General features: G+C 42.4%; 1 protein-coding gene across 1 annotated transcript; it reads left to right on the top strand.

Annotated features, from left to right (window-relative positions):
• The first annotated feature begins 32,807 nt into the window (after positions 1-32,807).
• On the top strand, positions 32,808-70,685 carry Srd5a2 (steroid 5 alpha-reductase 2). Its single transcript, XM_075955615.1, has 5 exons — positions 32,808-33,088; positions 59,336-59,499; positions 62,455-62,556; positions 64,857-65,007; positions 70,619-70,685. Exons 1-5 carry the CDS (start codon positions 32,808-32,810, stop codon positions 70,683-70,685), a joined length of 765 nt encoding a protein of 254 aa, XP_075811730.1.
• The last annotated feature ends 1,404 nt before the right edge of the window (positions 70,686-72,089 follow it).

Below are 72,089 nucleotides of genomic sequence, written 5' to 3'. Positions count from 1 at the left end.
CTAGGTTATTAAAACATCTAAATGTCATATTCTGTAGATCTCTGAAGTGTTTGAAGATGACCTATCTATCTAAAATATATCTTTATTTGACTTTGAAAACATACCTAATGTGACTACAAGTTCAACTATACTAGGTAATTAACTACTAACCTATATTTCCTTATTATCCTAAACAGTTGTTAATAATAATTTTCAAGGACTAGAAATTTGCGTTACATTGCTAAATTAGCTGTATAGGTACAATACTTTGAGCAAGACTAGAAATGTTCGTACAGTATGTTTTGACAAAATTAATCTCAAATTTGTATCAATATACACAATTTGTATACAACATACAAAAGTCCAATCAAATGTAAAACATTTAAAACTGGTAAGTACTTTTTAAAAGTAGATTCAACAAATAGAAAACACTATTCTGAGTGAGGTAAGCCAGACCCAAAAAGAGGAACATGGGATGTACTCACTCATATTTGGTTTCTAGCCATAAACAAAGGACATTGAGCCTATAATTTGTGATCCTAGAGAAGCTAAATAAGAAGGTGAACCCAAAGAAAAACATATAGGCATCCTCCCGAATATTAATCTTCATCAGGTGATGAAAGGAGACAGAGACAGAGACCCACATTGGAGCACTGAACTGAAATCTCAAGGTCCAAATCAGGAGCAGAAGAAGAGAGAGCACGAGCAAGGAACACAGGACCGCGAGGGGTGCACCCACACACCGAGACAATGGGGATGTTCTATTGGGAACTCACCAAGGCCAGCTGGCCTGGGTCTGAAAAAGCCTGGGATAAAACCGGACTTGCTGAACATAGTGGACAATGAGGACTGCTGAGAACTCAAGAACAATGGCACTGGGTTTTGATCCTACTGCACATACTGGCTTTGTGGGAGCCTAGGCAGTTTGGATGCTCACCTTACTAGACCTGGATGGAGGTGGGTGGTCCTTGGACTTCCCACAGGGCAGGGAACCCTGATTGCTCTTTGGGCTGACGAGGGAGGGGGACTTTATTGGGGGAGGGGGAGGGAAATGGGGGGCGGTGGCGGGGAGGAGGCAGAAATCTTTAATAAATAAATAAATAAAATAAAATAAAAGTAGATTCAATAATCTGTCATCTTTTTATCTTATCATATTTATATCCCTTTTTATCTTTTCAAACTAAGAACCTTAAATCTAATTTTATTTGTTTAGTTTTTTTTTCTTTACCACTGTCCATAACAATTTATACCCAACACACTAAACAAAGACAAACATCCATAATCCATTTTTTTGGGAACATGGCATAGTTTTCTAGGCTAATTCTTGATAATTGGGATGCTGGTAATCTTATGGGACCCAAAGAAAATTTAGGATGATGGTCCAGTCCTGACTGGAGTATTCTGTGAGGTTTCATCATCTTAGTCAGTAGCATTGAAGCTCTTCTGGATGCAGAACTCAAAAGAAACTGCAACAGAGGTGTTCTGAAACATTTGATCATCCAGGCCACTCATTCCCATTGGAGTTTTTCAGCGGGCTCTTCCTTGATCAAACCTTATTTTCTTAACCAAGGAAGAATCCACAGCCTCTACTTTCCTGTAGTAACAAAAGCAAAACATCTTCTCCAAAGTAACATTTCTTTTAACTTAAATTTTAAAGTCAAAGCATTTTCAAAATATATAGGTTGCTTTAATCCAGCAGCATGTATAATCAAATATCTTTTAGCAGCTGTTGCTCCTTCCTCAGCAGTCAAACAATTCAAAGACAACACAATAACATACAGTATCCAGATTCTTTGTGTATTTTCCATCTTTACATGAAAGCTAAGATGGGGCGGATGGGAGCTTGGAGTGCTAGTTTTTCTTCTGATCCTGGGTGGATAGGCTTGGGTTTCAGTTCCTAGAGCTGGAATTACATTCACAGTTCTGGCCTGGGCTGGTGGCTAAAAAGCCTCAGGCAAATGCCTTTTTCATAAATTTGTGTCCCAAAAGCTGGGAGTCAAATGAAACACAATTAATAAAAACTCAGAGAGAGAGAGAGAGAGAGAGAGAGAGAGAGAGAGAGAGAGAGAGAGAGAGAGAGAGAGAAGAGAGAGAGAGAAATTGGGGCTCAACCTGAAGGTTAGAAAACCAAAACAGTCAGCCACGGGCTTTTACCACTACCTCAGTCTGAAATTGCAATCAAGTCTCGAGGAATCTCAGAATGAGACTGGACCTGAGAGTTGTCTACTTCCATTTTATAATCCTCTCTAGTTCTGGGATTAAGGGTGTGCACTACTACTGCCTGGTTTCTATGGCAAACTAGTGTGGCTACTGTGATTAAAGGCATGTGTTATATCATTGCTGCCTGGTATATAAGACTGGCCAGTGTGGTTGTTTTATTTTTCTGATCCTCAGGAAAACTTTATTTATTAAAATATAAATGAAGTGCTGATATATTTTTAGGGTCTTGTTTTGAAAAGATAAAAAAGGGAACTTCTGTGGAATAATGCTTTTGTACACTCTAAAAATTTGTCACTTGTATTAGTTTAATAAAATGCTGATTGGTCAGTAGCCAGGCAAGAAATATAGGTATGGCAGCCAGACTAGGAGAATTCTGGGAAGAGGAAAGACCCAGTCTGCCATTGTTACTCAGACTCAAAGGAAGCAAGATAAAAATGCTGTCCTAAAGAATAGGTACTAAGTCACATGGCTAAGCATAAATAAAACTTATGGGTTAATTTAAATTGTAAGAGCTAGTTAATAATAAGCCTGAGTTAATAGGCCAAGCAGTTTATAATTAATATAAGCCTCTGTGTGCATCTTTGGGATTGAATGGCTATGGGACTAGGTAGGACAGAAACTCCCATTTACAGTGATGTTTCTTTGATTTCTTTCTTAACCCATTTATCTTCTATATAAAGGAGGGCTACTGATTTTTTTCAGATAATCTTGTATCCTCCTACCTTATTGAAGGTGTTTATGAGTTGTGTGAGTTCCCATAAGTATACACTTATGTATATTATCATATCATCAGCAAATAGTGAAAATTTGAGTTCTTTTCTGATTTGTGTTCCCGTGATCTCCTTTGTTGTCTTATTACTCTATCTAGAGCCTCAAGTACTATATTGAATAGATATGGAGAGAGTGAACAGCTTGTCTTGTTCTTGATTTTAGTGGAATCGCTTTGAGTTTCTTTCTATATGGTTTGATGTTGGTTGTTGGCTTGCTGTATATAGCCTCTATTATATTTAGGTATGTTCCTTGCATCCCTGCTCTCTCCAAGACTTCTATCATGAAAGGGTGTTGAATTTTGTTGAAGGTTTTTTCAGCATCTAATGAGATAATCATGTGTTTTTTTTTCTTTCGGTTTATTTATATAGGGGATTACATTGTCATCTTTTTGTATGTTGAACCATCCCTGGGTCTCTGGGATGAAGTTTACTTGGTCATGGTGGATTATTTTTCTGATATGTTCTCAGATTCAGTTTACCAATATTTTATTGAGTATTTTTGTATCAATCTTCACGAGTGATATTGTTCTGTAATTCTCTTTTCTAATCTCAAGGTCCAAATCAGGAGCAGAAGGAGAGAGAGCACGAGCAAGGAACTCAGGACCGTGAGGGGTGCACCCACCCATTGAGACAATGGGGATGTTCTATCGGGAACCCACTAAGGCCAGCTGGCCTGGGTCTGAAAAAGCATGGGACAAAACCGGACTCGCTGAACATAGCGGACAATGAGGACTACTGAGAACTCAAGAACAATGGCAATGGGTTTTTGATCCTACTGCACATACTGGCTTTGTGGGAGCCTAGGCAGTTTGGATGCTCACCTTACTAGACCTGGATGGAGGTGGGTGGTCCTTGGACTTCCCACAGGTCAGGGAACCCTAATTGCTCTTTGAGCTGATGAGGGAGGGGGACTTGATCGGGGGGGGGAGGGAAATGGGAGGCGGTGGTGGGGAGGAGGCAGTGGCGGGGAGGAGGCAGAAATCTTTAATAAATAAATAAATTTTAAAAATTCTCTTTTCTAGTAGTGTCTTTGTGTGGCTTGGGCATCAGTGTGACTATAACCTCATAAAAAGAGTTTGGCAATGTTCCTTCTGATTCTATTGTGTGGGACAATTTGAGTAGTATTTGTTGACAGAGGTTTCTGTCCTGACTGGTCCTGCAGCCATTCAGTCCCAAACACACACACAGAGGCTTACATTAGTTATAAACTGGTTGGCCTATTAGCTCAGGCTTCTTATTTACTCTTATATCTTATATTAACCCATAATTCTTGTCTGTGTTATCCACATGGCTTGGTACCTTTTATCAGCGAGGCATTCTTATCTTGCTTCCTCTGTGTCTTAATGATTACTGCAGACTGAGCCTTTCCTCTTTCCAGAATTCTCCTGTTCTGGTTTTCTCACCTATACTTGCTGCCTCCCTACTGGCCAATCAGTGTTTTATTAAACCAATACAACTGACAAATTTTATAGGGTACAAGACCATTGTTCCACAGTAAATATTGGTATTAGTTCGTTGAAAATCTTGTAGAATTCTGTGCTGTAACCCTCTGGTTCTTGTTTTTTCTCTTTCTTTTTTTGATTGAGAGACTTTTGATGACTCTATTTCTTTACTGGTTATAGGTCTATTTAATTTGCTTGTCTGGTCTTGATTTAGTTTTGATAAGTGATATTTATCCAGAAAAATTTCCATTTCCTTTAAGTTTTCCAATCTGGTGGAGAACAGGTTTTTGAAGTATGACTTTTAGATTCTCTGGATTTCCTCTATGTTGCTATGTTTCCTTTTCATTTCTGATTTTATTAATTTGGATGTTCTATCTCCACCTTTTGGTTAGTTTAGATAAAGGTTTATCTATTTTATTGATTTTCCTCGAAGAACCAACTCTTTGTTTCATTGATTCTTTGAATCACTTAGTTTCTATTTTCTTGATTTCTGCTCTCAATTTGTTTATTTCCTGTGATCTAGACCTCCTGGGTGATTTTTTTTGTTGTTGCTCTAGAGCTTTCAGGTGTGCTGTTAACTCACTAGTGTGGGATTTTCACAGCTTCTTTATGTAGGCATTTAGTTCCATAAACTTTCTTCTTAACACTGCTTTCATTGTGTCCCATATGTTTGGGTGTTGTGCAGTCATTTTTGTTGAATTTTTAGAAAGTCTTTATTTTTTTCTTTATTTCTTCCTTGACCCATTGATGCTTCAAGTGAGCACTGTTCAATTTCCATGTGTTTGTGGACTTTCTGATATTAATGTTGATGTTGAATTCTAACTTTAAGCCATGGTGATCTGATAAGATACATGGGGTTATCCTAATTTTTTTGTATCTGTTGAGGTTTACTTTGTTTACTGAGTATGTGGTCAATTTTTGAAAAGATTATATTAGCTACTAAGAAGAAGGTATATTCTTTTTTAAAATGTTTTTTATTTTATTGATTTTTATTGAGCTCTATATTTTCCCCTGCTTTCCTCCCTGCCTTTCCCCTTCCCTTCAACCCTCCCCCAAGGTCCCCATGCTCCCAATTTACTCAAGAGATTTTATTTTTTTCTACTTTCAATGTAAATTAGTTCTATGTATATCTTTCTTAGTGTGCTTATTGTTGTCTAAGTTCTCTGGGATTGTGGTTTGTAGGCTGGCTTTCTTTGCTTTATGATTAAAAACACCTTATGAGTGAGTACATGTGATAATTGTCTTTCTGGGTCTGGATTACCTCACTCAAAATGATGTTTTCTAGCTCCATGAATTTTCTTGCAAAATTCAAGATGTCGTTAATTTTTTCTGCTGTGTGGTACTCCATTGCGTAAATGTACCACATTTTCCTTATTCATTCTTTGGTTGAGGGGCATTTAGGTTGTTTCCAGGTTCTGGCTATGACAAACAATCCTGCTATGAACATATATGTTGAGCACATATCCTTGTGGCACGATTGAACATCCTTTGGATATATACCCCAAAGTCTTATTACTGGGTCTTGAGGAAGGTTGTTTCTTAATTTTCTGAGAAATTGCCGCACTGACATCCAAAGGGGTTGTATCAGCTTGCATTCCCACCAGCAATGCAGAAGTGTTCCTTTTACTACACAACCTCTCCAGCATAAGTTGTCATCAGTGTTTTTGATCTTGACCATTCTTTCAGGTGTAAGATGGAATCTCAGAGTTGTTTGGATGGAACATACTATAGATATCTGTTAAGTCCATTTGAGTTATAGCATCTGTTAGTTCCCTTCTCTGTTAAGTTTCTGTCTGAAAGCCCTGTCCAGTGGTTAGAGATTAGTGTGTGTGGTTTAATGTGTGATTAAAGCTTTACTAAGGTTTCTTTTACACATAAAGGTGCTCTTGTATTTGGGGCATAGATTTTCTGAACTGAGATTTCCTCTTGATGGATTTTTCCTATGACAAATATAAAATGTCCTTCTTTTCTCTTTTGATTGACTTTAGTTTGATCTATTTTGTTGCATAGTAGGATAACTATATCAGCTTGTTTCTTAGGTCTATTGGATTGGAATTTTTTTCCCAATCCTTTACTATGAGATGATGTCTGTCTTTGAGGTTGAGGTGTGCGTCTTGTTTGCAGCAGAAGGATGGATTCTGTTTTCTTATCCAATCTGTTAGCCTGTGTCTTTTAATAGGTGAGTTGGAGTCACTAATATTAAGGGATATTAATGACCAGTGATTGCTAGTTCCTGTCATTTTAGTTTTTGTTGTTGGTGATGTTATTGTGTGTGCTTTTCCTGTTTTGGGGATTTGCTGATGTGAGGTCATCTATTGTCTGTGTTTTTGTGGGTGTAGCTGACTTCCTTGGGTTAGAGTTTTCCTTTTAGTACTTTGTATAGGGCTGGATTTGTGACTAGGTATTGTTTAAATCTGGTTTTCTCATGAAATATCTTCCTTTCTCCATCTACTGTGATTGAATATTTTGCTGGGTATTTTAGTCTGGTCTGACATCTGGGGTTTCCTAATGTCTGCATAATGCTTCTGGTTTTCATTTTTCCACTGAGAAGTCAGGTGTAATTCTGATAGGTCTGTCTTTATATGTTACTTGGCCTTTTTCCTTTGCAGCTCTTAATATTCTTTCTTTATTCTGTGTGTTTAGTGTTTTGTTTATTATGTGGTGAGGAAACTTTTTCTTTTGGTCTGTTTATTTGGTGTTCTGGCAGTTTCTTGTGTTTTCATAGGCATGCCCTTTATTAGGTTGGGAAAGTTTTCTTCTATGATTGTGTTGAATATATTTTCTGTGTTTTTGAGTTGAACTTCTTCTCTTTCTTCTATCCCTATTATTCTTATGTTTCATCTTTTCATTGTGTCCCAGATTTCCTGGATGTTTTGTGTTAAGAATTTGTTGGATTTAACATTTTCTTTGATTGATAAATCTATTTCTGTTGGCGGAAGGCCACTAGCTTGTTCCCAGAAGCTCAGCCCTGAGATAATTAGACAGAAACCATATTATTTGCAATACTATTTGGCTAATTGCTTAAGCATATTTCTAGCTAATTCTCATATCTTCTATTAATCTGTGTATTGCCACATGGCTGTGGCTTACTGGGTAAAGTTCTGTCTGATGTCTGTCTCTTGTGGGACTACATGGCTTTTTCTTGACTCTGCCCTCTTCCTCTATAGATCTTTTCCAGCCTGGCTATATTCTGTTAAGCCATTGGCCAAAAGCAGCTTCTTTATTCATTAACCAATAAAAGCAACACATATATAGAAGGACTTCCCACAGCATTTCCCACTTTTCTGTTTAAATAAAAAGGAAGGTTTTAACTTTAACATAGTAAAATTACATATAACAAAGCAGGTATCAAGAAAGAATTAAAGTTATAATATTTATATCTACTTTATCTTATATCATAATTAAGGAAAACTATAGTTAAACCTATCTATTCTTCAATTTCATCAAAGACTCCAGAAGGATATATTACCTAAGTAAACAGGAAGTGAATTGTAAGCAACTTCCAAAACTCTAGAATTGATGAAACTACCTGGACAGTCACCCAAAACTCTTCTGTAATATTGTGGGCACCCATCTTCAGCCTACTGGTCAATAGTATCTGGATGACTTTTCCACAAAGTAGGAAATTTGAAGATCTGTTCTGCCTTGTAATGGCAAAGTCCATCAGTTGCTTTCTTCTGTGTCCTGCAGAAAGTCTGGCAGACTCTTTCATGAAGCAGGAATCCTGAAGGACTGTCTTACTTTCTTTAGGCAACTTCAGCAGTCATTTTTCTGTGGATCCTGCATGTCCAGTTTATACAGGATAACATAAAGTAGTCCAGGCAAGAGCAGTTTCTTGCCCAAATGGCTAACCAATGCCAGAAGGAGCCTCTTCAGTGCTCATCATCCTCTTGATGTAGATTGGTGCTGCCAGGAGCAGATGTGTCTCATTGTTATAAGAAGTCTTAAGCTCTTAAAAATATTTAAATGTCATATTTTGTTACTCTTTAAAAAATTTGAAGAATACCCCACTGAAATATATCTCAATATATCTAGGAAACCTAAATAACATGACTACAAACTTGACTATTATAGATGATTGTCTATTAACCTTTATTTCTCAAATTATACATTACATTTTTAAATGAGCTGCACAAATACAATACCATAATCAAGAGCAGAAATATATACATATATATAAAACACAAAATTAATCTTAAATTTGTATCAATAAACCAAGATCCATACCAATGCAAATTTCTATAGCATATCCCCCTTTAAATGTAAACAACTTTTGCAAACAATATTTGGGGAATTTTGGTGTAGTTCTTTCTAAACTTTTTCCTGCTCTTTGTTGGGTGAAGTATTTTTTGGGGGTGTTCACAGTGACCTTTTGTGGGGTCTTGGTCTATCAAACCACATTAGTCTGTGAGGAATCTATAGGTTCTCAGTCTTTGTTGAAACAAAATAAGAACCTCTTTTCAAAGCAACATATTCTTAGACCCAAATTTTGAAGTCAAGATATCTTTAAAAAATATATGTTGGTTTAGCTTAGCAGCCCATACAATAAAATGTCTTCTTGTTCTTAGCTCATCCACAGTCAAAAAACGTAAAGAGAACACAATAATATGCATAAATAATACATACTTTCTGTATATATTCCATCTTTATATGGCTTAGATTTTTACTCTTAATTTCTCTACCCATTTAATATTTATTTTACTATCTTTACTCCTTTAATACATGAGTGTCTATACTATTTTATATTACTTTTACTGTCTCTTTATTGTTTTCTTCTCTCTCCCAAGCCTATGTACATTTGTTCAACATTGTGACCCATTCAGAGATTTTTTTTTATTGAGAAAAAGGAATAAAAAAGTTTCCCCCTCCTTCCAGCTTCCCATTTCCCTCCCCCTCCTCCCACGCTTCTCCCCATCCCCCACTCCTCTCCCCCTCCCTCTCCAGTCCAAAAGCAGTCAGGGTTTCCTGCCCTGTGGAAAGTCCAAGGTCCTCCCCCCTCCGTCCATGTCTAGGGAGGTGAACATCCAAACTGGCTGGCTCCCACACAGCCAGAACATGAAGTAGGATCAAAACCCTGTGCCATTGTCCTTGGCTTCTCATCAGCCCTCATTGATCGCCATGTTCAGAGAGTCCAGTTTTATCCCATGCTTTTTCAGTCCCAGTCCAGCTGGCCTTGGTGAGCTCCCAATAGATCAGCCCCACTGTCTCAGTGGGTGGGTGCAGCCCTTGTGGTCCTGACTTCCTTGCTTATCTTCTCCCTCCTTCCCCTCCTCATTGGGACCTTGGGAGCTCAGTCCAGTGCTCCAGTGTGGGTCTCTGTCTGTATCTCCATCCATCACCAGATGAAGGTTCTATGGTGATATGCAAGATAATCTTCAGTATTGCTATAGTATAGGGTCGTTTCAGGTTCCCTATTCTCAGCTGCCCAAGGAACTAACTGGGGACATCACCTTGGGCTCCTGGGAGCCACTCTAGGTTCAAGTCTCTTGCCAGCCCTAAGGTGGCTCCCTTAACTAAGAATTGTGCTTCCGTGCTCCCATATCCAGCCTTCCTTTATCCCAATCATCCTGTTTCCCCAAGTTCCCCCCATCCTCCCCTTCTCACTTTTCTCTCCCCATCTCCCCTTACCCCCAGCCCACCCCACTCCCAAGATCCCACTTTTTCCCCCGGCAATTTTGTCTACTTCCCATAGGCAAGAGGATAACTATATGTTTTTCCTTGGGTTCACCTTCTTATTTAGCTTCTTTAGGTTCACCAATTGTAGCTTCCGTGACCCTTATTTATGGCTAGAAACCAATTATGAGTGAATACATCCCATGTTCATCTTTTTGGGTCTGGGTTACCTCACTCAGGATAGTGTTTTCTATTTCCATCCATTTGCATGCAAAATTCGAGAAGTCATTGTTTCTTACCGCAGCGTAGTACTCTACTGTGTATATATTCCACACTTTCTTCATCCATTCTTCCATTGAAGGACATCTAGGTTGTTTCCAGGATCTGGCTATTACAAATAATACTGCTATGAACATAGTTGAACAAATGCTTTTGTCATATGATCGGGCATCTATTGGGTATATTGCCAAGAGTGGTATTGCTGGGTCCAGGGGTAGGTTGATCCCGAATTTCCTGAGAAACTGAAACACTGATTTCCAAAGTGGTTGCACAAGATTGCATTCCCACCATCAATGGATGAGTGTACCCCTTCCTCCACAGCCTCTCCAGCAAAGGCTATCATTGGTGTTTTTGATTTTAGCAATTCTGACAGGTGTAAGATGATATCTCAAAGTTGTTTTGATTTGCATTTCCCTGATTGCTAAGGAGGTTGAGCATGACCTTAAATGTCTTTTGGCCATTTGAACTTCTCCTGTTGAGAATTCTCTGTTCAGTTCAGTGCCCCATTTTTTAATTGGGTTAATTAGCATTTTAAAGTCTAGTTTCTTGAGTTCTCTATATATTTTGGAGATCAGACCTTTGTCTGTTGCGGGGTTGGTGAAGATCTTCTCCCAGTCAATAGGTTGCCTTTTTGTCTTAGTGACAGTGTCCTTTGCTTTACAGAAGCTTCTCAGTTTTAGTAGGTCCCATTTATTCAATGTTGCCCTTAATGTCTGTGCTGCTGGGGTTATACCTAGGAAGAGTTCTCCTGTGCCCATCTGTTGTAGGGTACTTCCCACTATCTCTTCTATCAGGCTCAGTGTGTTCAGCCTGATATTGAGGTCTTTAATCCATTTGGACTTGCGTTTTGTGCATGGTGATAGATATGGGTCTATTTTCATTCTTCTAGAGGTTGACATCCAGTTGTGCCAGCACCATTTGTTAAAGATGTTTTTTTTCTTCCATTGTATACTTTTAGCTCCTTTATCGAAAATGAGGTGTTCATAGGTTTGTGGGTTAAAATCCGGGTCTTCTATACGATTCCATTGGTCGACTTCTCTGTTTTTATGCCAATACCAACCAAGCTGTTTTCAATACTGTAGCTCTGTAATAGAGTTTGAAGTCAGGGATGGTAATGCCTCCAGACAATCCTTTATTGTATAAGATTGTTTTGGCTATGCTGGGTTTTTTGTTTTTCCATATAAAGTTGATTATTGTCCTCTCAAGATCTGTGAAGAATTTTTATGGGACCTTGATGGGGATTGCATTGAATCTATAAATTGCCTTTGGTAGAATTGCCATTTTTACTATGTTGATCCTCCCAATCCAAGAGCAGGGGAGGTCCTTTCATTTTCTGGTATCCTCTTCAATTTCTTTCTTCAATGCCTTAAAGTTCTTGTCAAATAGATCTTTTACTTCCTTGGTTAGAGTTACCCCAAGATATTTTATGCTGTTTGTGGCTATGATGAAAGGTGAAGCTTCTCTGATTTCCCTCTCTGCTTCCATATCCTTTGTGTATAAGAGGGCGACTGATTTTTTGGAGTTGATCTTGTATCCTGCCACATTACTAAAGCTGTTTGTCAGCTGTAAAAGTTCTTTGGTGGAGTTTTGGGTGTCGCTTATGTAGACTATCATATCATCTTCAAATAACGAAAGTTTAACTTCTTCCTTTCCATTTCGAATCCTCTTGATCCCATTATGTTGTCTTATTGCTATTGCTAGAACTTCAAGCACTATATTGAAGAGGTATGGCGAGAGTGGACAGCCTTGTCGTGTTCCTGCGTTAAGCGGGATGGCTTTGAGTTTCTCTCCATTTAATTTGATGTTAGCTGTCGGCTTGCTGTATATAGCTTTTATTATATTTAGGTATGACCCTTGTATCCCTAATCTCTCCAATACTTTTATCATAAAGGGATGTTGGATTTTGTCAAATGCTTTTTCAGCATCTAATGAAATGGTCATATGGTTTTTTTTCTTTCAGTTTATTTATATGCTGGATTACATTGATAGATTTTCGTATGTTGAACCAGCCCTGCATCTCTGGGATGAAGCCTACTTGATCATAATGGATAATTTTCCTAACGTGTTCTTGGATACGGTTTGCCAGTATTTTGTTGAGGATTTTTGCATCGATATTCATGAGTGAGATTGGCCTGTAATTCTCTTTCTTGGTTGGGCCTTTGTGCGGTTTTGGTATCAGAGTGACTGTTGCTTCATAAAAGGAATTTGGCAATGACTCTTCTGTTTCTATATTGTGAAATACATTAAGGAGTATAGGTATTAGGTCTTCTTGGAAGTTCTGGTAGAATTCCGCATTGAAACCATCTGGTCCTGGGATTTTTTTGGTAGGGAGGTTTTTGATAACAGCTTCTAATTCTTCGCAACTAACAGGTCTATTTAGGTCATTCACCTGGTCCTGGTTTAACTTTGGTATATGGTATTTATCTAAAAAAGTGTCCATTTCTTTTACATTTTCCAGTTTTGTGGCATACAGGCTTTTGTAGTAAGATCTAACGATTCTCTGAATTTCCTGTGTGTCTGTGGTTATGTCCCCCTTTTCATTTCTTATCCTATTAATTTGCATATTCTCTCTCTGTCGTTTGATTAGTTTGGATAGGGGTTTATCAATCTTGTTGATTTTCTCCAGGAACCAGCTTTTTGTTTCATTGATTCTTTGGACTGTTTTCTGTGTTTCTATTTTGTTGATGTCAGCCCTCAGTTTGATTATTTCCAGTCTTCTACTCCTCCTAGGTGAGTCTGCTTCTTTTTTTTCTATAGCTTTCAGGTGGGCTGTTAAGTCTCCAATGTGTGCTTTTTCTGTTTTCTTTAACTGGGCACTTAGTGCTATGAACTTTCCTCTCAGGACTGCTTTCATAGTGTCCCATAAGTTTGAGTATGTTGTTTCTTTATTTTCATTGAATTCGAGGAAGACTTTAATTTCTTTCTTTATTTCTTCCTTGATCCAGGTGTGGTTCAGTAGTTGACTGTTCAGTTTCCATGAATTTGTAGGCTTTCTGGGGGTAGCATTGTTGTTGAATTCTAACTTTAATCCATGGTGATCTGATAAGACACAGGAGGTTACGAATATTTTTTTGTAACTGTGGAAATTTGCTTTGTTACCAAGTATCTGGTCAATTTTCGAGAAGGTTCCATGAGCTGCAGAGAAGAAGGTATATTCTTTCCTATTTGGGTGGAATGTTCTATAGATGTCTGTTAAGTCCATTTGATTCATTACCTCCATTAATTCTCTTATTTCTCTGTTAAGGTTTCTGTCTGATTGACCTGTTCATTGGTGAGAGAGGAGTGTTGAAGTCTCCTACTATTAGTGTGTGCGGTTTAATGGCAGCCTTGAATTTTAGTAATGTTTCTTTTATGTACGTGGGTGCTTTTATATTAGGGGCATAGATATTCAGGATTGAGACTTCATCCTGATGAATTGTTCCTGTTATGAGTATAAAATGTCCCTCTCCATCTCTTCTGATTGATTTAAATTTGAAGTCAACTTTGTTAGAAATTAGTATGGCCACACCTGCTTGTTTCTTAGGTCCATTTGCTTGATAAACCTTTTCCCATCCCTTTACTCTGAGTAGGTGCCTGTCTTTGTGGTTAAGGTGTGTTTCTTGTAAACAGCAGAATGTTGGATCCTGTTTTCGTATCCAATCTCTTAGCCTGTGCCTTTTTATAGGTGAGCTGAGCCCACTGACATTAAGTGATATTAATGACCAGTGGTTGTTAATTCTGGTCACTTTTTTAGTAGTAGAGTTTGTGTGTTTCCTTTCTTTGAGTTTCGCTGGTGAAGGGTCTCTATATGTTTGAGTTATTGTGGTTATTGTTGGACTCCTTGGTTTGTGATTTTCCTTCTATTACTTTCTGTAAGGCTGGATTTGTGGCTACGTATTGTTTAAATTTGTTTTTATCCTGGAAAATTTTGTTTTCTCCATTTATAGTGAACGAAAGCTTGGCTGGGTATAGTAGTCTGGGCTTGCATCCATGGTCTCTTAGTTTCTGTAGTACATCTATCCAGGACCTTCTGGCTTTCATTGTTTCCATAGAGAAATCAGGTGTAAGTCTGATAGGTTTACCTTTATAAGTTACTTGGCCTTTTTCCTTTGCAGCTCTTAGTATTCTTTCTTTATTCTGTATGTTTTGATTATTATATGGCGAGGAGATTTTTTTTTGGTCCAGTCTATTCGGTGTTCTGTATGCTTCTTGAACCTTCAAAGGAATATCCATTTCTTTAGGTTGGGAAACTTTTCTTCTATAATTTTATTAAATATATTTTCTGGACCGTTGAGCTGTACTTCTTCTCCTTCTTCTATCCCAATTATTCTTAGGTTTGGTCTTTTTATTGTGTCCCAGATTTCCTGAATGTTTTGTGATGAGAATTTGTTGGTTTTGCTGTTTTCTTTGATCAGTGTGTTTATTTTCTCTATGGTATCTTCAGTGTCTGAAATTCTTTCTTCTATCTCTTGTAATCTGTTGGTAGTACTTGTCTCTGTATTTCCTGTTTGTTTACCCAGATTTTCCATCTCCATCCTTCCCTCGGTTTGTGTTTTCTTCATTACTTCCATTTCATTCTTTATGTCTTGAACTGCTTCCCTTACCTGTTTGATTGCTTTTTCTTGTTTCTCTTGGTTTTCTTGGATATCTTTGAGCGCTTTATTCATTTCCTCTACCTTTTTGTTTGTGATCTCTAATTGTTTATGGCAGTTTTTCACCTCCTGTTTAAGGTCTTCTATTATTTTCATATAATTCACTTTTGAGTCGATTTCTTCTAATTCTTCTAGAGTAGGGTGTACAATTCTTCTTATTTCGGGATCCCTGGATTCTGGTGATGTCATGTTGCCTTTCAGGTTGTTGAAGGAATTCTTGCATTGGCGCCTTCCCATCTCTTTTTTCAAATGGAGCCAGGAGAGGCCTGGTGTCTTGGTCCAGTCTTTGCTGTGACTGACTCTCTGGTTGTAACTCTTCAGTGTAGAAGCAGGAACCGTCCAGTCCAGATGGAACTCCTCAGCACCGAAACAGACGCCTGGTAGTCCAGTGACCCCCGGACAAAAGGGAGAACTTGGGGGGCAGGGCGGGGATGAGTAGAACACAGGACACCCTGCCGCAAAAGCTGAAGGTAGGAGTGCTCCCTTGGGGGGGGGGTCCTTGAGGCCTGCCCGGTAGGCAGGCATTCACCTCTCTGGGTGGGTAGACTTAGTGTAGGAGCAGAAAACTGTTCCTGAGCAAAGGACCTAGCAGATAATGCAGGCTTGTGGGGGCGGGGGGGGGGGTCGGGTGTAAGAAAGACAGCCCTGCAGAAGGAGCTGGGGGAGGGGGGTTTGTGGTCTCTTCCGGGACAATCCACCCCTCGATTGCACACACTCACCCGTCCAGATGGAACTCCTCAGTACCTAAACAGGGCCGCCTGGTAGCCCGATCCAGAGATCTTTTCCAACTGAATTTGTCTTTATTGCATGCATATCTTTATTGCATGCTCTTCTTCTTCTTCTTCTTCTTCTTCTTCTTCTTCTTCTTCTTCTTCTTCTTCTTCTTCTTCTTCTTCTTCTTCTTCTTCTTCTTCTTCTTCTTCTTCTTCTTCTTCTTTTAATGCTAAGCAGGCATGGCTAAAACCAATTTCACGGTCTTGCCTGCTTGCTCTGCCCAGTCCAACATGGTGGAGGCAAGTTTGTTGCCTCTGAGACTCATGTGCATTGCCCCGTTTTCAGGCACACAGCATGTCTTTGTTGCCATTAAGTAAGTTGTAGCACTCGGCTCACAAACCCAATTTAAATCCTCCATAGCCAGACCTCCTAGAAGAGTCAGAGCCATTTGTGCCGGCAAATCAGGAAGCTGCCATTTTAAATGAAGCCATGCAGTTTTCCTGCACCTCTCTTGAAGCAGCTGCAGCACCCCTGCTTGCCATGAGCCCATCTAGAAAAAAAAATGTGGCTACCAAGAAACTGTGCTGAACTCTGTTGTTTTTTGCTTAGAATTCCTTTTCAAGCTCTCTCAGGTTTTAAGTGGACTTAGTTGGCCATGTTGTCACGCTAATCTAGTGGCAGAAGGGCACTAGCTCATTCACGGCTGCTCAGCTCTGAAATCATCACACAGCAACCATATTATTTGCAATACTGTTTGACCAATAGCTTAAGCCTATTTCTGGCTGATTCTTATATCTTAAATTATCCATTTCTATTAATCTGTGTATCACCATTTGACTGTGGCTTACCTGGTATAGTTCTGTCCAGCGTCTGACTCTGGTGGGGCTACATGGCTTCTTCTTGACTTCGCCTCCTTTCTCTAAATATATTTTCCAGCCTGGCTATATTCTGTTAAGCCACTGGCCGAAAACAGCTTCTTTATTCATTAACTAATAAAAGCAACACATATATAGAAGGACTTCCCACACCATATTTCCTGTCTCTTATCTTCAACACCTGAGATTCTCTCTCCCATCTCCTGTATTCTGCTGTTTATGCTTGCATTTATGATTCCTGATTATTTACCCATATGTTCCATTTCAAGAGGTTTTTTTGTGTGTGTGTTTGTGTTCATTCATCTCTATGTGTGTTTGTATTTGTGGGTACACCTGTGAGCATGGAGGCCAGAGAACAACTTTGGTGTTGTTCCTGAAGTGCTTTTCTTCTCTTTCTTTTTCTCTCCTTTGGGACAGGGTCTTTCATGGGGCTGGAACTTTCTGAGTAAGCTAAGCTAGCTGGCTAGAGAGTCCCAGGCACCTGCCTATTTCTGCCTTCCCAGAGCCACTATGCTTTGCTTTTATTTTTTTTAAAATGCCTTCCGAGAATTGAACTCAGACCCCCATGTTTGCAAAGCAAACCTTTTACCAATGGAGCTATTTCTCTAAGCCCACCATGCAGCTTTAAAAAAAACTATTTTATTTATTATTTTTGTGTGGGCGGAGAGAGAATGCAAGTGTGGAATCAGTTATCTCTTTTTGTCTTTATGTGGGACTTAAGGAATGGAACTTAGGTTGCCCGACTCTTTTCAACGAACCACCTTGCCAGCCTCACAGTATCTCTTTAGTTTTAGATACTATCTATTTTATCAAACTTTGTCAGTCCAATGCTTGGTAATTTATTTCAAAGCTGTCACATATAACTCCTAACTAGGCACCAAGCAAATGAGGAAGGCTGTATGTTACACAGACAGGCATGCCAGGACTAGCATTGCAAGAATGCTCTACTTGGTCAGTAGTTGTTTAGGAAGCTCTGCTTGAAGACAAAATGGCTCTGTCAACCATTCCCCCATAGCTTTCTGTTGGGGGATATTCTATTACACTGTGAACCCAGAGTGTGCAGTTGCATTAATTAAATAAAATTAACCTTGGGTCAGGAGGCTGCATTAGCAACTAGCTGACAGAAAATATTCACAGAGCTTAAGAGGGCATCTGGGAGAGATAGAGAGACACAGGAAGTAGTAGGGTGGGGTTTAGAATGTCACATATTTTTCTAGTTTGGCAAAGCAGAAGTTTGAGTCTTCCATGGATGCCAGCAAGGGGAGAGAGTTAACTAGTTGTTCTGAAGGCTCTCTGAGCTACCAGGTTTTCACCCCAGCCTTTGAATCTTAGGTCTTATTCATATTTAGAATGCTAGAGATTTCTTTAAAGCTACCTGTAGCATTAGTGATAGAACTAGTGCCTGTGGGAGCAGAATTCTTGCCACACTGCAGCCTAAAGGGCCAGGCTTCTTCTATAGAACCAGACTAGTAACTGTGGAGTCACAATTGCTGGCTGAGATAGTAGTAGTTAAAACAATCACTTTCCCTAGCCCTCCATCTCTAAACGGCCATTCTGAGTAAGACTCACTTCCCACTTGGCCTTGGCAGAGTTGTCTTTGTTTCATATGAGTAAAACTGTCCATAAAAGGTTCATTGAATGGCATATGTATCAGGAGCCGTGTCTCTAATACAGCAGGCTTCTAGTACTGATCATCCCACCTCCAGAGCAAGCTGGGGGCAGGGGGGCAAGAATGTACAGATGTGGCACATAATATTCTCAATATCACTTCACCAGTTGGTGACACAAGATCTCAGAGGTACATGCTGATGTGTGTTTAGTTTCAAACACATTCCCAGAGGCTGTACACAAGTTAGGATTTCTCATGGTTCATTCGTCATTAGGAAAACAATGATAGGATGTCAAAGCTAACCAAAGTGACAGCAAGTAAACAAAGCTCCAGCAGAAGAGACATATTCCAAGGTAGCTCCACAGAACCTGCCTGTCTGCCCCACCCAGTGCCTGTGTCAAACATGGCCTTTGGACTTTCCAGAGTTATTTTGAAAGCTTCTTGGCTTGGCTGTTCTTCTAGATGGGACATGGAAATGTCACTAGCTAGGAAGTCACCTCACCTGTGGCTCTCTAAGCATCCTCCAACGTATCTCCACTACCAATGTATTAGAGAGTTTGAGAAATCCTGAGACCACGACCCACTAAGAGACAAATGCTTTGTGTTTGGAATGCTCTTCTCTGCCACCGCTGGCCTCTGGGAAGGGAGGAACAGTGTGAACTGCTTTCCAGAGAAAAACCACTTGACTTTCTCCCTTGTTGGGTTGCTTCTCAGGGTCATGCTCATTTTGGACCTGTATGGTCACATTAACATTGCTGGTTCTTTTCTCTGAAACCATGGAGACCCCCTCCTGATGATTAAGCCAGTTCAAGTTCCTGGGTGATGCTGTGTCCCTGGTTACTGAGCCCAGCACTGAAACTTGGTTATGGAGCAGAGGTTCCAGATGTCTAATCCTGAGGTCATGTCCATCTTCGTGGTATTTTCACTGTGGGCTACTAGCTGTTGGTACCAGGCCACCAACTGTTATTTTTAGAATGGGAAAGACTCTTTCTTATTCTCTGTCTTAAAAAAAAATGTCAAAATAGCATTTATTCCATGAAGACAATACAATGGCAAACAATTTTTTTTATTTGTATCCAAGTAACAAAGCAAAAATTGGTAGCATTTAGGTCCTCATTTTTTTAAAAAATTAAATTTAGTTGTGAAATTAAAAAAATCTGTAACCACTGTTTTTGGTGTTCTAGGGAAAATTAATCCCTGAGGCCCTCAATTAGGTGTTTTTTTTTTATGTTAGAAGAGAGGAGGGTGCCAGGTGATGGTGGTGCATGCCTTTAATTCCAGCACTCAGAGGCAGAGACAAACAAATCTCTGTGAGTTTGAGGCCAGCCTGGTCTACAAAGTGAGATTCAGGACAGGCTCCAAAGCTACAGAGAAACTCTGCCTTGAAAAACCAGATCTCATTGCCTCTGAACACTATGCTCCTCCTCTCTACATAGCTTGTTCTTTCTTGGACCCTCTTCTGGCCCTAGCATTAACCTAGTTTCCTTATTGTGCTTCCTGCTTTCTTGAAGAACACAGTGAACTTGACCCAGGAGAACCAGGGTCTATGTCCACCCCCGTGGCTCACATACTTTGATGTTTTCCGCCTGACTAAATGGCCTGCTCACTCTTCAGGACACAGGAGGGGGTTGTCTCTGGTTTTTCCTACTGATATTTTTGGCTATGTAGTTAGGAGAAAGATTGCATTTTAAACATGAATATCTAAGGAGTAGATTCTAGTTTGGTAACATGTTTTGAAAGGTCTGCATAACTTTCAAAAAATCTTGCAGAAATATCTTAAGAAATACCATATCTTAAGTCCACAGTGATTTTCTAATGCTCCTCCAGAAAAAAACCAAACCAAACAAAACACTTAACTGGTGTCACTTGAAAATGGTAGAAAACTGGTATAGGTTAATAGAATGGTGTAGCCCATGGTCTTGAAAGAATTTATTTGACCATCTTTATTTCATATAACATATCCTAGGGCCCTGAAGGAATGGGACTGAGCAGGTAGGTTTTGAAGCAAGCATGATACAGTGTCAATATTCATTAGGGCTGTGTCTATTTTAAACTACTTAGGTTTCCATTCTTAGTGGAGTAGGCTGCTGGTGAGGTTTAATATGTATGTGAGTTTAATATGTTGTCTATCAAGGACAGGAGGGCAATGGAGCATAAATGAGACAATAGGGGCTAAAGGAAGATATTGCACACAAGGCATAAAGCTTCCCTGCCTCAACATCCTGTCCAAGGATGACTGTGAGGGTAGGCAGTAAGTCTGCCCCTAACATTTGTGGAACTGAGTAAGAATCAGGTTGAAGTCCTGATTTCATATGTCTAGATATTAAAAAGTTATAAGTCAAGCCAATGACATATTATATAAAATGTGTCCTATGCTCTTAACTTGATAAATATTTACCAGTCTACATCACTTGTGGGTTTTATGCTGTTACATCTGCCTACTTGTTTAACTTTACTCATAGCTTTGAAACAAGTATGTACAGCACATAAGCCCATGGTCGCTCATAACCACAGAGTGATGAACAGTTGAATCGCCTAAGTGCACACTTCTATCCTAGGGCAGCATAGTGGATTCTGCCTTTTTGTTCCAGATCTCTCACAGTTGCAGACACATCCTTCTTGTGGTCCTTTAAAAATATTTACTTATTTAAAATATATGTGGGTATACCTGGGTGTATGTATGGGTACCATATACACATAGGAACTAGTGGAGTCAGACAGGGTATCAGGTCTCTTGGAATTAGAATTACAGGCACTTTGAGTCTTTATATATGGATGAATGCTTGGAATTGAACCTAGGTCCCCTGCAAAAGCAGCTAAAACTATAGAGTCATCTATGATAGCTATTCTTGGTTGTCACCTTGGCTATATCTGGAATGAACTATAATCCAGAAACAGAGGGATACTTGTGGTCTTGGTCTTGAGGCAACTAAACAACATGTCTTTGATCTGAATCTTGAGGCTGAATGACACACATCTTTAATCCAGCGGTGGGAAGACACACCTATAATCTGGGCCACACTGTCTGCTGGGAAGCCTATATAAGGACAAGGGAAGAAGGAAGGGGTTGTTCTTCACATGCTTGCCTTGTCAACACACCCATTCCTTACTGGCATTTGGAGCCTTCTTCTTTGGAATCCCAGACGACCAGCTGAGACACTCCACTTTATTAGACTGAGCAACTACTTGGTTTAGGAGGTCCTTCTGTTTGTGTGTTGCTTTCATTGGTTAATGAATAAAGAAACTTCCTTGGCCTATTTGATAGGACAAAACTTAGGCAGGTGGGGAAGACAGAACTAAATGCTGGGAGGAAGAAAGGCAGAGTAGGAGAGACACCATGGAGCCGCCAGAGACAGACATGCCAGATTTTACCTGGTAAGCCACTGCCATGTGGCGATAAACAGATTAATAGAAATGGGTTAAATTAAGATGTAAAAATTAGCCAATAAGAAACTAGAGCTAATGGGCCAACAGTGTTTTAATGAATACAGTTTCTGTGTGGTTATTTTGGGGCTAAGCTAGCTGAGCAGCCAGGATAAACAAGCAGCTTCTTCTTGTAACAACTACTAGATTCTTAGACTTTCCATTCACAGCTTGTCATTGTACTGCAGCCTGTAAGTCATTTCAATAAATTCATATATATGCATAAAAATTCATTCTCTAAGTTCTGTGACGCCAGAGAAGCCTGTCTAACACACCATCTTTCTAGCATTTCATGTGGTCCTTCGATGCCATGCTCTCCTGATTGTTTTTGTTGGTTTATGTCATTGTTGAAAACAGCCCTGAAGCCTAGTACTGAAGAGCTGTTAAGTATTCCTTTGTACAGGAAGGCTATGTGCCTCATGAAGAAATTGCTCAGGCATAGGTTATATTGGTATTGGCACTGAATTCACTGTTTACTGGGTCAAAAAACAAAGGTGTTTTGAAGCAGAAGAACACACCAAATAAGACCCTATATTGATTAGTTGACAAAAACAGAAGTCCAGATTAAGTGTTAGCCATTTCAAAAAATGTGGACCATCAAAGACATGTAGAAACCTAAGCCTGCATTTCTCTTTAGTGCAGGATTCCAAGTTCACTAACTCTGTGTTAATAGTGGTCACACAGAACACATGTGTTACAAGAAGTGGCCTAACCTTTGAGGTGACAGAATTGAAAAATATATATTGAACTAGCATTTATATCTGATTGACACATACCAAAATATCAATGCTCATCAAATATTAGTTATTAATACTATCTCATTCATGCAGGCCTACATCAAAGCCTGTGATAGTTGGTAAATATTGACACATGCAATTTGTTATAGATTTCTTTTCTTTCATCAAAATCACTATTTAAATTCTTGTAGTCGATATTTTTACCTGATTGTGTACTTACCCACCCCAGTTGTGTTCTATAAAGTGTGAAGATTTAAACCTGTAATCATGCCGGGTGGTGGTGACACACACCTTTAACACCAGTACTTGGGAGGTAGAAGCAGGTGGATCTCAAGGAGCTCAAGGCCAGCCTGGTCTACAAAGCAAGCTCCAGGACAGGAGAAACCCTGTCTCAAAAAACCAAAACCAAAACCAACAAACAGAAAAACCTGTAATCACCCAGAAGTAATATGTTTTTGCCAGAATCCCATTTCCTGGGTGGGAGATACTCTCCCAAGAGTTGTTGGCCGGGAAGCCTCCAGAGACTCACAAAACAATACAGGATATTACCACTGTTGTGGTTGTGCAGCAGAACAAGACAGTTAAACTAGTTACTATTCCCAAAGAATACACACCCTTTTTATTTCCTCAGGACATGGAGAAATCAAGCTAGAACTGAGCCGACAGCTTCCTCTCTTCTCACTAGTGTTCATAGTTCTGGAAAGTGTTCTACAGACTGCTGGGGGAGACAAGTGATCCATAGCATCACCCAGCTGTGGATCTTGTATGTCACAACAATGAGCTGTCAGGTGAGACATACATACTGGTGCCACAGTTGAATGGATCTTCATATTTGTATGAGCGCAATAGTTGTGTGAATCTTCTGGGGTTAACCAACTGCTGTCCAGTTGAGCCTCATTCCACAGAAAGGACTACATGCATGGTATTCTTTTTTTTTTTTTGAGACAGGGTTTTTCTGTAGCTTTGGAGCATGGAACTCCTCTGCAGATCAGGCTGGTCTTGAACTCACAGAGATCTGCTTGTCTCTGCCTGCTGAGTGCTGGGATTAAAGGCATGTGCTACCACAGCCTGACTGCATCACTACAGCCTAATGCCTGGTATTCTTTTGACCATGCCTGGTCAAAACCTATGACTAGGGAGGTCACAAGCCCCAGAAAAACTCAGTAAAATACAATAGATTTGTTTACATACTCCAAAAATACATGCGAAAGCTCATAAAGAACAATCATAAAGAACAAGTAACAGTAAGTCCAGGGGGAAACACGGTTAATTTAGTTTTAAAGATATGTAAATTTTGGTAGTTTAAATTAATGTGTTTCCTTCATCTTTTACATTTACTCAAAACAGTGTTCTTGATTATTTTATTTCTAATTATTTATTACATGCAAAAATTGTGTCAAATTTAGATGGATAAAAATTAAAAGGGGGCAGATTCAGATCATGATGGCAAATGGTTCTCATCTGATCCATGAGCTTCTTCTATAATAGACTTACTAGCTATTCCTCTCTCCTGAAGACTGTTATCCTGCCTACTAGGATAATATCTAGGTCAGATCTCAGGAATGAGTCTTCTTAACTGCGAGGGACACACCATATTATTTAATAAATGATATGTGGCCTCCACACACACAAAATGTGATGCTTAGCAAACAGGGAACTCTGAACAAAAGTTCCAAGAAGGAAAGCATACCTTCAAATGGAAACTTCTGGAAGGCTGGTTAAGTGACAAGAGCTGCAGTGACCATGAAGAGTTAGGATGTGACAGGTCCAGGGTCTAGTTACAATTTATTTTGGGTTATCTTTAGCAATAGCCATTCCTTCCCCATCTTTGGGTGGACCTAACATCCATGACTAACAGATAAAAACCTTCTGGAAGGTATTAGCAAAGCTGTGGTTTCCACCGACTGAAGGACCGAGTGTCAGCACATGGTGGCTGAGCCCTACAGTCAATATTTCCCTGCTTTGCTGTAACCACCTACTTAATGTCTCCACTAATGGACTTGAAAAGCGCTTTGATCTTTCTATTTTCTTTGTTCTGTTGCTACAAACTGCTTCCATGTTGGGACAAGGAATAGGACACCACATCTGTGTTCCCAGGCCATGGTCGCTCATATTTGGCTCCAGAATAAACTGTCTGTTATCCCCACTGAGGTGAGAGCTGTGTTTTTACATTTTGTTATGATAACCACAACCCAAAATGATTCACAGAAAGAGTTTAATTTTGACTTACTGTTCAGGAGGGTGAGTCCACAATTGCAGAGGAGGCATGGCCAAAGGAGGCCAGAGAAGGAAGATGAGAGATTATATCTCAACCACATGCAGAAAGCAGCATTGTATGAACTGGAAGTGGGGTGAGATTACAAATTTCCTAAGCCCACCTGCAGTTTTCCAAGGAAGGCTCCAATGCAAAACTATCCTAGACAGTGCCACCATCTGGGTACCAAATGTTGAAATACATGAGTCTATTGGTGGACATTTCTCATTCAAACCACCACACTATATAAGTTTGAGAGACATCAACATTAAACCTATAACATATAGACTAAAGGTTAAGAATATCACTAAGCAGTGGAGGTACATGCCTTTAATTCCAGCACTCAGGAGGCAGGCGCAGGTGGATCTCTGTGAGTTTGAGGCCAGCCTGTCTCAAAAAACTCTTGTGGTTACTCCATTTTTTTTTTGTGTCTGTGGATGCTTGCTTTGTTACTGAGTATGTGATCAATTTTCAAGAAGATTCCATGAGACACTGAGAAGAAGGTATATTCTTTCCTGTTTGGATGGAATGTTCTATAGATGTCTGTTAAGTCCATTTGGTTCATTACATCTGTTAGTTCTCTTATTTCTCTGTTAAGTTTCTATCTGGTTGACCTGTCCATTGGTGAGAGAGGAGTGCTGAAATCTCCTACTATTAGTGTGTGGGGTTTGATGTGTGATTAGAGTTCTAGTAATGTTTTATTTACATATATGGGTGCTTTTATATTAGGGGCATAGATATTCAGGACTGAGACTTCATCATGATGAATTGTTCCTGTTATGAGTATAAAGTGTCCTTCTCCAACTCTTCTGATTGATTTTAGTTTGAAATCAATTTTGTTAGATATTTGGATAGCCAAACCCACTTGTTTCTTAGGACCATTTGATTGGAAAACCTTTTCCCAACACTTTACTCTGAGGTAGTGTCTGTCATTGAGGTTGAGGTGTGTTCCTTGTAAACAGCAGAATGTTGGGTCCTGTTTTCATATACATTCTCTTAACCTGTGTCTTTTTATAGGTGAATTGAGTTCATTGATATTAAGCTATATTAATGACCAGTGGTTATTTTTTTGGTGGTAGTGTTTGTGTGTTTCCCTTCTTTGAGTTGTGTTGGTGGAGGGTTGTCAGATGTCTGTGCTATTGTGGGTGCTTCCTTAGGTTGAGGTTTTTCTTCTAGTACTTTCTGTAAGGCTGGGTTTGTGGATACGTATTATTTAAATCTGTTTTTGCCATGGAATATCTTGTTTTCTCCATTGATGGTGAAAGAAAGCTTTGCTGGGTACAGTAATCTGGGCTTGCATCCATGGTCTCTTAGTGTTGGCAGCACATCTATGCAAGACTTTCTGGCTTTCATGGTTTCCATTGTGAAGTCAGGTGTAATTCTGATAGGTTTACCTTTATATGTTACTTAACCTTTTTCCTTTGCAGATCTTAATATTCTTTCTTTATTCTGTATGTTTTGTGTTTTGATTATTATATGGCAAGGGGATTTTTTTTGATCCAGTCTATTTGGTGTTTTGTAAGCTTCTTGTAACTTCATAGAAATATCCTTCTTTAGGTTGGGAATGCTTTCTTCTATAATTTTGTTCAATATATTTTCTGGGCCTTCTTCTTCTTCTTCTTCTTCTTCTTCTTCTTCTTCTTCTTCTTCTTCTTCTTCTTCTTCTTCTACTTCTTCTCCTTCTTCTTCTACCTCTATTAATCTTAGGTTTTGTCTTTTCATGGTGTCCCAGATTTCCTGGATGTTTTGTGTTAAGGATTTTTTGGATTTGCTGTTTTCTTTGATCAATGAGTCTTTTCTCTATAGTATCTTCAGTGCCTGAGATTCTTTCTTCTATCTCTTGTATTCTGTTGGTTATACTTGTCTCTGTATTCCTGTTCATTTACCCAGATTTTCCATATCCAGCCATCCCTCAGTTTGTGTTTTCTTTATTACCTCCATTTCGGTCTTCAAGTCTTGAACTGTTTCCTTTACCTGTTTGATTGCTTTTTCTTGGTTTTCTTGGGTATCTTTGAAGGATTTATTAATTTCTTCTAACTTTTTGTTTGTCTTCTCTTTCATTTCTTTAAGGGAGTTTTTTACTTCCTGTTTAAGGGTCTCCATCCTTTTCATAAGGTTACGTTTAAAGCCAATTTCTTTTACTTCTTCTGGGTTAGGATGTTCAAGTCTTCCTGTTGCATGTTTTCTGGATTCTGGTGTTATCATGTTGCTTTTCAGGATGTTGGAGGAATTCTTGCATTGGTGCCTGTCCATCTCTTCCTTCAAATGAGGCCAGCAGAGTCTTGCGTCTTGGTCCAATCTTTGCTGTGGCTAACTATGTACTTGAGAATTTTCTTGGTCTGCCCTCTCTTAGGTCCCCTCAGCACTGGAGCAGGTTCTCAGATCCCCTCCACCCTGAAGCAGGCTGTGTTGGGGGATCCAAGGACCTTATAGATGAAAAGGCAGGCTTGGGGGACAGGGTGGAATGGGGTAAAGAAAACTAGCATCAGGAAACTCATCCCACTGGATGGCCAGAAAAGCTTAGGGAATTGGAGGGGGCCTGGATTCAGTCCCCCAGGACTGTCTGGCCATGTGGCCATTTACTCACCTCTTAGCTATTCATCTTTTAGCTAGAATTTTTTTTACCATTTATTTTATTATAATCATTAATTCTCTTAGGTTTTTTATTGAACGATACTTTTCTCATTTATTGAATAATATTTTTATTGAATATAGGAAACGTTCTAGACTGATGTTTAATTATTTGATCATTAAAACATTTAATTTTTAAAATTTAATTGTATTACACATAGCTTCATGAGCTCGTAAGAACCACATTATGACTGTTTATCTTCCATAATTTTTTTGTTTTGGTAAAAATCTATCTTCAAGTTAATTTTTTTTCCTTTAAAAATATCATTGTTTTATTCTTTGACAACTTTATAATATATACAGTGTGTCTTGATTCTAAGTACCCGCTCTACCTCCACGCATCCAACATATCCCTCTCCCACCTGTATGTCCTTTCCTAAGAAATATCTTTATAACCTGCTGAAAGCAGTTGATGCAGCTTGCTGGAATATTGATGGGTCTTGTTGGCTTGCTCTTATGTAGGCTGCCATTACCACAGTGAGCTCATGAGTGCAATGCCCATGATGTGTCCAGAACACAGCATCCCATGACACTCCTCTGCTGTGGGAGAATGCTCTTGTACCTGTAAATATTGTCACTTGTATTGGTTTAATAAAACACTGATTGGCCAGTAGCCATACAGGAAGTATAGGTGGGGTGACCAGACTAGGAAAATTCTGGGAAGAGGAAAGGCTCAGTCTGCAGTCACCACTTAGACACAGAGGAAGCAAGATAAAAATGCTGCACTGAGAAAAGGTATCAAGTCATGTGGCTAAACATAGATAAGAATTATGGGTTAATTTAAGTTGTAAGAGCTAGTTAATAATAAGCCTGAGCTAATAGGCCAACCAGGTTATAATTAATGTAGGTCTCTGTGTATTTCTTTGGGACTGAACTCGCTACAGGGCCTGGTGAGACAAAAACTTATGGCTACATTCTTTCCCATCTTCCAGTTTGTGGATTCTTTTCTCCCCATCTTTTAGAATGTTCCCTTAGTCTTGCGAGTGTTACTCCAATTTAGGGCTGAGCACTGGCTAGCCTGGAACTTACTCTGTAGACCAGGCTGGCTTTGAACTCACAGAGACCCGTCTGCTTCTGCCTACCAAGAATTGTTATCAAAGGTGTACATTATCATGCTTTTCCAGATTTGAACTTTTATTGAGCCTTATGTTCCATTTTTGGTATTTTTATAATGGAGGAGTGATGGAGGAAGGTCATTGGTTAATTAATAAAGAAACTGCTTGGCCTCATAGGTTAAAACATAGGTGGGTGGAGTAAACAGAACAGAATGCTGGGAGGAAAAGGAAGTGAGCTCAGACTCGATAGCTCTCCTCTCTGGGGCAGAAGCGAGGAAGCTCCGACCCAGGATGGACGTAGGCTAGAATCTTCCTGGTAAGCGCACCTAAAGGTGCTACACACATTAATAGAAATGGGACAAGCAGTGTTTATATGAATACAATTTGTGTGCTGTTATTTCGGAGCATAAGCTAGCCAGTGGCCAGGAGCCATGCGGCAGAACACAGCCCGTAGCTCCTACTACAGAGGGGTGTGGAAGAGTGCAATTTTCAGTTGTTTTAAAAACATAAAATTTGTGTTCTTACACTGCCATGAGCTGTTGAGGATGAGGTATGGAATTTTATGATTTAGTGATGTTTGTGTCAAGTTGAGCAAGGGTAAACTTTAGGTTAGTTTTCACTGTTAATGCGACTACTTTTAGAACCATCTAGATGATGCACCCCTGGGCAAAGCTATGAGGGTGTTTCAGAGGGGTTTAGTTAAGAAAGGAAGATCCACCCTGAATGTAGGTTTGGATCCTGGACTGAATAGAAAGGGAAGAAAAGAGAAAGAAAGCCAAGTACCATTGTTCATTTGTGTTTCCTAACTGCCATGCAATGTGACCAGCCACTTCATATCCTGACACAATGGACTATACTTTAGATTGTGAGATTAAATTATCATTTTCTTTCTTAGATTGATTTTTTTGTCACTTGTAATGAATGTACTCTTTTAAGGGAATGCTGCATATCGAGAATAAACCATTTGGAATATTTGCAACAATGTGGATCACACACACACACACACACACACACACACACACACCCCAAATACACTAACCATGCCTTGATGATGAGGCAGGAATTACCCTTCCCAGAGAAAGATAATTCTCTGAAATTTTAAATGGCTATAATATACCCTTCATGGGCAAACCGAAACTCCTTTTTTGGGGCTTTCATGTTTGGGCTACTATATGCCAGTTTTAAGTATCCCAGGGTCAAGAAACAGCCAGCCAGGATCAGCCTCTGTATTCCTGATCTACTAGACATAAAATAGTCTTCCTTATTCTGCCTCACCTGTTTAGTCTTGATGCCTCCTGTTGGGCCCTGCTATTTCTTGGGGAATCTTGTATGGCATGCTGTGTCTCCTGTTTCTAAGGACTTAAGAATGTCAACTTTTCCTCTCATGACCATCATTTCTGTGTCTCTGTGTCTTACAATCACTGAGAAAAATAAATTCCAAGTGCCATTAAAACACACACGAAAGCAAATACTGTCTGATCCCATTTAAATGAAGTTCAGAAGCAGAAAAGGCTACTTTATGGTATTTGAAATGAATATGGTAGTGGTTTATTCTGTGAGAGGGTGGAGGGAGGTGGGAGGGCAGCCCCTCGAATGAGGATTTGTCTCTTGACCTACGTACTGGTTCTAAGAACACATTTCCTTTATGAGAACCAATCGAGCTTGACATTTGCAATTTTATCCCTTCTTTTGTGTATCTAATGCATGTTGCTTTTTTGGATTCAAGTCTCTTCTTATATTTCTTTGCCCTTTGCTGTGTAACTTTGTAATAAATCTTGTGCTCCAATAGCGGAAATGAATCAGCCATGTGATTTGATTTGGCCAATAGAATGATGAGGAAGCAAGAGTATGTTGGGTCTTGACCTATGCCTCAACAGGTCTTATGTGGTTTTTTTTTTGTGATTGTATTTTATTGGCATTACTTAGAATGGTGGGTCTAGCACACTTATCCCAGGAGAGGGCCTGGGCTCAGGCTGCTTCCTGATCAAAGTGCTACCTGAAGCTGTGCTCTGAGGTTTCCACAGAGGAATGTATCTCAAAGGCAGCATCAGCTAAGCTCAGCCTGGATCAGCCACTCTCTGCCAACCCACAGACACACAGGCTAATGGTTTTATCATGCAATTGACTTTAAGTGTGGGCTATTTATTGGCAAAAAGTTGCTGTAGGTGTGGGGATAAAAAGGACAGCGAACACTCACATTTGGAAAAGTTTTATAAAGGGAGAGGATGAAACTGAGATGGAGACTTTTCGTTCTTTCAAATGAGCTGATTTAGAAAACAACACCAATGTTCTGATTATGTCGCCATGACATCCATGGCTCCCTGACTCAACAAACCAGCCTCCTAAGGCAGCTATGGCTCCTGAAGGTAGAGAAGAGGTAACAGTCCACATCCAGAGAGAAATTTGGGTAGGATGGAGGAGAAGATAAATGGGTAAAATTTGAAGTCTTTCTTTGAAAGGCATCTAAGTGGAGTTTTCTAGCAGGGAGAAAGTGCAATTTTGACGGCTGGGCTTTCTGCGAGACATCTAGATTTATGCATCTTTAAGGGCCCGGGAGGAGCTGAGAAGTTAGTGATGAACATACAGTAGGCCAGTGTTCACACTGCAGGAAACTGCTGAGATACGGATGCCTGGTTATTCCACGCAGAGTGCTTATCTTAGAATTTTATTGCTGTGAAGAAACACCACGATCACTGCAACTCTTCAAAAGGAAATCATTTAGTTGGGGCTGACTTACAGTCCAGAGGTTTAGTCCATTATCATCATGGTGAGAAGCCTGGTGGCTTGTAGGCAGACATAGAGCTGGAGAGGTAGCCGAGAGTTCTAGATCCACAGGCAGCAGGAAGGGAGAGTGAGCCACTGGGCCTGGCCTCGAAGTCCACCCCCCCCCCCCCCCCCCCCCCCCCCCCCCCCCGTGACACACTTCCTCCAATAAGGCCACACCTCCTTAATTCGCCACTCCCTATGGACCCGTGAGGACCATTTTTATTCAAACCAGCATAGAGCTCCAGTCAGTCTGGGTGTTTGCTGCGTGCTGATCATTTTCAAACAAACACGGTTATTTGTTTTATTTTTAATGCAAGCAGGGTGATTTTTACTACTTCTTGGTCAGCAAGAAGAGGATGTCCTGTATCGCTAAAGAATCCCCATCTGTCACATATCCCAGTGGGGAAGAAACTTCTCTAACTTGGAGCAGACAGGGGATGTGCATTCTTTTGAGTAGTCCCAGGACTGGCTGGAGTAGTGAGAATGATTCTACAGTCGGTGAGCTGGAACTAAGGGGAGAGAAAGATCCAGTGAGTGGAGAGAGCAAAGGGGGAAAGCCTGGTGAACAGTACTCCAAGCGGGAAGCAGAGGGGAAAATAGGTGTAAAGTAATCAAAGAAGGTTGAGACCAGAAGATGGAGACTGAAGGAAACAGCAGGTGGGAAGAGAAGGTGGGGCCAAAATAGAGGGCAGAGGAGGGAAAGGAAGGAGGGAAGAGACGAAGAAAAAGCAGCCAAGAAAGGCTGGGTGCTGAAGCAAAGAAAAGGTAGAGAATACAAGAGCTGCGGGCTGTCTGGAGGTTGAGGGAAGAGTGAGAAAAGGCAAACATAAGCGGAAAAGAACCGGTCCTGTGTGCGAATGCTGGGCGATCCAGAGAGCATCCTCACCAACCTATTGTACCCCACTCGAGCGCTTCAGAAGTGGGAAAGGCTCTCTCTCTCTCTCTCTCTCTCTCTCTCTCTCTCTCTCTCTCTCTCTCTCTCTCTCTCTCTCTCTCGGCAGAGTTTGAGCCAGCTTCGGAGGAACCTGGGGGCCATGTGCGCATTTTCAGGACCAAACCAGAGCATCTGAGGGACGTACTTCTCACTAAGGTGAAGGAAGGAGCTGCGAAGGGAAACCACGGAAGAATTAGGGCGCTTACCCTCGAGGCTGGCATCTGCTTAAGGGGTTGAGGGAGGGTCGTGGTGAGGCAGAACTAGCACTGATGCTGAGTGAGGAAGAAGCACAAAGGAAAAGGCAGAGTTTCGAAGCACCAGACTGCCAAGTCTAAAGTCCAAGGAAGTACCTGGGGTTGGTTAGAAACTGAGGGGAGGGAAGAAACATCGGCCACTGGAGCAGGTGGAAGTCCTGGTTAACGCGATCTGTAGTGGCCATTGCCTGGCGACAGCGCAGAGAGTGTGCTTAAGGGATAGAGAAGCATCAGTGCCTTCGTCTGGGCTATTGCTTGATCCCAGAAGTTGCAGAATTGGTAAGGAGCAAGTCATCCTAGGGCCACCTGAGCGGAGTTGAAATCGATGCAGACAGACGGCGGGCACGGGCGAAGGAAGCCCCCCTCCCCCCAAGCACTCTTTGACTCCACAAGAGCTTTGGTCCTGTGCCCCAGCTGCAAACTAAAGAGCCAGCCGGTCGAAATGGGCGTTGCTTCTAAGCAGAGCCATGGCGGGCTGCGCCAAGGTGGGAGGCACGATGGAGGGGGGCTAAGGGGAGGGAACCCAGGTTCGAAGGGCGGACACGGGGTGGCGTCTGATGCTCCATAAAGGGGCAGCGCTCTCTGCCATGCGTGCCGCAGCCACCAGCTGTGAACAGCGAGATGACGATTGTGTGCCACCAGGGCCCGGTGCTAGCAGGTAGCGCCACTTTGGCTACCTTGGGATCCTTGATCCTGTACTCAGGGACACCTGGCAGGTACGGGAAACACAGCCAGAGTGCATCGTCGGGAGTTTCCCTCCTGCCTGCACGAATCGCCTGGTTCCTGCAGGAGCTTCCCTCCTTCGTGGTGTCAGTAGGGATGCTCGCTTGGCAGCCCCGCTCCCTCTTCGGACAGCCCGGGAATGTGCTGCTGGGTCTCTTCTCCGCACATTACTTCCACAGGTTAGCGTTTTTCTCTGCAGAGCGCAGCGCCGGGCTGGGCTCCACGTCGAGAGGTAGCATGCTCAGTGGGGAGAAGCGGACTTTTAGTGCCAGACGGGCTCCCAGCTTCAGGCTGAACTTCCTAGAGTTGGGGCTTCTCCGGTGGGTCAGGAGCAGCCTTCACTGTCCCTTGAACGCCCTTCAGATACTACAAACTGTCCGGCAGTGCTGGAGAGGAAGTGGCAGCGGCCAGAGTGGGCTGGGAAAGCTGGGGAGCCCAGGCTGGAAAGGAGCTATTGGCCAGGGCGCGTCCCTCTCCAACCATTCACCTCGCCAAGAGCCTGCTCAGTCTGGAGACCTCACCTTTTTTGTTGTAGAGCTAGGTCAGATTGGTTCAGGAATTTGGCGAGGTGAGGTCTCTGGAACTCTCTGAAGTTCTTCTATCGGTTTAGTCTTTGTGTGATTGAAGACGGAGGTGGGCAGAGTCCAGCCCGGACTTCACAGATGAGAACAGGATAGAGTGGGGTTTCTGCTTAGACCCCCACCTCGCAAAAACCGCGCTCACTGCCAATTGCTGTGCCCACCTTTCCAGGCCCTTCAGGACTTAAAAGGTGAGCGACCCAAAGCTAATGGAGAGCGCAAATATTCTCGATGAGTAACTTCGAGTTCAGAATTTTGCCTTTCTCGCGCGGGAGGAAAGACAGGAAGGCGATTATGGATTGTTCAGCCTCCAACCGAGACGACCAGGGGGAAGGGCATAGCAGAAGCGCCTGCGATGCCCGTTTAGCGTCTCTTGTCTTGTCTGGCTTCACTGTAAACATACAAGATGTCCTTGGTACGCCCACTGTACAGTAAAAGAAACGGAGACTGAGAAAGGTTGTGGAGGGGAAGGAAAGTGACCCCGCTGGTGCCTGGCAGGGTTCCCAGCTCATTTCCGCTGTACAACTTCAGTTCAAGCCCCTCCCCCTTTCAAGACAGGTAGCTACTCCCAGGCAGCTAAACAGCAGGGGCCATGGGGAGGGAAAGGCTGCCAAAGGCTGGCTATGCTGATCTGAGCGGCGGCGGTGGGTGGGGGAGGGGAAGGGGGCGCGCGGGGGGGAACACGACGACACTGGACAGATCAAGTCGATTTAGGTAAGTTAGATTTAAAAAAAAAATCTGTGGGAGACTAAGAGTTTCCTCTTAAGGAACACACCTCATTTCCAGGAAAGAAGGGGCCAGACATATAAATTTAAACTTAGTGATCATGCAGTGTCAACGGAATTCTCATTCATTTAGTAAAGATAAGTACTGGCAAGTAGGAATACATTAATGTTTGTCCAATAAATATTTTCCAAGAGCCTGTTGTGGACGGGATCCCAGGGTAACTGTCACTTTATTTTATGGAGGTGTACAGAAAGAAGGATGTTGGGTGCAGGAGATAAAAGACAAGCATTTGATTTTGCTTGCTGGGAATAGACATTTGACAAGAAAATATGACTGTATGGACATTTATTATGTTCAGATTTACTTTCGGTCAACATCAGCCTCCCCTGCCAGGGTTTTTTGAGACAAGGTTTATTATGTAACTCTGACTGGCTCGGAACTCACAAAGAAGATTCCCTGGTCTCTGCCTCTAGAATGTTGAGATAGCTTGGATCTAAACAATATTTTTATGAGTCCGTTTCATATAGAAAAATGATGAATATTTTCTGACAATCCTATAAACTTTTTTTTTTTTGAGACAGGGTTTCTCTGTAGCTTTGGAGCCTCTCCTGGAAAATAGCTCTTGTAGACCAGGCTGACCTTGAACTCTTAGAGAACTTCCTGTGTTGGGATTAAAGGTGTGTACCACCACCGCCCGGCTAGATTTTAGATTTTTTTTAAACCCAAAAGGTGTTTTGTGCAACAAAATATAACCAGTATCCTCTAAAACAAACAAAGAAGTAATTGCCCATAAAACAATTAAGTACATGTTGTCCATCATCTTCAGAGGAACTTTAAATGAATCAGGGATTCAATCTGTCTAAGAGAAATTTGCCCCCTGAAAACACAGCTCTGAGTGACTTGTCGCTCAGTCACCAGGATATGATATTTGTGGACCTTCCCACCTGTGTTTCAACTCTTCCTCTGAGACTGCTGAGCCCTTCCTGTGCTGTTGTTTTGGGCGCTTCTTAGATGTTAGACTGTGCCTAAGACTCTATGTGATGTAGGTACTAATCCTTACACCAACCAGTTAGATAGGGATTCCAATCACCTCCATTTTGCATATGGGAAATTGGAACCAACAGCAGACTGTTCTAAGTTATCCCAGTGCCTGGGCAGTCTGAAGACTCTGAGTCGATACCTGGGCGCTTGGATCCCATCTTGGGCTCTCACCACAGTGACAGGCTGTTCAGACCTGTTTTTCCTTTTTAAAAGTCATAAGTTTAACACTGTTACTGTTTTAGTCACACAAGGTAACCCATGTCTGCTAAAGCAAAAACTGAATTTAAAAGAATATAAATATACTTTTAATATGTAATTCATGAATTAAAACACGTCTGTCATTCTTTTTAGATGTTAACAGATTTTCACACATCCTTCTTATATCAAATACATAAATTTTGTTCTACCTGAATAACATTTTAAGGCTTTCAAAAAATTAATCTTTGTGTGTGTGTTTCTTACAATGCATTCTCCAGATTATTTGGGCCAAGAACTTGTGAGCAATTCTGTCTCTACCTCCATCTTAAGGTAGGCGTTCTGGATTACAGATAGTATGACATTGGCCTTTATGTGGGTTCTTAAGACCCAAACTCGGGGTGTCAGGCTTATGTTGCAAGCATTTTTACCTGCAGGGTCTGCTAACATTTTATGATATGTATCTCCCTACATTAGTGCACACTCTTTGGACATATCTTTTCCGTGTCTGCTTTGGATTTAGTCTCATGTAAAAAGGCATGATTTACCTACCTCCCCTCTGACAGCTGTAAATCAATTTGACTGATAGGTTAGATGAAAAGGTACCGTGCACTTTTTGGTACCCAATTCAGTTCAGAAGGTAGCTTTTGCTTTGCGTTTGCCTAGAATTTGTGAGGCTCTGAAAAAAAGTAAAGATTAGAATGCTGTGAAGATTCTTTAGGCTCCTGGTATAAATATTCCCAGAGGATTTAGGATCCATTGGCTTGGAAACAAGAATGAATTAAGTCAGCAGCATCAGGTTGTCTTGCTACAACAGAGGATAAGATGGGGGACTAGTTCTGAGGAAGACAAAAGGCATAGGTTTGGCTCACATTCTTTTAAAGTGTTCATTGGGGACCGTTCAGTGCAGCAAGCTATTCTATGGGGGGGGGGTTGTTAAATCTTAGTCCACTTCCCTCAGCACAAGGATAACACACTAGACTAAGTCCCACAAGGACAAGCTGTTTTCTCCTTTTGTACCATCTCTTTACACGCTGTGCTCTTAGAGAAAAGTGTTGGTATACAGCTGGCACCCACCTCAAATGTGTCAAATGCAGGAATGAACTCGACCGTTGATGACAGACGGCATTGTGGGAGCGCTGGCAATCACTTAGGAATCATTATCGCTGAAGCTGCATGGCCAGGTCAGCTCACATCATGTCCTTTTTTTTTCAGAGTCTATTGTGGTGAATTGTTTAGCCACGTGGAAATGACTGTTGCCTAACCCCACTGAGTTGATTGCCGACAGTTATCTCACCTCCTGCTGACCTCTGCTCCAGTGCTGGAAGCGCTCTTTGACCGTATTCTTTTTCGATATTCTCTGTCCCAAGAGCACTTGGTCTCCTACATTGCAGCCATCGCCGTCACTTAAGTACCTGGCATAGATGGTATCTTTTTAGAGAATTGCAAGTGGCATCAATAATAATAAAGTGACCTTAAAAAATTTCTCCCCTCAGAAGGTTAGAAGAGCTGGATATGGCGGTGAATGCCTTTAATCCTAGTGTTCGGGAGGCAGGGGCTGGAGGGTCTATGTGTGTTTGAGGCCATTAGGGCCTGGTCTTTATGGGGAGTTCAGGCCAGCCAGGGCTGCAGAATCAGACCATTGTCTCAACAAAACAAGACAACAAAAACAAAGATAAAAAAAAAACAAACCCAGGTTAGATGGTATTGGACTGTGAGAGTCACACTGGAGTCTTAGGACTTCTAAGAGATGCTAAACTATTTCCCAGTCAGCGAAGTAAGAGGATGGCTTTAATAGAAAGTGCTTGTTGCTTTCTCCAAGAACTCTCCTGCAGCCCAAATTCTTCCATATCACTTAGGACTCAGACTAGGCTTCATTTCCGGCAAGAAACCATGACTAAACCACGGCTACTCTGTGACCCTATCCTGATGCTGTGCCTCCATTTCCCAGAGGCCCTTTGCACATGGGTTAAAATCTAGTCTAAGAAGACTTAGTCCCCTATGTCCACCTTTCACAACCCCCTCCCTCTCCTTTCCAACCTCTGCATTTTACAGAAACCATGCACCCGAGTTTGAGCTGACGAGCAGCAAAATGAGGTTTTGTCCTAAGTCCTCCTGGCCCTGGGGTCAATGGGTCACTTGTTATCTACGGGGTGCAGATGTCTCAGGTATTCAGGAACAGGATTACTAAGGCCCACTAAGACAATTCACCGGCTGAAAATCAGTGATGATTAATGTCTCCATTGGTGACAACAGACAGGTCTCTGTTCTTCTAGACATGCAACATGAAATAAGCAACATGCTTTTGGTCATGTGTTGAGGGCATTCATGATATGTAATTTTTATCTATTGACATTCATTGAAAAAAATTTTAGAGTAAGAGTCAGCAGACATTTTTCTCTTTCTTTCTTTCTTTCTTTCTTTCTTTCTTTCTTTCTTTCTTTCTTTCTTTCTTTCTTTCCTTTCTTTCTTTTTTTTTTTAAGACAGAATCTTAAGGTAACCCAGACCTGAACTCACTGTTCTCCTGTCTCAGCTTCTTGAGTGCTCTGGTTACTGGTGTGTGCTCCTGGCCACAGCAAACTTGAAAGTCAGATGGTAATTATTTTAGATTTTGCAGCCATTTAGTCTCTTTTTTGCAGTAAAGGACCCCCTGTTCGGGATGTAGCAAAAAGCAGCATTGGTAGATATTATGTAAGCAAATGAGTGCTGTGTGTTTGTGTGCCAATAAAACTTTGTTTACAAAAGCAGGTAGTGGTCCAGATTTGGCCCTTGGGGAACAACTTAGCAACCCTTAAGAAAACAATGAGTGTCCTAGGTTTACATTCAGTGCTCTGGGGAGTCTATGGTAAAGCTTGGTTAAATTCTATAGCAAGGCATTGGGCGTGTTTTACAAAGCATGTGCTATATTTAATTAGAGACTTGGTAGCAAACATGGCTGTCTGAGAATTCTCAGGCTCCAGGTCCTTTATGTGGATGCCTGTCAGAGAGAGCATCCATCCTGAAGTTTTCCTTTTTAAAGGGATGACATCATAAGCACATCCGAAGGACTGTATGGTTGTTTACCAAAATGTAAACACACCATGGAGTTCTTGACCATATAACTTTTACACATGGCAGAAAGGGCCAACTCCTTGCTGGCATCAAATCTAACTTAGGGCACAGAAAAAGAACAAGCAAAAACAAGCAAACAGGGATCCAAATGTGTGCTGTGTGTCCAGGTGATGGGTACCGAGTTACATGACAAAGAAGAGGAGTGGGTGGGGCTTGAACTCCTGACCTCTACCAGAGTCTTGAATGTCCCTAAGGCTTGCCAAGTCCTACAGGAAACAAAATGAGCTATACTGTTCTGGGTGCTTGCCTTCAGGGGAGAAGCAGGCGAGGGCCATTAGTGCATGCTTGCCACTGTTTCCCGGTGGACACTTGGGTGGTAGCAATATCAGCAAGGAAGAGATGAGGGGGCAACGTGAACAGAGAGGGCAAAGGTACATCACTGACATACTGGGACCCTGGGACCTGTCTGTGTTTGAGTGCACGTGAGACAGGGCAGATTGTGGATGGGTTTTGAGGGGTGTGTGTGTTCCCAAACAGCTCCACTGTTGCCTCCCAGACAGAATGAGGCATTGATAGAGACAGACCACCACCCTTCCTACAGACAAAGCTGGTTTAGGGGACAGTGAGAAAATATGATCACGTGGGTATTTTAACACCTTGTCTTCAAACTGCCTCGTGCACGTTGCTGGACAACTGGAGGTTTTCCTTGGGTGTGTTTACTCTGAGAAGATGGAAAGGCTGAAATATGTGCACTTTTTGAGAGATCCTGTTCTCACATTGGCCCGTTGAGTAAATCACTTTTCCTTCAGTGAAGAGGAATGGGCTGAGGACAGTTGGAGAGGGGGACATGCGTTTTCTTCCTTTTTTCTTTTCTTTTCTTTTCTTCTTCTTCTTCTTCTTCTTCTTCTTCTTCTTCTTCTTCTTCTTCTTCTTCTTCTTCTTCTTCTTCTTCTTCCTCTTCCTCCTCCTCCTCCTCCTCCTCCTCCTCCTCCTCCTCCTCCTCCTCCTCCTCCTCCTCCTCCTCCTTCTCCTCCTCAGAATCCACCAGTTTTCTCTCCTAGGAGTTTTGCCAGGATGCAGCAACTTGCTTCTGGAACCTGGGATTCTCTCCACCCTGCTGTTGACTCTGTAGATCAGTGGGGGAGCCTCAGCCCAACTCAAGTTGTTTCAGAAGTTTCTGTCCTCAACCCAGAAGCCTCTAGTGACCCTCAGCCCAACACAGGAGCTCTAAAATTTAAAAACCTCTGAATTGGGTCCAACAGTGCAATTTGCCTTCCATTTGGTTATGGAAACAGGGAGAAGGGGGAGGGGAAGCCAATATTTATTGGGCTCTGGGTGTTCCAGGCATTATGCTAATGATTTACACGGGTCATCTCATTTTGTTCTTACTTGTGCTATTCCTCAGTGAGTGTGTGTCGAGTTGTGGTGGGTGAGTGGATTGGAGCAGTGTGTGAAGGCAAACGCTTGAGCTGATCCCCCAACGATGATGGCGCATCTCTGGATTTGTGGGTGGAAATGGATACCCTGTCATGAAAGGGGCTCATCTGGTGACCCCTGACTTAGAACCGTCCTGCACCCTATACACTCAGTCTTGGACTGTCTCCCCACTTTTTAATTCTTAACATCCTCTGCATCTACTGGTTGATCCTATTACCAAGGTCTGAAGTCAGGCTCTGGGCCATTTTCAAAACTGGTCCATTATATTTGGTCCATGTTGTTGGCTCTTCATTACAAAATGGTGTATTTTTGGCTTTCTTATTTTTTCTTCTTCTATTAACCATCTGAAGATCCTTTTCAGTGGAGAGGGTTTTGCCACTCCGCTTCTACCGCCTTTTTTACAATACAGGTGGCTGCGCTTCTGCACTTCCAGCCTTGCCTGTTCTGTGCCCCCATCTCTTGGGGAAGCTCCTTTGCATGCCCAAAGCTACATATTTAATGAACAAATCTAAAGAGTGGTCTATCAGATTGTCTTCTTTTTTAATAACTTATTTATTTCTATTTTATGTGCATTGGTGTTTTATCTGCATGTATGTCTGTGTGAGGGTATTAGGTCTTGGAGTTACAGATAGTTGTGAGCTGCCACATGGGTGCTGGGAATTGAACCCAGGTCCTCTGGGAGAGCAGTCAGTGTTCTTAACTGCTGAGCCATTTCTCCAGCCCTTCAATTGTCTTCTTATTAAACTTTAAGGTTATTTATATACTTGAACACACATATTTTTCCAGGTAGGCATTTAGCAAGTATTTTTCTTTCATCTTGTAGTTTTTCCTTTTCTTTAATTCTCTGTCTTCTGCAAAGCAGGGGCATTTAACTCAGCTGCTCTCGTTTATCCATTTATCTGTGCTTTTGTTGTCATAGGAAGCCTTTGCCCAACCTTTGGTAAAAAGGGTGCTCTCTTGTGCTTCCTTCTTGAAGGTGTACAGCTTTGGGTTTTGTATTTAGGCCTATGGTTCAGTTTGAGCTACTGCTATCTCTAGCATTACAATATGAATCAAAAGTCCTTCTGCATATGGGCAGCCAGTTGTTCTAGTATTACTTACTAAAATATGTTCTCTTCTTATAATTGACTTTACACTTTTTCTTAATGGAAAAATTACACAGATACATATTTTACCCAAGAAAATAGCTGAATGCTCAATAAGAACATGAAAAGATTCTCATCATGAGCTAGCAAGTAAAATGCAAATTAAATTATGATATCATTAGGAACCTAACAAGTGGGCTAAAGGAACATGTAGCCATATGTAGCTCTCACACATTGCTGATTGAAACGTAAAATGATAAGTTCCTTGGGAAATATTTTGACAGTGTTTGAAAAAGCTAAACATTGAAAGAATTTTAAAAAGTAAGTGTTTACATTCTCTTCGGTTCATGACATTTCATTTCTGGATATCCCCTGCTCCCAGTAAAAGTGCATGTTCATAGACTGACTTGCGTGGAGATATTTGCAATAGCTCTTTTGCTGGTAGCTCTAAACTGGAAATATTACAAATGTTAGTCAGTAGGCGAAAGTAATAAACTGTGATATAAATATACAACAAACCATTCCTCAGAAATAAAATGAATGGAATATTGGCACATGTTACGGTATGGAAAAAAGGGTAAAATAATTCTAGGAAAAAGGAACCAAGCCAAAATGAACGCACGCTTTCTCATTCCAGTTCTATAAAGTCCTAATAGCATGTGATGACATAAGGGATACCCTGTGGTTTGCTGAAGATACAGAGGATATGAAGGATCTCTTGGTGGCAATGGCCATGGCTGGGTTTGATGTGATGCGGTGTCATGGATATGCGCACACCTAAAGCATCAGATCATACACTTTAAGTCTGTTCCATTTGGTTTCATAGTACATAGACCTAAATCTGTCCTTAAAAAGAGCATTGGAAATCCTGTGTGTATGGCTGTGGGTCCCTGAGAATTTTTCAAGTTTTCTATAAAAATATTCTAGTAATGTTTAACAGGATCGGAAAAGTAATTCATTTTTGGGGGTGCATGAAGAAGGAGCAGCGGGCCGCGTTCCTGCCGTCTGGCTCCCGGCTGCCTGGCTAGCTTATGGCCCGAAATAACAACACACAAATCGTATTCTTTTAAACACTGCCTGGCCCATTATATCTAGCCTCTTAAGAGCATTCTGTTCTGTCTACTCCACCCACCTAAGGGCTGGCCTATCAAATGGGCCAAGGCAGTTTCTTTATTAACCAATGAAAGTAACTCCTCCATCAGGTGCAGAGAGAGATAGACAGGAGAGAGAGAGAGAGAGAAGAAAGAGAGAGGAGAGACGAAGAGGAGAGAGGGAAGAGAAAGAGGAGAGAGGAGAGGAGAGAGAAAGAAACACACACACACACACACACACACACACAGAGTGAAGGCGTAAGTCACAAACAATGCCACACCAGTTTGGAATTATGATTAATAGGGTGATATTTATTTAAAGGGAAAAAAACTTAAAGATCACAGTCCCAAACAACAGCCCTCTGTGCAACCAGGAAGGGAGTCTAGTCACAGCCGGAGGAGCAGGAAGTGAAGAGAGAGAGGAGAGGGAAGTGGCTGCTTTTTTAAAAGGAGAGAGACCACGCTCCAATGGACTGGTATCTCAGCGGCTATAGGCTGGAGGATTGGGAGGACCTCCCGCAACAAGAGAGAGAGAGAGAGAGAGAGAGAGAGAGAGTAAAATCTGAACTCAAGGGAAATGTTCAGAGGAGATTCCCTAAAAGGAAAAAAAATAAAAGGTTATATGTTTACAAGTTTAAAGCTAGAGGCACCTGGGAAAAAGCAACCTCCACCCGAGGACTTGCCTCCATCAGATTGCTCTGTGGGGCTTTTTAAAATGGTTAACTGATGCAAGAGGGTCCAGCCCACTGTGGGCAATGCCATCCCTAGGCGGGGTAGGCAAACAGTAATTAGTAATCCCATCATTGTTTTCTGTTTTAGATCCCTGCTGTGAGTTCTTGTCTTGGCTTCCCTTGATAGACTATAAACTATAAGTCAAGTAGACCTTTCCCCTCCCAACTGTAGTTTTCATCCATAGAAGTTTGAATTTTTAGAAAATCTTTTATGGCTTGGCTTAATTTCAAGAACACATGGAATGTAGTTATAATAGCCATTTGAATGTCATCGCTTTTCTCATGCCTGCGACATTTCCTTTTTAGCTTTCTTTCTTTCTCTGTGAATGCATATGTATGTGGAAGTCAGAGGATGACTTGTGGGAGCAGTTTCTTTCCTCCACCATATGGGTCCCAGGGATGGGACCCAGGTCATCAGGCTCGGTGGCAAGTTCCTCAACTCACTGAGACACTTCCTGACTCTTCTATGTCTTTTTTTTTTATCGCTGTCAATGGAAAGATCATTGGCCTGGGAGACAGGCCTATGATCATGTCAGTGGGGGAGGGGTGTTACCTTGATTGCCTTCATTGAGAAGGGAAGGCCTGCCCCCTGTTGGTGGCATTATTCCCTAGGCAGTGGACCCTGGATTGTATACATGAAGAAAATAATCTGAGCGCTAGTGTGCATACATTTACTGCTAACTGTTTCTGTGGCTTCCTTGCTCTGATGCCCTGAGACCTGGAACCAGGAGTTCAACAAAGCCCCTTCTCCATTAAGGAGTGTTTGGAGAGAGTGTGTTATCACAGAGCAGGATAATAACAATAGAACAATTTGTTCTATTGTTGCATATAATTTGTCTTGCTTATTTCCAGTCTGAAGGATAAACCCAGGTCCCATTACTCCAAATTTACTAGAAGCAGAAGTATCTCCAATGGGGTCTATAATTCATCTTTGCCAATTTGACCGTCTTCAGTACTAACTGACTTGTGGGTTTGTGTGATCCCTGCTTATACTTACGACATATCTAACTCATTGTTTGTGTTTCTTCCTCCCTTTCCCCTTCTCTCACCCCTTCCTTCCCTCCCTTCCCTTTTTTTTATTTCTTTCATCTTGAGGCAGGGTTTCTCTGTGTAACCCTGACTGTCCTGGAACTTTCTCTGTAGACCAGACTGGCCTTGAAGAAGGAGAGTCACCTGCCTCTGCTTCCCAAGTGTGGGGATTAAAAACATGGCTGGGTTATTGTTTGTCTTTCTAAACTGCATCAGTTTCCCCAGGTATCTGTTATTTTCCATTTAATACCTTTCTTTCCTTAAAAATATTGTTTAGTGTGTGTGTGTGTTCAGGTACTTACACAATCCACAAGATCAGGGGGCAGCTCTCCTGGAGCTGGAGTTATAAGCAGTCATGAACCACTTGATGTGGGTTTGGGGAACCCATACTGAGTCCTCTGGAAGACTTAACCACTGAGAAATCTCTCCAACCCCTTAATTCTATTTCTTCATCCACTCTCGCTTTTGATGTGCAAGGACCTTTGGGTCCCATGTTGACGTCTCTCAATTTGTGTACAGACAACGGAAGACTGATGACCTCCTTTACATGGCTCCTGTACCTCTGTAGATGTGAGTGACAATGTGATTACAGGGCCACAGAGTGGAGAACAGAGAGTGGGAGACACCAGCAATGCTAGTGACCGACATGCCTGAAGCTTTCACCCAACAAAGTCACAGAAATTGCAATATGCTTTTCCTTATTCATTTTTTTTATGTCTAAGTAAACAATGGAATGGAGATAGATCTATAAAGGAGCTTCCCTGAGGTGGATCCAACTTTGAAGGCTGTGCCCTTTTGCCAGGGCAACTGAACCCTAGGGTAATAGTTCTTCTTTGTAGTTTTTTTCGGTGTGTTCAGTGTACATGTTGACACGCTTTATAAAGACCTTTCATTTAATTATATCATGTCCTTTGACCATGTTCAATCCCATTCTTCCCTCTCATCCCCTTACTACCTCCTTCTGGCTCTCTTTCTTCCCTGCAGACAGTTTTTCTACCCTCCCCTCATGTATAGTGTATGCGTATGTATATGAGTTGTATGCATCTATGTACAATCTAGGATCCACATATGAGAGAAAGCAAATAATTTGTCGTTCTGAGTCTGGTTTCTTCTGTTTAATGTTTTCGTCCCCAATTGCGTTCCCTTTCCTGCGAGTGCCACTATTCCTTCCGTTCTTCTTCAGGCCTGAACAAAACTCCATTGTGAATATAATGGGCCACATTTTAAAAGTTTGTTCATCACCGACAAACACAAGGCTGCTTCAACAGTCAACAGTGCTTCAGTAAACATAGGTGAGCGGTGTCTTTAGTGTCTTTACTTCGTAGAATGTGTTGTAGTATTCCTCTGACTGTATTCCCAACAGTGATGTAGATGGATCATATGATGTTCTATTTTTAGTTTTTTTTAAAGGAATTTCCATATTTATTTCCATAGTGACGTCACCACTTTGCGCTCTCTTCGGCAGTGAATAGGAACTCTCGGAGTTTTCCTTTCTCTGCATTCTTGTTTGCGCATTTAAAATTTTTATTTGACATGCACGTGTGCTTTGCCTGTGTGGATGTCTGTATCCCACTGGCGTGTGTGGTGCCTGCAGAAGAGGGAATCTGAACCCTTGGAACTGGAGTTACAGATGGTTGTGACTCTTCATGTGGTTTCAGTGAATTAAACCCAAACCTCTGCAAGAGCTGCCAGTGCGCTCAACCATTGTGTTAGTCAGGGTTATTATGGCTGCGACGAAACGCCGTGATCAAAGCAACTTGGGGAGGACTGGCTTTACTTGCATATCACTGGTCATTGTCGACAGGCGTCAGGATAAGAACTCAAACAGGGCAGGACCCTGGGAGGTGGAAGCCATGCAGAGGCCTTGGAGGGGTGCTGCTTACTGGCTTGCTCCTCATGACTTGTTCAGCCTGCTTTCTTACAGAACCCAGGACCACCAGCCCAGGGATGGCACCTCCCACCATGGGCTGGGCCATCCCCCATCAAATCACTAATTAAGAAAACGCACTACAGGCCTGCCTACAGCCCCATCTTAGGGAGGCATTTCCTTACTTGGGGCTCCCTCCTCTCAGATGACTTTAGCTCGTGTCAGGTTGACACAGAACTCTGTGGCACAACCATGGAGTCATTTTCTTGAAAAAAATATTTTTGAGTTGTGTGGGTATGTGTGTGTACGTTCCTGCGCGTGGATGCAGCAGACATGTGCACACCAATGTTACTTATGTAGAAGCCAGAGGACCACCTTGCGCGTTGGTCATTGCCTTCTTTTATTGTTTGAGACTGGGTCTTTATTGTTTTTCCTCTTTATACAACAGGCTAGAATATTCCATCCCTGTCTCCCATCTCCCCATAGGTCACTAGGATTACAAACCCTGGAGCTCCAGCCTTCTGCTTTTATGAGAGTTCTGGGGAGTTGGCTCATGTTTTCATGTTTGTGTGGCCAACAGTGGTACCCACTGTGCCATCTTCTCAAGCCTAAAAATTGCATGTTATAGTGTACTGGCCTCTGTCTCATTTTTTTCTTTCAATTTGAGATCTTCTTAGTACTTGGAATGGTGAGTGATTTTCAACTGGGACATATGAGAATTATGAAACTTTGAATCTCGCTAAAATCTGCTTTGGGGTGTGTGTGTGCATGTGTGCGTATGTGTGTTTGTGTGTGGGGGGGTGTATGTGTGTGTGTTGGTGTTTGTGTACGTGTGTGGGGGGGTATGAGTGTGTTGGTGTTTGTGTACGTGTGTGTGTGCTGGTGTATGTGTATATGTGTGTGTATGTGTGTGTGCATGTGTGTGTGTGCATGCACATATGTGTGTGTTGGTGTATGTGTATATGTGTGTGCATGTGTGTGTGTGTGTGCATGCACATATGTGTATGTTGGTGTATGTGTATATGTGTGTGTATGTGTGTGTGCATGTGTGTGTGTGTGCATGCACACATGTGTGTGTTGGTGTATGTTGGAGACTGAGCCCAGGGTTTAGGCATGCTAAGCATGTGCTCATCTGCTGAGCTGTGCCTTCTGTTTCACTAGCGTCTCCTCACACTGTTCCAGCTAAGGATGTGGGAGCATCACCACATTGCTGCCTGGTGTGGGCAGAAGTCCAGGTTACCTGAGAGTGAAAACCCCTCCTTACAGTTGCCAGGGATGGGAACTCTGGCTCATACTTGCCCTCCACTGGCTGGAGACTTTGTATTTCCTCTCTCCTCCTAAGTTGTCTCTCCTCCCTGTGGGGAGCAAGAGTGAGCAGCCTCACTTTGGTTGGGAAGTGGGGAACAGCCCCGCTCTTCACTAAGCCTTCTCTAAACAGCACCTGGACCAGAAGGAGGATTAGGGTCCAGGGACAGACTCCCCACAGATCTCACATTGCACTGAGAGGCTATGGGAACACTTAAAATGCTGGCTCCTCTTAATGCTCTCTGACAACTTGACAGGGCTTAAAGTGCTTTTCCCAGCTCAGGGGTGGGGTGGGGGAGTTTTTCTGAATTTTGTTGTTGGGTGGGAGAGGGGATACATTTTCCCCTTGTGGTAAAGCACCCATTTCCTATGAGTTTCTATTTTGCCAGGCTATTTTGTTCCTGGTCTCAGGAGAGGGAGGTGGAGAGGGGTGGGGAGAGGGAAAGGGAGGATTTCCATTGTGTTTTGTGTCTCTGCGTGTTCTGCCTCATCTTTGTTAGCGCCATCAGCTCTAGCTCTTGAAAGAGGAGGCAGAAAGAAAACTCGAGGAGCTCAATGTCACCTTGTTCTTTAGGTCTCTAAGTCTTTGCTGGGCGCCTTTCTTCTGCCACCACTCAGAATCCTCCCACTCTTGTTCTATGAACAATGACCACCAACTTAGTCGTGCGCAGCAAGAAGACTAGGTGAAAAGTCCGCGTGGCTCACCATCCTGTAAGTGGAAGTTCTGATCCATCTTCAGGGGGATAGAATTTCAAGATTTGTGTACTGGATGTCATCCATTTACAGCAGGTGACAGACCAACATCCATTTCCTATCTAGTCCAGGCTCACTGTTTGCCAGGTACCACAGGTACAATAGTAAACACCATAGATAACATCACACTTCCTTAGGAATTTTACATTTTTTAAATGGAAAATAATTTTTATGCAGTACACACTGATTACAATTTCCCTTTCCTTATCTTTTCCTAGATCCTCCCCAACATCCCACCTTCAAATGCCACGCCTTCTTTCTCTCTCTCTTGAGAAACAGGCAAATGAAACAAACGAGAATTAAACAAAATGAACATGGATCTAAAGTAAAAAAAGTAAAAAAAGACAAGATCTCCTGAGTAAATTGGGAGCATGGGAACCTTGAGAGAGGGTTTCAGGGGGAGGGGAGAGGCAGGGAGGGGAGCAGAGAAAAATGTAGAGCTCAATAAAAATCAATAAAAAATGCTAAAGAAACAAAAAAAAAAGGAAAAAAAAGAGAAAAACTCGCCCAAGTCCATAGGGGTGGACATACAAAAAAAGGAAAAAGAAACAAAGGAAGAACAAGCAACACACACATCACAAAGACAGAAAATAGGAAACCATAACATACAAGCAAAAGACCAGTAAGGTAAAAAAAAAATCCCAAACAAAGCAATAAGAGACAAAGAAATCTTGGCAAATATCTTGGAGTTTGTTTTGTGTTTGCCATCTACTGTTGGGCATAGGGCTGGCCTTCAGTGTGGTTTATATATCCACTGGGACTCCCTCGAGACACTAATTTTTCCTTTCTGTAAGATACTGTTTCCTTGATATTATCCTTCCTTCTTGGTTCCAAAAGCTTTCTTAAACTTAGGGCTTAATTGGGTTTGCCGAGTGGAGAAGAGACCAAAGCGGAAGGAGTGTGGACTTCAAGCCAGGAGGATTTTACAAAGCTGTTCAGCAAAATGTTAGTGGTGATGTGAGCTCAAAGAGGTGGAGTGGGTGAGATGGGGCTGCATTCTGGAAGTAAGGTTCTAAGATACAGATGACAGAATTTTCTAGCAGATTTACCGGAAGTAGAGGGAGGTAGGGGGAAAGGGATGGAGAGAGAATTTTAGATAGGAATTGGGAGACGTAACTAGGAATTTCCTGGGATGAGGAAGCCTTGAGGAAGTGTAGGTTTGAGGTGACTGGGGAATCCAGACTCTCATTTGGGTGTGTTAAAACTGAACTCTCCAGGACATAATGGTGGGAAACATCTAGCAGGGAGCTGCCTATGAGCCTGAGTGATTGGTGGAGTGGGTGACTGTCATCGTTTACTTCCCACCTCTAGGACAGCACTACACACTTGGACACTTGGAAAGAGTGTGAGCTTTAGCCCTCACAGTTCTGGAGGCTGGGAGATTCAGTAGTAAGGTGCTGGCACCTGGTGAGAGCCTTCTTGTAGTATTCTTATGTGTTGGAGTTTAGAAAGGCAAGAACAAGCAGCCACTCCCATAAACCCTTCACTAGAGGAATCTCTGTCTATCCATTCACTAGTGTAGAGCCCTCAAAACACACACACCCCATCCAAAGACCTCACCTTCCAATGCTGTTGCGTGGAGACTAAGGATGAAACATAATGAGACCATAGTGACACTATTTAATATTTGAGATGTTATCACATCAATAGGGGTGGTTAATAAAGTAGAAAAAAGTCTGAGACCTGGGACATCAATATTTGGAGGACAAAGGATTGAGGAGAAACCCTCAAAGTAAAATCAGGATAAATCAACAAAGCAGAAGAACCAAAGGAGTGTGGTGTGCTTGCTGGAACTGTTTCCATGAGATGGGAGTGACCGATTTGTCCAGTTTGAAGAGGGCTGAAAATCTGATCTTGGTCTGGAAATGTGGTATTGGGTGACCTTGCCAAGGCTTGTTTTTATGGGGAAGGAGGTAAATAGATGAGAAAAACATCACAGAGATGGAAAGTATGGGCCACTCTTTGGAAGAGTTTTGCTGTGAAAGAAACCAGGGAAGTGGGATGGTGAACGGAAGAAGATGTAGGGTCGCTGTGTAGAACAGCTAAATGTGATGCTCGGAGCTTTGTACATATTTGCAGAATTTGAATTTATTTTGATTGGCAGTGAAGTCTAAAATTTCATATAGTGGAGAGTCTTCAATTGGCTTGATAATCTTAGCAATAGTACTTTTATTTGAAGAAGATTTAGTTAAATATGAGTTGGTTTGGGTTTAATTTGGATCTGCAATTTCAGTTAACTCTTTCCAATGAGAGTGTCTCCCTCCCCACACTAGACTGAACATTTACTTAAAATGACAGAAAGCTGCACGTTTAGAAAATACTTATCAGTCTCCATCTGAATAGTAATAAAAGAATTAAAATTTACAGTAGAAGTGTAGGAAGGAATTAAAGAGACTTGATCCCATAGCATGGAATAGCCATAGAGTATAGTAGGGCATAGGATGCTGTCTTAGTGTCTTCTGTTGCTGTGACAACACTATTCAGGCTGGAGAGATGGTTCAGGGACTGGCTGTTGGGTTCAATTCCCAGCACCCACATGGCAGCTCACAACCATAGATAACTCCAGCTCTAGGGGATCTAATGTTCACTTCTGGCCTCTGTGGGTACTGCATGCACATGGTGCACATACATACATACACACACATTCATATATGTAAAATAATACTAAAAGTTTTAGGTAAAATACTCTGACAAAGTAATTTAAGGGAGAAGGGGTTGCTTTATCCTGACTCATAGTTCTAGGGTACAGTCCACCACAGTGGGGATGTCAGGGCGGCAGGAGCTTGAAGTAGCTGGTCACATCATGCACAGAATCAGGAAACTGAGAATAGCAAGTGCACTCATACTAATAGTGCTTCTCTCTCTCTCTCTCTCTCTCTCTCTCTCTCTCTCTCTCTCTCTCTCTCTCTCTCCTTTATATAGTCTGGGATTCTCAGCTCAGGGAATGGTTCTGACCACAATTAAGATGAACCTTCCCACATCAGTTAATGTCGGCAAGATAGTTTCTCACAGGCACGTCAAAGGACCATCTTCCAGGGGGCATCTAGAGTCTTGTTTGGCTGATAAACCATCACAAACCTGAGGGGAAACTTGCCTCGACTGTTTGGTATTGATTTACAGTCTTGTGAGCCAGTTAACTCTTTAACTCTTTCCTATCTATCTATCTATCTATCTATCTATCTATCTATCTATCTATTTTTTAATCTTCTCTTCTATGCTGAGCTACATCTCTTTTTTTTTGAATTGCTTCCAACTTCCCTGAGCAGAGTCATTTGTATCCTAAGAGCCTTATTTTTTCTCTAGGACTTCTGGCTTCCCACCCATTCTCTATATTTACCAAATTTCTCACTGGGAAACCTGGTGGGATACATTTTCCAGTTTTCTCTATGGTTGTGTGGGGACAAAGGAACAAGGATGGGATACACACCACTTCTATCCCGAAACTTGATTGTCAATAAACTCACAGAGCCTTCTACTTTCTTTTGTTTTTGTTCACTTCCACGCCTAAGACCACCTGGAAGAGCCTGATCCCAAATGGCTGCCCACCAAAGCCTCACTGCTATACCCCAACTGTGCTGCGGTCTGAGTAACAGGAGCTCCTAGCGTCTGGCACCTCTGACACTTTGTTACTGTAGACAGCCTACTCTGACGTGTCCCTTTAGTTAGGAAGCAAAGATTATCGATTCAGGAGGCCATGAGTTGGGTTGGAAACACGGTTTACTGCGAAGGTATTGCGAACTGGTATTTGAACTCATTTGGTCTCATTGGGGACATTGTTGAAACGGACAAGACTATATTGTTAGGAGCCAAATAGTTATTTTTTGAAATGACTTTCTGTTGGCCTTCTAGACCCTTTCCACCTGAGAACTTAACCTACTTTTAATTTAATCTACCTTTAGGGCCCTGAAGCTCTTAAGAATGGGAGTCTGTGGAGAAATGAGTGCTCAACACTAATCTTGTTAAATACTTTGTCTTGAATCATTGTATTTAATTTTCATGATAATCCTATAGTTATGACTCACCTCCTCTTGCAGACAAGATGTTTGCCCAGGATCTGTTATGGAGAAGTCAAATCCATCAAGTCAGAACGTCACCTCCAAGGAGTATTTGCTTTCTCCATTTGATTTTCACTCTGCCCAGAAGGAAAGAGAGTCAAGTGGACTTGCAGAAATACTCTGGTGTCAGAGCTTAAGGCTCTTCTTATTTCTTTTGCATTTTGAAGGACATGGGAGGCCGAGGTGGTGATTTTTATTTATAGAAGTGAGTGTGTTCACTGTTATGATTGAATGGAAAGAGGGCTCCTTAGCGGCCTGCATCCGAAGTGCTGTTGGGTACTAGGGCATCAGGAGGCAGCCTATAGTTTCAAGAGAGCTGATCCTAGAAACAAACCCTTCTTTCCTCTGCAGCTCTGAACACAGAATTCAAGATCCTATGACCCAGCACCTTGCTAGGGACGGGACCATGAAGTGGACAGGTTCGGAAAGGCAGAGAGAAGTTTCTGTGTCCTCCCAGGGTTGGTGGTATTTGCCAAGAGAACCAAGACGTTAAGATTTATGGACCTGCGAGACTACCTGGCTGTTTAAGTCTATAAAATTTGACTTGGATGTAGAGCAACAAGTGTGTATAGCCTTTTGTCAGTCATCCTACAGTTTAAATATCTATCTACATAGATTATTTAAATGTTTTTTTGTGGTGCTAGAGATAGTAATCTCTTGATTGAGATTGCTTGTACTATATGCTTAGATTACCAAGTTTGACCTCACAGCAATCTTGAGATGTGACAGGGAAAGAATAAGACTCCATTTCCAGAGAAAGCAAAACTGGTCCAAGTTTTCTGACTCCAAACCCAGTGCTTTTGTTAGGTGAGCTTCTGGGCTTTGAAGCTAGAAGTTCTATCTAAAGGGTAACTGTGATTTATATCATAGTCTCCAGACTTAGTCTGCTCTGTATTATCTACAGATGGTCTGATGAAAGGCATATGTATGTGTGCACACACACGCGTGCATGTGTTCATGTGTGGTTGCATACATGCATGTGTGTGGGTGCATGGGTGCATGTGTTCATGCATAGTTGCATGTATATGTGTGTGTGTGTGAGTGAGTGTATAAGTGAATATGAAATGTATAAAGTAAAGTGACAATTGTATTGGTTCACCTTCTGTTGCTAGAACAAAATACCTGAGATTCTATCATGTATAAAAGATAGAAGTTTCTTAAGCTTTCAGAGCTAGGGCCTGGGAAGTTCAGGAACATGACACTGGCATCTGTGTCATGTGTTTGAAACTGCATCCCTCAGGTTCATATGTTGACGGTATTTTGGAGATGGGACCTGGTGAGAGCATCCTTTCTGCACAAAAACATGACAGTAGGCATCACATAGCAAGACCAGACACATGTACCACACAGCAAACTCACTCCTTCAATAGCCTATTAATCCACGGGTAGATCAATCACATTCCTTGTAGTGTTAGGAGCGGTGGGGCTGCGTCCCCAGCACCCGGCCGCCCACATGGCTAGCTCTAGCTTATGCCCTGAAATAATTACATGGAAACTGTATTCTTTTAAACACCGCTTGGCCCATTTCTATCTAGCCTCTTCTAGGCTAGCTCTCGCACCTGGACTAGCCCATTTCTAATTATCTGCTGTAGCCCACGAGCTGGCTTACCAGGAATGATCTTAACCTGCGTCTGTCTGGAGTGGGAGAATCATGGCGACTCTCTGACTCAGCTTCTTTCTTCCAGCCTTCTGTTCTGTTTACTCCTCCCACCTATGTTTTAACCTATGAGGGCCAAGCAGTTTCTTTATTGCTTAACCAATGAAATCAACAGATTGATATATGACACTCCCACATCAATTCCTTAGGCTCCATCTCCCAAACATCATCAATATATGAACCAGAGGGACGCAGGTCCCAACACATGAAATTCAGCTCCAATGCCCGGGATTTTCAGACACATTTCTGGTTCTGTGATGAATGTGGCTCACAGGTCCTTTTAAGAGAGCCACTATAAGCCTAAGCACCTGGATGCTTGATGTGGGAAGTCCTTCTGTATATGTGTTGCTTTTATTGGTTAATGCATCAAAAAGCTGGTTGGACCTAGGACAGGACAGAATAGAGGTAGGCAGGAAAACTAAACTGAATGCTGGGAGAAAGAAGGTAAATTCAGAGAGATGCCATGTAGCTGCTGAAGGAGACAGATGCTTGAATTTTCCTAGTAAACCGTGAGCCTCGTGGCAATACATAGAATAATAGAAATGAGTTAATTTCCAATATAAGAGTTAGTTAATGAGAAACCTAAGCTAATAGGCCAAGCAGTGTTGCAATTAATATAGTTTCTGTGTGCTTATTTTGGGTCTGGGCGCCTGGGGAATGAACGAATGAGCAGCTTCAGATGCTTGAATAAGTAAACATGTAATTAGGCCTTGATTGACATAACAGATTTTGGGCTTACTTAACTGCAGTGATGAGCCTACCACTCATTCACATATAACAGTATGTTTTATTTTTTGGAAATATCAAAGGAGTAATCAACAAGTTTACTGTAGGTAATTGAACCTAACAAAAGACCTTTATTTGTTTAATTTAATTGATCTTTTAAATGGGTATATGGTGTATGTGTGTGCCCAGGTACATATGGGTTTCACTCTTGGAGCTGGCTCTTCGTGGGTGTCAGGGAACCAAACACAGGCTTTTATGCTTGTGCAGCAAGCACTCACTGAATCACTGACTGATCTTCTCAGACCTAGAAAACCTAGATCTTGCTGCTACTCCATCAGTTGGATCTATAATTATGAGCGTGTTATTCTAGCTTCCTTAGGCTCTAGCTTTCCCGTGTGTAAAATAACAGGAGTTTGAGCTGAAGATTTTGCCTCTGAAAATCCATCATTCTATCCCCTTGGCCTTAAACTCAGGGTGCTACCCTAGACATCACGGAATGTGTACTATGTCCCTAACTCTGTAGTCAAACCTCACCTGCACATCTCTTCAAACAAGCATGTTGAATATCGTTTTCTCTTCTGCTACATTTCTGGCACCTAAATATTTTTTCAACCAGGAAAAAAAAATTAAATGTAACTGATGGGCTAGAGAGACGTATGCAAAAGCACAGGCGATGAGAGTCGGAGGACCTGAGTGGGATCTTAGACCCCAAGAAAAGGTGGAAGAAGGGAACTGACTCCCCAAGTTGTGTTCTTACCACCAGGTATGGTGTCATGCACCTGCTCCTCTCCCACATCACACACAGAAAGAAAGACCGACAGGCGGATAGACAGGCAGGCAGTCAGACACACACACAGACAAACAGACAGACAGACACACATGCCGCACACCCACGCACACCCACGCACGTAAATTAAAACAAAAACTCTAATGGATGTGGTCCATTTCCTCCCTGAATAACATCTTGAGTCTAGTCATTCATTCCTTCTTGAACGTCCAGGTCAATGCCATCTACTCTTTATTCTAAGAATTGCACCTAATAATTAACTAGTGTATTTTTCTTATACTGTATTGTTATGGAGTTCCCTTTTAAGCCATATTTCCTGTCTTGAAAACATTTCTTGGAGGATACTTTGGGGCTTATTTAAAGTCATTCTGTTATGGCAATTCCACTTTACCCAGTGTGTGTTGTTCAATGTTCTTTACTCAAGATGTTTGCATATTTGTTGGACTTCTTGGGTGTCTAATTAACTTGGCTCAGAGTCATTTCTCCTGAGGAATATCTTTGCCATGTGAGCTAGGCCAGGGATAAAGAGCAGGTCCCAGTCAGTGTCCTCTTGTGAACTTAAGAAACAGGAGAAAAGAGACTCCAGGTGAGAACCACAAGCATCACAAAACAGTGCCCCCCCCCCCCCCCAGAGCCACTGTCATCCGGGCATCAGGGAGGTATGCAGCTCTGGGGAGAGGAGTGGATAGATTGCGACATGTTAGCTGGGAGAACGGATGTTCAAGGATGAACAGTTAGAATGTGATTGTTTTTATTACTGCCATTCCAGTGGGGCTTCAGTAGACCTTTGATGAGACAACCTAGATCCCAGGTGACTTGAGCTGTTCTCCACACCAGCGGCTGTGGGTCTTGGGACTTCTTTTCAAGCAAGAAAAGAATTAAATATCCTCGAAAAGTCCTGTGCTATGTCACAGCACTGCTGACTTCAGATACCGCAGTGATGCCCTCCTCGCCGACCGGCCTCCGTCCCTGCAGGGGCTTCTCATGGAAGTTACACATCTGCCATTTCTCCAGCATTGAACTGAAGAGCAAAGGAAGAAATAGTTTGTGCTGATTACCTTCTTGTGTGAGGTCCCTCTGCTAAACGCTAGCTGTGGCCTTACTCATGATCCTGCCTGAACTGGTTCTTCCATTCTTTTGTACTTAGTCACTCTTTTAAACCAAGTCATGGAAAGATGACAGTCTGTAGGTGATTTTGGAGTTCCTCAGATGATAGCTTTTCTAACTGTAGTATTTACTTATTGCTGTTTTACTGAGAAGAAAAGCTTTTGCTCATCAATTGCAGGTGACAAGTGTAAGAAGGCAGGACCATGGGAGTTAGGATAAGTGCTTAATTGTCCCTCTAGCTATGTTTTATCAGAGCAAGGATTTAATGTAATAGTTACCTCTAGCAGTGACAAAGTATTTTTAACGGACCAGGATGGACTCACAGAACTTTACTGATCAAATATTTGCAATTGTCTACAACCATTGTTCTTTTCCACACTCTGTTTATCACAAGCACGGCTAGTGGAGCAGTTGGTATCTATAATTGGGGCAACCGCCCATCTCCCAACTCATTTTCAACTGCTTCCTTTACTTTCCAACTCAATAAAACATCCCTGATATACTGTCTATCCTCCCTGCCCTTGATGTTCGATTAGCTATTTCTCCATGGTGCCCTAGCTCCTTTAGGGAGTGGGATTGAAGGATGAAGGCCTGGTTGCATGCTGCTGCTGGCAGATCTTTACTTCTCCAGACCTTGGAGAGGGCCATTTTTCTGAACTCCCCATTTATATTGATATTTCCAATTACAACTTTCCCATCTGAGCATTGCAATACTCCTGTGAACATCTCATCCCTAGCTTTTTCCTTTCAAACTTTTATATGGTATATCTTCGCCCCTTAGGGTACCAAGCTACCAAAACACCAAAAGACATGGCTCCCCTTTAAATCATTCAACACTGGGTCAGTTGGCATAGAGACAAACTTTTGGAGCTGAGCTCTTCAGGGAGCCACTAGACAGGTGGAGTAAGGTGGGAATGAGACCTGTGAAAGAGTCCTACAGCTTCCTACCCTCACCAGCACTTGGAACATGGGCTCTTAGTTTTCAAGCTGCAGAGAGCGAGAGCGTGGTAAATGGGTCTAGGGTAAGATAACGTCACAGGGTTTGTTGCCTTCGATGAAATGCAGCATTTTCTTTATCAGAGTCCTGTGGGTTGCTGCAAGTTTTATTAGTGAATATTTAAAGTTATGAAAAAAAATTGATTTTGACATTTTTTTTGTGGGGCCAATTTTTACCTTGATTTTTATAGGGGTGATAATTCTTTGGGTCTTCCCCCGCCACCATGAACTGCTAGATGGAGTTTGTACCTACCTTTCAAGGCTGTTGTGTAAATAAAATGAAGACCAAATGGTAGTTTCTATGCATTTTTAATGTCATAAGACAAACAACTCCCCAACCCCCTCAAAACACAAACCAAAACCTAAAAACCAAAAAAGACAAAAAAAAAAACCAGTAAAAATCATCGTTTTAGAATTAGATAGCAATTGTCCATTCAATGCATGTCTTTGTGTCCCCTGTGCTAGATTAACAAGTACATGCCGCTATATCAGGCAAAAGCAAACCAGATTGTGGGAGTAGACTCAGGCCCTCATGCTTGTTAAGAGAAACACTTTACTGACAGGGCCAAATTCAAGGGAAAAGTGTTTACAGTAATGGCCTTGATGTGGTTATTCACTTGGACTTGAGACAGGGTTTCTCTGTATCCTTAACTGTCCTGGAACTCACTCTGTAGACCAGGCTGCCCTTAAACTTACAGAGATCTGACTGCCTCTGCCTCCCAAGTGCTAGGACTAAAGGTGTGCACCACACCCAACTACTCTTTTTGTTTTTTAAAGAACTTTATCCTTTTTCTTTTCTCTCCCAAGCCTATGTATATTTTTAAACATACTGTAAACTATTTAGAGTTTTTTTTTTCTCTGTCTGAATTGGTCTTTACTGTATATTTCTCTTTTTCTGACCACATGAGTCTTTAATTTGCTAAGCGATATGGCTAGGATTAAAGCCATGGCTTTGGCTGCTAGATCTACCTCACTCCTTGGCTTCCTAAGAGTCTAGCTTCGCCGGGCGGTGGTGGCACACGCCTTTAATCCCAGCACTTTGGGAGGCAGAGGCAGGCGGATCTCTGTGAGTTCGAGACCAGCCTGGTCTACAAGAGCTAGTTCCAGGACAGGCTCCAAAAACCACAGAGAAACCCTGTCTCGAAAAACAAAACAAAACAAAACAAAACAAAACAAAACAAAACAAACAAAAAAAAAAGAGTCTAGCTTCATGGTGGAGATACTGGTAAGAACCATGTATTTTTTTTTACCACAACTTTGTGGAGTTTCTAGACCACATTTTTTGCTATAACTCTGTGGAGTTTCTAGGTCCATGCCACCACCAAGAAGCATGCCACCTAAACACCATTTAAGTGTTTGTAAATAGAAATTTTTGTCACACCTAGTCCCACAGCTGTTCAGTGTAGAGAGCTGATGGTGCTGGCTCCCGCCCTCCGCGATCCCGAAAGCGAGTGCTCTCTGTGATAATCAGCTCCGAATATTGGCTAAGACCTGACTTATGCTATTATCACGCAATGATTGTCAGCTGCTTGCATATGCGTGGACCTATGGGCAGTGCCCACCTGGCAATCCGGGGTTGGTAGCCTATGCCTTTTTAAGGGCTGGGAGAGGTTTGCCCTGAGAGAGAGAGAGGAGAGAAAGAGAAGGAGAAGGAGAAGGAGAAGGATTGCTGTGAATAAAGTCCTGAATAAAACTGCTACAAGAAGAGCTCCAGGTGTTGCGTCTTCCTTGCTGGTCGAGGGTGAACACGACAGTTCAGTCCCAAAGAAACACACAGAGGTCTACATGAATTATAAACTGTTGGCCTGTTAGCTCAGGCTTCTTATTAACTAACTCTTACAACTTAAATTAACCCATAATTCTTGCCTATGTTTAGCCACGTGGCTTGGTACCTTTTCTCAGCGCAGCATTTTCATCTTGCTTCCTCTGCACCTGGGTGGCAACTGCAGACTGAGTTTTCCTCTTCCTCGACCCTACTCTGGTCACCCCACCAATACTTCCTGCCTGGCTACTGGCCAATCAGTGTTTTATTAAACCAATACAAGTGACAAATCTTCACAGGTTACAGGAGCGTTATGGTACAGCCCTAGTCTATCGTGGTTTGCCTACACCCTCCCCTCCCCTCCCCTCCCCTCCCCTCCCCTCCCCTCCCCTCCCCTCCCCTCCCCAACAATAAAGACTCTTAATCACTCTCTCCTTCCCTTCTAGGACATTTATTTATTCCTTGCTCACCAGAGGGAGGCCTTACCCAGTGATTCTCTTTCTGAGAGCGATTGCCTTCTGCATAGGAAATGGATTTCTTCAAGCACACTATCTGATTTACTGCGCAGAATACCCTGAGGAGTGGTACACAGATGTACGGTTTAGCTTGGGTAAGTGAATCCATCTCTCCTCCCTTCCCAGCTAGCCCCAGCCCCACAGTGTCAGTCACCACTGTCTCTTATCCTATAGCAGCCTCCTCACCAGCTTCTTTTCTACTTAGACTCCTCCGGGGAGAAGATTTAAATATGTGCCATGCCATTATCTCCCATCTCAAAACGGGCAGATCGATTTCTACTGCTCCCATGATACACACAGGCTCCCCTGCCTACAAAACCCAAATGTTTTGGGTCTTTCTGACGTGGAGGTTATTCCTGCACCCTGTCACCTCATTTTCTATCCTAGTCCCAGCAGCTCTGCTGCTGGGATTCAAATAGTCAGGCCTGTTCTGTACCAGTGCTTCTGTCCAAGGATGCTCCCCGTTCCTAGATGGTTCTGCTTCACAGCTTCCAGACTTGGCCCTCTTCCTTGCTTTGTTCTCTACCAGTTTTACCCTCCTCAAAGAAGCTTTCCCTGAACACCTGACATAATGGAAGAAACTGATCTTTGAAAATTTCTCCTATTTTCTGTGGAAGAGAAGGTGGGAAGAGTGTAAAGGCCAGAAGGGATGGAGGACGCCAAGAAAACAAGGCTCTCTACGTCAACAACAGCAAAGCCCATGTGATCTCACAGCGGTTGAAGCCGCACGCACAGGGTCTGCACGAATCTATCTTGTCAGGTCCTCTGAGCTTTTATTATGACTTCCAGTTTAGTGTTTTTATGGGACTCTTAAGTGGGCAAACAACTGCATCTCTGATTTTTGTTCTTCTCCGATTCTTGAGCCTTCTCTTGGGCTCTTTTCCTTCTGTTGCTTTGTCTTGTCCAACTTCAGTATAATAGTTTTTGTTTTATTTTCTTATATTTCATTTTGTTACATTTTAAAAATGAATAAATGAGTGAGTAATTGAATGAGTGAAAACCAAGGCGCTAGGGGCAAGGTTAACAACTGAACCGTCATTTATATCTGCTGGAGAGGGAAAAATCAATTTTCCCCAATGGTGTGACCCAGGGTATATGAACCACTCCAGGACAGCCCTCATGTTCAGGATCAACATATAATGGACTCCCCAGGATTTTTTGTTTGTTTGCTTGTTTTTGGTTTTTTGTATGTATGTGTGCTTTTTTTAAAAAAATTTTTTTGTTTGTTTTTGTTTTCCAAGACAGGGTTTTTTTTTTTTTCTTGTTCAACAGCCCTTGGCTGTCCTAGAACTCACTTTGTAGACCAGGCTGGCCTTGAACTCACAGAGCTTTGCCTGCCTCTGTCTCCCAAGTGCTGGGATTAAAGGTGCATGCCACCACTGACTAGTTTTTGTGTGCTTTTATTTGGTTACAGTTTAGTTTTTTTTTTTTTTGGAGGATGAGGTGTTGTTTTCTTGGTTTGGTGTGATTTGTTGTTGTGTTGAGTTTTTGTTTTTTGAGAAAGAACTTCATGTTGTATAGGATAGGGAGGAGAGGCTCTTGGAGAACTTGGGGGAGGGAAAGAATATAATTAAATATATTTAAATTTAAAAATAATTTAAAGTAATAAAAACATAATATAATTTTCCTCCCTTGTATTCACGTGTTTATACATGTTTCTTTATGTTTGTGTATGGGTGCACATGGAGGTCAAAGGTCAACTTGGATGCTGTTCCTTCGGACAGCTGCTTGCATTGCTTTCTGAGACAAGGTCTCTCATCCAAGTTGGAGTTGCTATAGGACTAGACTAACTGGCCAGGGACCTTTTTGTCTCTATATCTTCTTTACTTGGTTTCTAAATGTGTGTCACCATTCTGGACTTTTGAAAACATAGACTGTAGGATTAAACTCGGGTCCTTGTGCTTGCAAGCCAAGCACTTTATTGACTGAGCCATCTCCCTGGCTCGCTCCCCTCACGTCTGTAAGAAGAACCAAGGCCCAGGATATTTAAGTTCTTTGTATACTATGTTGGCTCATGTAAAAAAAAAAAACCAATAGATCAATATAGATTTTTTTAAACATGGTTTCTCTGACTGTCCTGAAACTAGCTTTGTAGACCAGGCTGGCCTTGAACTCACAAAGGTCCACCTGCCTCTGCCTCCCGAGTGCTGGATCAAAGCTGTGTGCCACCATTGCCTGACCTAGAAATCATTCTTAATCCTTATTAATATCACTTGTGACATTCTGCCTATTGACTTAAGTACTGTCTTCAGAACTAGTTCCTGCTGGGCTCTCTTCTCCTTAGCTGCATTAGCTTTGTCCTACACCAAGCCACAGGTCTGTCTAGCCCAGATGTCTGCCGTCAGTGACCTCCCCACTGAGAATCCTGTCTCCAGCCTGTCCTTCAGCCTCTTATGCTGTAGTCAGAGTGAACATTCACACATCACCAACGAGCAGAGGCTTCACTGTGAAATACGGTTACACACGTAGGGTGTTGTTTGGCTATAAAACAAAAAAGTGGAACCAAACGGCAGAGAGGGAAGACCTTTGGGTTAAAAATAATAACTCTTATTTTTTATTAAACCATTATCTTGAGCATAATATTTATATTTAATTACGAAGAATATGAGTCACTTTTTTATTGATAAAGTTTGTTCACTGACAATTGCATGCATGTGTATGTCAACTTCCAACCTTCACAGTGGGGCATGACGAAGGAGAGCGTGGAGCTGGCTGGTGAATGAGCCAGCCAGTTGGCCATTAGTGAGTCAGCCACGTGCTTGCTGTTACTTACTGATTTATTATGGTGGTTTATTTAATGCACACAATGCCTTCTGCTTGCCCACTCTCCCTCCTCTGTTCATCACACCGTTAGAGAGTGCTAACATTTTTACCCTAGGAACAGGAAAACCTCTCCTCCTAGAAAGCTTCAGACCATATCTGAATATCATTCTTAGATTTGGCAACTACATGTCCCTCCCTTTATTTTAGGAAAGAAAGAAAAAAGTCTTGTGTGAAAAATATCAAAGCAGAGTGTATCTTTTGATCTGTTTCCTCTCTTCTTTGCCAAGGTGTCTTCCTATTTGTTTTGGGAATGGGGATCAACATCCACAGTGACTACCTGCTGCGCCAGCTTAGGAAGCCTGGAGAAATCGTCTATAAGATTCCACAAGGTAACACCTCCCTGACTCCCAGATCTTCAGTGTTCACTGGAGCCTGCCCCAGGGGTTGACAAATGGGGAGGGTTCGTGACAGCACAGCTATGCAATATGTACACTGTGGCTTGCTTCTGTCCTCCCCTGCGTACTCTGTCCCTTCTGCAGAATCTAAGGAAACTCCAAGACAACTAGGGCCCTAACTCAGTTGGTGGAGTGACTGCCTAGCATGCATGAAGCCCTGGGTTCCATCCCCAGCAACACTTAACTCAGGCATGGCCGTACACATCAATGATGCCAGCCCTTAGGAAGGGGAGGCAGGAAGATCCGGAGTCAGAAGTTCAAGGTCATTCTTTAGTACATAGTGAGTTCAAGGTTGGTCTTGTTACAGGTACTCCCCCACCACCACCACAGAGCGAGACAGACAGACAGACAGACAGACAGACAGACACACACACACACACACACACACACACACACACACACACACACAGAGAGAGAGAGAGAGAGAGAGAGAGAGATGGAGAGTGAGAGAGAGAGAGAGACAGAGAGACAGAGACATAAATGACCTCTTGCCCACCCTAGGTAGGAAGATCATAGTACCCTCAAGGTGACAGAGGGCACCAAGCTTGGCTAAGAGGTGGGGATAGTTTACAGCCTAGTATATAAGCCTGTCATTTACACAGAGTGTGAGCCTTGGCTGTGCTAGCTAAGAAGCTAAAGATGTCAGGTGAACATCATACTGTGCTAACAAGAACCTGGATGGGGTGGCCTACTGCATAGCTAGGGCTATTTTAAATGGTAAATATTATTAATTCCTTAGTATCCGAGGAACTAAGCTAGACCATGTTCATGGGTAATTGGACCCTCACAAAGTCAAGGGTGTCATGGGCTGGGCAGGAAGACAACGACACAGTGTCATCCTTCGGAAAAGCAATAGTCAAGGAACTTGCTCCTTGTGCCAGCCACGTCTCTCACAGCTGGGTCAGAACACTGGGCAGAAGCACCATTAGTTATCCCAGCGTCCAGGTAGAGAAGGTGAGGACACCTGGCGTGCTAGCAGGGCTCTTATCACTGGTGGCAGAAACGTGAGGTTACTTGCTTACGTCTATCTCTGTAGCCAGCCAGAAAGTAGAGAGCTTGGGCAGGAACCAGGCCAGCTATCCCCCTCGGGCCCACCCCCAATAGCTTTCCACCTGCCAGCAAGGACCCATGGCTGGAAGGTTCCACAGCCTTCTGAACCGGTACCACAAGCTGGGGACAAAGTGTTCCCACAGGACTCCGTGGGCAGCGCTCACATTCCAACACTAAGTGCACTCAACACTTGAAAAAACTCCGGTTTAACGATTAAGTCAAGATGAGCTGGGACAGTTCTTAGAAACCAGATCGCCAAGTTTCCAGTGGAGTTCTAAGAGTGAGAGAGCACGTTTTAACGTAATTACAGAAGGAGAAAAGCTGTTTTGGTCACAACTTTTCTAGTTTAAGACGGCTCATAAAGCTTGAGTGTGGGTATATTTAACGTCGTCAGAAATGCCTTGATTTCTAGATAGTTCTGAGACGGGAGCTCTCTGGTGGGTAGAAGAGAAATGCTTCAATAGCAACAGAGCATTTTAGCCCCAGCAGGGCTAATATCCTCTGCTCTCAGCACGAGCAGTGTTGAGGGCAGGGAACCAGGTACTGGAGGATCAAAAGGTCCACATGAATCAAATCATTTCTCACACCTATTAAGATTTCATTTCAGCCGGGCGATGGTGGCGCACGCCTTTAATCCTAGCACTCGGGAGTCAGAGGCAGGCGGATCTCTGTGAGTTCGAGACCAGCCTGGTGTACAGAGCTAGTTCCAGGACAGACTCCAAAGCCACAGAGAAACCCTGTCTCCAAAAAAAAAAAAAAAAAAGATTTCATTTCAATGTAGCGTGTTGTTTTACTTTGTGTGACTGGGGTCTTGCGGGGAAGGCTTGGGAAGGTAAGGAGTGGCGTGAAAATGTCCTTTAGAATGGAAAGAGATGAGAAGCAGCCGTCTGTACCTCTTGCTCCTCTCGTCTCAAAGCTGGTGGCCTAACAGTTGTAAAGAAATCCCGACAATGCCCATCAGTAGATGGGGCCACTCCAGGATTCCAGAATCTTCGGCAGGCAAAGGGCTGTGGTTACTTTGTTTTCCTCTATTTCTAAGAGGCTTCTCCTAAACTCTGGCTGTAGAAGGGGCCTCCCATCTTACATTTGTTTACCTGTCTTTGTGTGTTCTGGAACTACAGCAAGGGATGCGGTATCACAGAACTGAGGTTCTGAGCACTGTTTTTCTGATTCTCTACACACAGGTGGCTTGTTTACGTATGTTTCGGGAGCCAATTTCCTGGGTGAGATCATTGAATGGATGGGCTATGCCTTGGCCACGTGGTCCATTCCAGCCCTTGCGTTTGCATTTTTCTCACTTTGTTTCCTTGGGATGCAAGCTTTTTACCACCACAGGTAAGCTTTTCAACGGAGGTGTCTCAGTGTTGTTTCCCGTCTCTGTGATTAAAACGCCCTGACGAAAGCAACTTCAGGGAGAAAGGGTTGATATGGCTCACTTCTGGCTTATGGGGCGGGGTCACTGCAAAGATGTCAAGGGGGCGGGAAATCGAAGCAGTTGGTCCCATTGCATTCATTCACAGTCAGACGCAGAAAGCAGATAAATGAATGCATGTGTGCTATGCTCCGCTTGCCCTCTCCTTTTATACCGTGGTTGTCTGCCTTCCCATGCTTCCTCACGCTGTGCTGACCCCAACCCTAACATTATTTAATTGCCACTTCACAACTGTAAATCCGTTACTGTTTTGAATTGTAATGTAAACGTCTTCTCACCAAGATGTCTGATATGTGTCCCCAAAGGGGTTGTGACCCACAGGTTGAGAACCTCTGTATAAATTTTATACAGTCCAGAGTCCCTCACCAGGGAATGGTCTTACCATGATTGAGATGGGTCTTCCTGTAGCAATGAACTTCGTCAGGACAACCCCTCACAGGTGTTTTCTGAGGCCATCCCTTCATATAAACAGTCCCTCACAGCTGTTACCAGAGGCTTGCCTTCGAGAAGTCAAGGTGACAGCTAACAGTGTTCCAAGGTTGTAGCAACACCGAGCATTCTTCTTCAGTGAGACTGTAGCGCATGGAATCAGATTTACAAACACACGATAATGGAAATATGATAAATAATCAAATTGTGTGATTAAATCCTCACTTTTCAAGCTTTTACTGAAGCTGGAATTGAGTTGGATAATGGTAGCAGTAAATAAATAAATAAAAAGACTGTATAGATTGATATTATTGTGCGCGAGAGAATGGACCACAAGATATACAATGAAACCCACTTTAATAGTTTTATTAATAAAGAATGGGGGAAGGAGGGAATGCACAGGTCTGTCTGGAAGAAATGTGGCAGGGGAGAGAGAGAGAGAGAGAGGGAGAGAGAGAGAGAGAGGGGAATGGGTGTGTCCACTTTTAAAGGTAGTTCAGTGCATGAAAAAGTGGGGGGGGGGAGTGTAGAACAGGAGTTCAACTGTAACTGTGAACAATCCCCAGGTAATATGCATGCTAGGAAGATTATGTCCAAGGATGAGACATTATCTCTACTGGACAGACTTGATACCTAGGAATCCTCAATGAGGGCATTAGAGCAGAACACTGGACAGGAGCTTGGTAAACAGATTTGAAAAGAGTGAGGAAATTATCAAATTTGATGACCAGGAACAAAAGGTAAAAAGGCAAAATTTAACCTCATCGGTATGTAAAAATCTCTGGGATAGTTTCCCACACCATGCTTGTTATAGATTATGTGGCCATGCTGGTATAGATTACATAGGGTGTAAGGCCTGAATGCTGATGGCAAATGAGCAGCCATGGGACCCTGGAAATGCTAGCACCTGGGGTGACTAAGCATTTTGCCTGAATGCTGACAGCCGGGAGCCCAATGGAAATGATAACTTAGACAGAGGCACCAGAGGTGATGGCTGGGCAGCCATTATGCCCACCTTGTTGAGGAGGGTCTCCCACTCTCCTTCCCTGAGGATTTAGTTGATGATTGATGGGAGAAAGAGAGAGACTTTTTTTCCCAGTGGTGTAGCCAATGGTAAGGTGCCCATGTTCCTATGAGCAACCCTAATGAAACTCGATGAATCATAAACAAGCCATAAAAATAGAAGGGAAATAGTTGGGAAGAGAAAGGGGATTAGTGGGAGTGGGAAAGGACAAGAGAGGGTAACAGAAATGATCAAAGTGCATTTACGAGTGTATGAAAATGTCACAATGAAGCCTACTACTATGCATAGTTAACATACGAGAATAAAAGTAAAAGATGGCTTCCCACAGTGAGTGAGTTGGTTGGTCCAGGTTCTATGCCTGGTGATGGTAACCACTTGACTGGAAAGTTCAGATAATGGGCTAAGAGGTGAAACAAATGTCCGTGCTTCAATTCAGTTCTCTTCCGTCCCATTTCTTGACGTGTGTTCCATGGATGAGACCATTGCCAGCACGTCCAGGCTTCTTGGAAAGGTAAGGTAAGCAGGTGAGCCCTGAGTGCGCCATCTGCTGGTACATGTTAGAACTGCAGGCATTTAAGGCGTTCCTTTGGAAGGTTGGTCTTCAGCTTTAACCCACGAGGCAAGGGTTGAGAAGGATAACAGAGATAACGGAGAGTGGTGCTGGGGAGGAAAGGGTAATGAATTGTTTACTTCACATGTCTACCTTAAAGGAACTTTTGTAGCGAGAAAGCTGAGAGACCAGGGAGGAACACATGGGGTACAGAACGGGGCTGAGCGCTCCTTAAGTTCGTGCCTCAGCGTCTCTTCTGTTAATGATTTCTCTAATAGTCTTCAGGATTAGATGAGGTGCAGTCTCCTTTCTTCTAAGTGGGAACTGAGACCAGTTTGGGAACAGTCAAAGTGGAAGTTTCCCCATGACCTGTTTCTATCACCTCCTGGATTGAAAGGTACAGGCTAATCCTAGCACTGGGGAGGCAGAGGCATGTGGAGCTCTGTGAGTTCGAGGCCAGCCTGGTCTGCAGAGCCAGTTCCAGAACAGCCAAGGCTGTAACACAGAGAAACCCTGTCTCAGAAAAAGAAAGAAAGATAGGTAGAAGAAAGAAAGAAAGAAAGAAAGAAAGAAAGAAAGAGAGGAGACACGGAGACAGAGGGCAGGGCTTCAAAGGTTCATGGCCTTTGAGAGACAACATAACAGCTCTCCCACTTCAGGAGAGTCTGCTGCCCGTCAGAGGTGGCGAGAGAACGGCAGAGGTCAGCGCATTGCCGGGTGCATAAGGGGGTCTTTGAGAAACCTAGACCGCGAAATACTTGGTCAGAAATTCCACCAGAGTTTCCTGCTGGTGCAACATCAGAATCAAATTGAGCCCATCTGGTTATGGTCCTCTTGGAGGGAGAGCCCGGGGGGGGGGGGCTCTTTTAATAGGACCAAGAGGGCTTTGTGTAGGTCCTCTACACAGGCATTGGCAGGGCGGGCTGAGCACTCGGGATCTTCTCAAATCAAAGCAGCACAGGCCAGGACCTTCCGGCACATTTTATTTATTTATTTATTTGTTTATTTTCTGGTTTTCCAGTCTAAACCCAAAGCACTTTAGCTGAGTGTATTTGGTCTTTATTATGCCTCAAGGGCCATTAGCTTCAGCTAGCAAAGAGGACAATTTAGTCCCACAGGGTAGAGGCTTTTTGTAAGATGCATTAATCTCATTACGCTGTCGAAGGAAACGACCCTCAGCTGTATGGGCTTAGGGCAAGGGAAATCTCTCTCTTCAGAGCTCTGGAGACCAGAGGACTGGTCTTAAGGTACAGGTAGGGCCGTGCTCTCTGGAACGGCTTGAGGAAGAACCCTTTCTTGCCTTTATTTGGTTCTGGTGGAGACTATTGTTCTTGGTTTTCCATGACTGGGGCAGATCTCTAACCTCTGCCAGTCTGCCTGTGACCTTCTTATCCCGTACGCCTTCCTGCCTCTTTTCAGGTCTGTGGGATTAAGGGTCCACCCTGCACTGTTATGAGCTGATGTGGGAGTGATTTCTTATTAATAAAGAAACTGCCTAGACCCATTTGATAGGCCAACCCTTAGGTAGGCGGAGAAAACAGAACAGAATGCTGGGAGAAAGAAGCTGAATCAGAGAGTCGCCATGATTCTCCCACTCCAGACAGACGCAGGTTAAGATCTTTCCTGGTAAGCCAGCTCGTGGAGCTACACAGATTATTAGAAATGGGTTAGATCGATATGTAAGAGCTAGCCAATAAGAAACTGAAACTAATGGGCCAGACAGTGTTTAAAAAGAATACAGTTTCCATGTAATTATTTTGGGTATAAAGCTAGCCGGGTGGCGGGAAGCAGCCCGCTGCTCCTATTTCAACAATGAGCTATTTTAATTAATTACATCTGCAGTGACCAGAGTTCCAAAATAAAATTGCATCTTCAGGTGTCGGGAGGTAGGACTTCACCCTACCTTTTAGGGGGCAAAATTCATAATGATAGTGGCATAGCAATCCATAGTAACAGTGGCATTCCCAAGTTTCAGGAAGGGATCTTTTCCAAAAAGTGCTGTCAATTCTCTGAGGTTAACTTTTCCCATAACTTTTTGTATTTTTTTTTGATTAGCATGTGTTAGTTAGACACAATAATGAGCCTCATGGCATTTTCTTACATATATAATGCATTTTATCACATTCATGGTTACTACTCTTTATTGTTTCCCCCTGCTCTTAAATGGTTTTATCTTAATTTTAAAGGCTTATTTTTATTTTATTTACATGTATTGTGTGTGTCTGTGTGTTCATATGCATTCGTGTGTGTGTGTGTGTGTGTGTGTGTGTGTATGCACACCCAGAAGAGGGCCTCAGTTCCTGGAGCTGAGTTACAGGCATGGCGTTGAGAGCCACTGGACATGGATGCTGGGAACCAAACTCGGGTTCTTTAGAAGACCAACAAGTGCTCTTCACTGCTGGGCTATTTCTCTAGTCCTGTTTATTTACTTTTCATGACCGAGTGAGTCTCGTAGAATTTCTTACAGGGTAAGGGGTTGTTTACAAGAGCTTGGGATCCTTGTAGGTGGCCACACCACCAAAGCAAACGTCTCTCCCTCACCCTAGCAACCAGTAACTGCCTGCAGATCCTCAGGGGGAAGCCAGCCGTGTGAACACCTTCCTACTAGCTATGATTCTCTTCCTGGAGTCAGTTTAGTGCAGGTCTCAGGCCTCAGCTGCTGTAGGACCAGGCATGCAATGGTGACGCCGTGTACTAAAGACAGTATTCTGCTTCACTTCACTCCTCCTCCTGACCCGCAATTCTTCCTCTCCCATCTTCTGTGATACTCCTTAAGCCTTGGCGTGATCCAGAAGCTCCTTTCATGGCTGAGCACTTAGCATTTCCTTGTTCTTAACACTCATTATGAGTCTTCGCAGTTTTCTGCTGCCTACTGCCAAAAGAAGCTGCTCAGAGCAAAGTTGTAGCACCGATCTACGGGTATAAATGTAGCTCTTCAGACAGCACTTCGATGGGCACGTCTTTTCCACTTAGCAGAACAGTTGCAGTAGGGGCCTAGGACCTCCCCAGCCATGGACTCTTGTCCAGGTTTTTTGTCCTAGATGTGGATTTCCTCTTGTGGAGCAGGCCCCTGTTCCAATCAGAGAGCAGTTGGTTACCCCCATTACTGATTTGCCACTAGTTCACCAGTTGTCCAGAGTCTTGGGAGGCTCTAGCTTCCTGCAGTTTTCAGCAGAGTGAGCCCATATGAGTACTTCCTTTGTCTATTAAAAAAACCGGTGACATATGCACAGCATAAAATTTACCACTTTAACAATTTCCAGTGCAAGGCTGAGTGTCAAGTGCATCTGTAATATTGTAAAATCATCTCCACCGCCCTCTGATCGTCCTCTGTACTTATGTGCACACAGGTGGCCGACATTTACAAGAGACAGACTGTAGGAAAGGGGCCGATGACGGGCACAGGGGCCCCAGGAAGGGTCAGGTGCTGAATAACCGGGTTAACGTGCGCAAGCTCAGTTGTTCACAGCTACTCTGTTTGTAATCATTCCTTCCTTTCTTGTCTTTTCAGGTTCTACCTCAAGACATTTGAGGATTACCCCAAATCTAGGAAAGCCCTCATTCCATTCATCTTTTAAAGAATCCCAATTTTAAGGAGCAAAGCTTCTACAAGGAAACTGCCCCGCTGCTGAAACTATAAGCTGTAAATGAAACGGGCCCGTGTCTTGCGCATATGTATATATATATATATATATGATGATGTATGTGATCATAGGTCTCTTGTTATTCCAGTTGCCTGAGGCATGCTGAAGCATGCCTGCTTAACCTTTATTCCTGTTTGCCAGGGAGCTTTAGCCTAATTTCCTGTTGGAGCTTCACAGAGGACCTTCCTTGGAGACATTTTCTCCTCAGCTATTCCTTCTAGAAGCTTCCCCTTTCCCCATGATTCCCCCCCCCCCCCAATGTATGATCTGAAGATGTGTGACTTTTTTTATTTTTACTCTGTATCAATTTTGGAAGTTCTGCAGTCAAAACCCTTTGGACTGTCCTAATGGAAAATGAAGTCATAACATTTGCAGGAAAGTGGGTGGAACTGGAAATTATTTTATTAAGCAACATAACCTGACTCAGAAAGATAAATACTGCATGTTTTTGTCATATGCAGATCCTAGATTTTAATTTATATGTATATATGTGTCTGTTTATATGTGTGTATCGGGGGACATATAATTCATCACATTAGGAAGGAGATCATGAGAAAGTAAGAAGAGATCTTTGGAGGAGAACGAGGGGGATGGAATAGGTGTGGGACGAAAGCAGAGAGAGGCTGCTGCCGGGGAAGAAAAGGGGCCAGCAGGAGAAATGCAAGAGGACAGGGAGGAGAGGAGGGGAAGGGGGATTGGCAAAAATGAAGTATGTATGAAAATGCCACAATGAAACACACTACTTTGTGTGCTGGTTTTGAAAAACTCAACCAGTCAACCAGCTAACCAACTGGAAAAGAATGTGTGGGCTGAGAACAAGGCTTAAAGAGGAATTAAAAGCACGCGTGCCGTATGCCAGAGAGTGGCAGAGATTTACATTTTCGAGTGTCGTAGGTTCAGAGCATGCCTAAATTACTTTGTACTTCTCATACATACATTACCAACATGCACAAGGGATGGACTGTGGGAAAGGGGCTGATGATGGGCTCATGGTCCCCGGGAACGGTCAGGTGCCAGTCTTACCCTTCAGTAGTTAATTAGGAAGAGATGAGAAGGGAGAACTTTAATGATGGAATTCCCTTCTCAGACCCAAGTCCAAAATTTCCACAAGTGTCTTAGTCAATGAATATCCTGATCCTCCAGGAGTTTTCACAGTCCCTACTAGAGCTATCGTAACTTTATCCACAGGAGTGGGATAGATTTTCTTGATGGTCAGATTGTTTTTTTGAACACAGAGAAAAATATATAGCTATGAGTGGTTCCTGAGAGAATAAAGAAACATGTTATGACAGACATTGTAAACTCATGTTGTTTGGAACTGATGGGAATTATCAAATG

This window comes from Microtus pennsylvanicus, chromosome 21 (genome assembly GCF_037038515.1).
Source record: "Microtus pennsylvanicus isolate mMicPen1 chromosome 21, mMicPen1.hap1, whole genome shotgun sequence".
Taxonomy (NCBI): Eukaryota; Metazoa; Chordata; class Mammalia; order Rodentia; family Cricetidae; genus Microtus; species Microtus pennsylvanicus.
This window is presented reverse-complemented; position numbering and strand designations above follow the sequence as displayed.

What these genes read in the sequence shown, in the direction of transcription:
- Srd5a2 (XM_075955615.1), top strand. Translation starts at nt 32,808, where the DNA reads ATGACGATTGTGTGCCACCAGGGCCCGGTGCTAGCAGGTAGCGCCACT. An exon ending in TCCGCACATTACTTCCACAG is followed by an intron (nt 33,089 to 59,335) that starts GTTAGCGTTTTT and finishes CTTCCCTTCTAG; the next exon opens with GACATTTATTTATTCCTTGC. An exon ending in CAAGCTTTTTACCACCACAG is followed by an intron (nt 65,008 to 70,618) that starts GTAAGCTTTTCA and finishes TTGTCTTTTCAG; the next exon opens with GTTCTACCTCAAGACATTTG.